This window comes from Lathyrus oleraceus, chromosome 7 (genome assembly GCF_024323335.1).
Source record: "Lathyrus oleraceus cultivar Zhongwan6 chromosome 7, CAAS_Psat_ZW6_1.0, whole genome shotgun sequence".
NCBI lineage: Eukaryota > Viridiplantae > Streptophyta > Magnoliopsida > Fabales > Fabaceae > Lathyrus > Lathyrus oleraceus.
In genome coordinates, this window is record NC_066585.1 from 245,634,229 (window position 1) to 245,706,317 (window position 72,089).

Below are 72,089 nucleotides of genomic sequence, written 5' to 3' on the forward strand. Positions count from 1 at the left end.
TCATTCCATTATGTCACTATAACAAATTCAATATATTATTAATATAAATGTTTATCCATCCTCTATTTTGTTCCTTTGTTGTATTACTCCCTGTCTCTCTTTCTTTTAGAGTGCTCAAGACATGGGTAACAAATCTTAAATGCATTTCTCGCATGACTGCGTATTTGATACAGACTAAACGCATTTATGCGCATTTGATACGGCTTAAACACATTCCTCACATGAATGTGTATCTAATATAGACTAAATGTGTTTATATGCATCTAATATGAGATGAATGTGTATCCAATATAGATTAAACGCATTTCTACGTATTTGGCACGACATAAACGCATTCCTTACATGATTGCGTATCTGATATAGAGTAAACACATTTATGAGCATCTAATACGACTTAGACGCATTCCTCACATGACTTCTCATCTAATATAGATTACACATATTTATGTGTAGCTGACGCACCCCCTTCAGATCTAACCAATCCAAAGGCGTTAGTCGGTAGCAAGGACAGGGATCCTACCCTTGGCAGGGGAACTTTCCTCTGTGGTGCAGAGCATGGTGCAAATATATGACCATAACTTTTTCAGTCTCACTAGTGCTAAGAAAATCGCTAGATACATAGAATAAATGTAGTAACCAAAAGTGATAGTTAACGTCATTCAATGCACTAAGTCGCCAATCACAATGGCAGAGGGAGCACATCTATTAGCTGGAATTTTCGACAAGGGAAAATATCTCAATACAATTAGAAGACTTCGAGCAAGTTAAGGTCAATTAGATGTTTTTCAAAATGTTATGGCGAAAAGGTCGAAGTTTCAAGAGGAGGGGTGCAAATGGGACTTGGAAGTTTTCGGGAAAAAGGAACATTTCTTCTAGAATTTTGACGACATGATGGTTTGAGTTTTCAACTATGTTGAATAGCAGTTACTTAGGCGCGAAGAAGTGTTTTATTCAAATAAATAACTACTTCTCAGTCTTATCCAAGAAACACATTGAGAATATTCAGAAGCAAGGCGCGTGCAAGGATCTGCATGGTGAAGGATGGAGAAATGAAAATTAGGAAACAATTATTTTAAACTTGTACAAATAGGGATTCTAGTGTTAGAATTTAGGGTATTCATTTAATTTCACTATAAATTCTCACAAATACTCAAAGTATCAACGTTAGAGAGAAATGAGTTCACTGAGAAATGTATGAATCTTGAAACACCATTTTCATTCAAATGCAAAGTATTTCATTTCAGTTTATGATCTTTGTCAATTTACCTTCATTTTTCTTTTAACTGCATTGTTATTGTACCTTTACTTTACAAACTTTTTTCCTTTTTCTACATTGTTGAAATCACTATATTTTTAAACTGTTTCGACCACGTCTAAATCTTTCACAATCTTTACACAAACTATAAACAAAAGGTTTTAGCACTATGTCCTAGGGTTCTCTAGTTGATTCTGCAAGTAACCTTCAATAAGAGACTAGTGGTTGTTTACTAAATTTCCTAGTAAACAAATTGTTATGCCCAATGGGATATGTGTTAAACTCTTATCTTTTATAGATACACATAAGTTTTCTCTTATAAAACTTGTTTTGTGTTCATGAATTGTTCTGGGTAGTTTGTATGTGTTTAAGAAATGGAAATTCTTTACCAAAAATGATGTGTCCTCCTATAGATAACACCAGATCATAGAACAATCCCTAGAATCTAGTAGAAAAACCAGTCGAATCGACGATTGAAGAGGTCGTTATTTTAACACCCGTTAGGACGACTTCCCCAGTGGTATCATCAATGCCAGTTGCACCAGTACCATCACAAGGGATAACACCCCCACCATTGCCAAATAATACCATATTAAACCCTATGGTCGCAAGGCCCCTGTTTGGGTTCTCAATGCCAATGAATAATAGGGAGTACCATTATGGCATGCCAACATCGATGACGGTTGACCTTCATGCTAATATGTCAACTTTTAGTGATAATGCAATGGCCACTGAGCCATCACATAATCCATAAAATGCCTCGACTTTGACCATCAACAATATGGTTCGACCAGGAGGGATAGGCTACATCCCTTAGATGACGTTATCTTTGAACATCACTTCCATGATGGCCATGAGGCAATAAATAGACGAGAGTAGCTTAGTGTTAGTTAACACTCTCACCAACAAATGAGGACCATTTTCAATATGTTGATTATGAATACAAACCAACCCTATGAATTATTGGCAAACAAAATAGGGCAAATAACTGACTTTTTTTGCCACTCCTCAATTTTTGACTCGACCAACCCCTCAGATATGAAAACGGGATAACATTAGTGAATGTAGGCCAAAACCAAGGATTTCAACCAGAACCAATCCCAAATAGGGAAACATAATAATACATAGGTCAGCGCAACCCCATACCTTTAATGGTTCAGAGAAACCAAGATATTGATCAAGTTCTCCGACATATCCAACAAAACACTTCTAGAGGACATAACAACATAACCAATGTGGTCGAACAGATTTTGGCCCAAAATGGCCTAAATGTGGGACTCCACAAACCTAACTTTATATCTCATTTATCAGAATACGTTCGACAAACAGAGTTGCCCAGGGGTTGGAAAGTCCCCAAATTCACTAAGCTCGTTGGCGACACTAGTGAGTCGACAGTCGAACATATCGCCGGGTATCAAACCGAAGATAGTGACATTCTGAACAATGAGAATTTGAAACTGAAATATTTTCCAAACTCTCTTATAAGAAATGCCTTGACTTGGTTCACCATACTTCCTCCATACTATGTTTGGCTAGTGTTAGGCGGAAAGTTCCTGAGTCGATTGATGATCTTCTAAACAGGTTCAGATTTATTAAAGCAAGATGCTTTACACAAGTCCATGAACACAAGTTAGTCGAAATGGATGCACGTTGTCTGGATTATTCCATTGGAAAGAAGTTGGATACTCAGTACCTTAGGGACATGGCACAATTGGAAGACAGGGTTCGCCGGGTCGAACGCTTGAAGGCAGAAAAAGCCAGAAATAATAAGTATCATATAAAAGAAAAAGTTGCGTAAATAAAGGCAAACAAATACCTCTCAGACATAGGTGACGAGTATGTCGGAGAGAGTGAGGTCAATGTGGATGAACTAAATCTAGGACCTCCTTATGTATGTAAATTGTTGAAGCCATCGAATAAGAAGAATCATGTCGAACCATACAAGAATGAAAAATTCGTCACAAAAACATATACTTTTGATATAACAAAATGTGACAAGATTTTAGATTTGTTAGTCACTGATGGACAAATAATTATGCACCGGGCCTAAAAACTCCTATCATATAACAGAGGAAAAAGAGAGGTTTTTGTAAGTACCATAACTTTTTGGGTCATAAAACATCTTAATGTGTGATTTTTAGGGATTTGGTGCAAAAGGCTTTGAAGGAAAGCATGATGCAATTTGGCAAGAAGCCAAAGGCATCAATGCAGGTGGATAGTGACCCATTGCAAACTGAGGATGCTCACTATATTAAGCCCGTTGAAATCTTAATGGTCAAAGCTACTGAGGTTTCGACATGTAGGTCGAGAAAGGTGAGCAGATATTTACAGTTGCTGATGTAGAGATGCAAATGGTCTACCCTTAAGTTGAGGAGGGTTTGATCGACTTCCCGAAGCGCTGCAAATTGAGTGACTCTAAGATAATGATATGCCCAAGGTGTAGTGCGGTCTTCAACGAGGAGGCAATTAAGAAACTATAAGACACCAGGGTGTAGGATCCCATGAAAAGCAAAGGAGGAAAACCAAGATGTTAGGTTCACTTCAGACAAAAAAGCGGCCCTCGCAAAAACGAAGAATACAAAAGGTAGCTGTGACAGCCTCATAAGAGAACTTATCGCCCCCCAACAAATGCACCTAAAGGAAAGTGGGTCAAGCCTCTGAATTAGCGGGGGGGGGGGGGGGGGGGGAATCAACCAAAGTGGAAGGTGTTTGACCCTAAGATAGGGTTTCTAGAACAGAAGAATTAGAAGGTGTCGAAAGGGCAATCACATACCCCTCAAAAGTACAAGGGAAATAACCCCATGACATGGACACAATGGAGGTGTCACCAAAGGAAGAAGAAGGCTGAAACAGAAGCCTTTGCAACCAAGCATGAAGCACATGTGGTGAAACGTGATATGGATGTGTTGAAATCTCATAAGAAATGTCACACAAGGAAGCTGAGTGATAAAGACAAGAAAATAACCAACCAAAGATTGTCCATGAGGGTAACACATATGGGTAAAGACGATTCTAAGGCAAGAGTGAAGATGCCTGAATACACTCTTCAACTAGAGAAGGAAGTCCCTGAATACACTCCTCAACCTGAGGACAAAACTCTAAAATAAACTCCTCAGTCATATGACGAGATGGTCGAAGATAACTTTGACACAGAATCTGAAGATGACTTTCAAATCAATAGTGGCATAGTTTTTGTACTGCCTGTAGAGTATGATAGAGTGTCAGAGGTGTCGCAACTAAGGATGACTACATACAAGACAAGGCTGAAAAATAAAAGCCTTTGTGTTATTACATTATGAACAATGGCGTCATTGAGGAAAAACATGTCATTTTTGACAGGCCATACCCTATGATGATGTATCATCTAAAAACATTGTCCATTAGGGCGAAGATGGATAACTTGGTCGTCAACAAAGTTTTCGTTGGCGAGGGAGCAACTGTCAATTTGATGCCGCATTCATTATTTAAAAAGATTGGGAAGACAAACGTTGATATTCGACCTTACAACATGGTTTTGTCGAATTACAATGGAAAGACCAGTCAAGTCCTGAAGGTTATCTAGTTTGAACTATCAGTTGACTCCACTACTAGGCCAACATTATTCATGGTAATCACATCCAATACTAATTAAATTTTGTTACTTAGGTGTGAGTGGATCCATGGAATAGGTGCAGTTCCTTTGACTCTGCACCAGAGGGTTACCATCTGGTGTGAAGATGGTATAGTGGAAAACATCGAAGCCGACCAAGCTATTACATGGTTGAATTCAGTAAAGTCGACACGAAGAACTTTGACAAATACTTGGCGAATATATGCCATGTTACACAACATACGAGGCTTATACTCCTCAAAAAGATGTTACCCATTTCCTGAAACTTCACCATAATCATGGGTTCATTTATGATAAAGAACGAGTAGAGAATCAATTTATCAAAGAAGCCAGTATGTTACCCACTGGGTGAGCCATGGTCGATGAAAATGATTACTGAGTCAAATTCATTAGCTCAGATTTCGGCTTACATGGCCGAAAATAGGTTAAATTCGTCCCTTGAGGATGAAGCATTGCAGAATATGGCTCTTTATGGCCAGACAACAGCTTCTGAAAGCCGAAGGCTTGATTGTATTTATGAGAACGAGCCTTTAGGGTTTGAAAAGGACCCGTTTGGTTCAACTAAAAAGATGGAGGCCCGAGATCCCTTAGAAGATGTATATTTGGGCGATGTAGTAGCGAAAATACCAACCTACATTAGTGTGAAAGTCGAACCAAGCGTGAAGAAGAAGGTGGTCTAATTGCTCAAAGAATTCAAATATTGTTTCACTTGGGACTACAACGAGATACCAAGGTTGAGTCGAGATATGGTGGAGTTAAAGCTGCCAATTTGACCTGGCAAGAAGCCGATGAACAACTACCAAGAAGTTTTGCACCAGAGATTATGTCGAAGATCAAAGAGGATATCAAAAGGATGCTCAGGAGTAAGTTCATTAGAACGGCCAGGTATGTCGAATGGTTAGATAATATTGTACATATTATAAGGAAAAAATGTAACTCTTAGAGTTTATATATATTTTATGTGTTCAGGTATGAATCCATTAAAATGTCCTTTATGTGTTCATGCAGTGAATTTCTTGAGGTTTGTGGTGCATAAGAAAGGCATGGAGATCAACCAGAACAAAACGAAAGCAATATTGGATCTCAAACCTCTTTCGACAAAGAAATAACTTCAATATTTGTTGGGGAAAATAAATTTCATAAGAAGGTTCATCTCTAACTTAAGTGGCAAGACTCAGCCGTTCTCGCCATTACTTAGACTCAAGAAAAAGAGCGACTTCATATGGGGGAGGGAGCAACAAGAGGCTTTCGACAACATTAAAGATTATATTATGAAGCCTCATATCTTGTTACCTCAAAGTAGAAATAAGAGTACGGAATTGTACACAGTTGCATAAGATTCTACCATAGGAAGTATGTTAGCCTAACAGGATGAAAGTAGCGTCGAAAGATCCATTTATTACCTCAGTCGAATCTTTATTGATGTGGAGACTAGGTATAATGTAATTGAAAAATTATGTGTGTGCATATATTTCTCATGTACAAAACTAAGAATTATATAAAACCAGATGATTTTTATATTTACTATCATTTTGGCGTTATTAAACATATGTTATCGACGCCTGTATTACGTAGTCGAATAAGCAAGTGGGATTTAGTAGTCACTGAATATTCATTGAATTATTATCCTTTGAAAGCAGTAAAAGGACAACTTTTCACAGACTTCATTATCGACCACTCAGTGGTCGAGGCAATAGAAGGTTATATAGGTACTAGGTCTTGGAAATTGTACTTCAACGGTCCTAGGCATAAAGATGGAACTGGAGTTAGAGTATTCATTATTTCGCCAAAGCACATATCGGCCAAGGTCAAGTTTAGAATCATAGGCCTTTGTTCGAATAATGGGGCTGAATACGAAACCTTAATAACAAGACTTCATATTTTATTAGACTTTGGGGCAAGAGACGTCGAAACAAAAGGAGACTCAGAGTTGGTGGTTAGACAACTGAAAAAGAGTATAAATGCATCAAAGTGAATTTAATGGTGTACTTTATCAGGGCCAAGTCATTGCTAAAACATTTCGACCATGTCTCTATTGGCCTCATACCTCGACTGGAGAATCAATAAGCAAATGACTAGCCTAAATTACTTCAGGTTACAAAATATCTAAGGAGAGATCAGAGGAGTTAGTCAAAATAAAATATAATTTGATCTCGATAGAAAGCTCTTCGGAGACCTTGTCAATTTTATAACTTGGGGGGTCAGGTGAAACTAAGATAACATCAAACATATAAAAATATGAATTTATCAGAGATTTTGAGACTTATGAAGTTTTAGCCATTGACTTAATGCTAGATAATGATTGACGGAAACCCATTGTCAAATACTTGGGAAACCCGACAAGAGTGACTGATCAAAAGGTCAAGTATAGAGCCCTAAGTTATGTAATTACGGGGAACGAGTTGTTTAAGAAAACTCCTGAAAGGATTCTTCTTAAGTGCCTTGGAGAGAGTGAAGCATATTTAGAAATCTCTGAGGTACATAGAGGATCACGTGGCTCTCGTCAGGCAAGCCATAGGATGAAATGGTTGCTATTTCAATTAGGGGTTTATTGGCCATCTATGTTGAAGGATTGCATAGGTTTCGCCAAAGGTTGACAGGAATGCTAAAAGCATTCAAGTATCTAACATGTGTCTACAAGTGAGTTACACTCAATAGTCAAGCCATGGCCTTTAGATATAATTGGTGAAATTAAGCCATCATCATTGAAATGGAACATATACATCTTAGTGGGGATAGATTATTTCACTAAATGGATAAAAGCCATCCCTATGCCTAATCTCGACCAAGAAGAAGTGATTAATTTCATCCAAAATCATATTATATATAGATTTGGAATACTTGAGACTATTACCATTGACCAAGGCTCAATTTTCACAGGGCGAAAAATGGTGGAGTTTGCCTCAGAAGTTAGATTCAAGCTACTAACTTCGACACCTTATTATGCCCAAGCTAATGGTCAGGTCGAAATAACCAACAAGATCATGATTATTTTAATAAAGAAGCACGCAGGTCAAAAACCAAGGAATTGGCATAGGACGTTGATGACAGTCTGTCATTGCATATATTTAGTCGAAGAATCTGAGCAAAACAAGTGAAAGTTGAGCAAAAATGAAGAAGAATGACCAAAGAATGAGGGGGAAATAACTAAGCGTGCAAATTATGGACTTAGTAAAATTTTGAGTGAAAAAGGAGCAAAAAAGAATGCAACTTTGGAAATAATCACATGCATCATCGCGCAACATCACGTACGTGATAGGGTCATTAAAGTTGCATCACACGCGTGATGCAAGGTATCACACGCATAATGGTCAGTTTTCTGGTCTTTTTCTAACGCGTTCTAGTCCATTATGATGCCTTTAAAAGAGGATTTTCTGCACTTTCACAAGGGTTACGATTTCGGGAGATTGAAACACGAATTTGGAAGCACAAACAAATATTTTTAAGCATTTAAAGTCATTTGAGGCCATCACTTCAACGGACTTCTTATGCTATTTTCATCTATCAATTATGGTATTTTTAACTGTACTATGAGTAGCTAAACTCTTATAGGTTAGGTTGTGTTATGATGAACTTATTTCTATTTTATTGAATTCTATGTTGATTTGACCATTGTATGAACCTATTGATCTATAATCTTATTCAATTGCTTCTTGTTCGTAATATTTTTTATGTGAGATACTCTTTTTATCTTATTTTGGGCACATAGGGAATACTGACCATTAGTCTATGTGTTGAACCTAGGGAAATTATTTTACTTACGCTGGTTGAATAGGAATAGGAGACCCCAAATAGTGGCATAGAGAATTAATGTTCTATACATCACCTAACCCTGCTTACGTTGACTAACTAGGGATAGAAAGCTCCGAGTAGTGGTTAGTGAGTTATCTTGTGAGGGATCCGCTATAAAGGTTTTGTTAATTCTCTGTGGGATTATAGTGATTAGATTTTTCATACAGGGTATTAAACATCAACAATAGAGGAATATCAAATTCTACAACAGAACTTGACTGCTTTCGTGACATTGTTTACTCGTGTATTTACTTTTCGCACTGAACCTCGAACCCCCCTTTTTACTTGTTTTTGTATATTTCACACATTTTGTCTTGCTTGGAGCTAGTCCCCGTGGATTCGATCTTTTCGTTACTTTGAAATTATCGGTACACTTACCGAGAAGTCATCGAGTTTTTGGTGTCGTTGCCAAAGACTGTTGATTTTTCAACAAGGCGACGTTTGTGCAATTTTTTAAAATTATTTTTAGTATTTTATTTTTCTTGTTTATCATAGTGTTACTAAGGTATTTTCTCTTTGTGTATGCGCAATTCAGGATCAACATTAATTCCATTGGATCCAGAAATTAAAAGAATCACACGTGCCTTCAGAAAAGCAGTTAGAGAAGCAACTCTAGACATAGAAATACCATAAGAAGAGCAACTATCAAGTTCTTTTGACTCTAAAGAAGAAGTCATGGCAGCTGCACAACTTCTAACTATGGGGGATTACTATAAATGCACCGACAAGTTACATGTTTCAAGAGGGTTCAACGACATATCCTGCTAACTTTGATATTAAAAATTATGTACTTTCAGGTTTAAGATAAAATTCATTCGACGAGAACACGATTAGAGACCCATATATACATCTTGCACGCTTCTATGAGACTGCCTTAATGTGCAAACCAACCGATGTCACTGAAGACCAGGTTAAATTGAGGTTGTTTGTGTTCTCATTGATTAGGAGGGCGGAAGATTGGTTGCTTTGCCTTCTGAATGGAACAATCCAAACTTGGAAAAAATTGGAGGATAAATTCCTTATAAGATTTTTTACTACCACTCAGTTTACCGAGCGTCGAGCAAAATTTGTCAATTTTGAACAGCAGGAAATTGAGTCACTTTATGACGCTTGGGAAAGATTCAAACTTTTGTTGTGCAGATGCCTAATCACAAGATGAATAATATGGAGAAGATGTAAAACTTCATCAAAGGTCTCAAGAGTCAAACTCACATGTTATTGGATGCTTCCGCGGGAGGTACTATCTGCTAAATGACCAAACCACAAGTAAAAGGCCTCATTGAGAAAATGTGTATGAATGAGTAATGTTCGAAAAGTGAAAGGTCGATCAAGCTTGAAACTGTTGGCACCCCTAAAGGTATGTTACCTCTTGATACTCATACTGCTCTTTTAGCTCAAATTGAATTATTGAATAAAAATATAGTTGAAAGCAGCTTAGGTATAACTAACGTGAGCCATGTACAATCACTTAGGTATGATTTCTATGGAGGAGAACACATGAATGGAAGATGCTCGTTGGAAGGGACACGTGAAGAGGTTCAGTTTGCAAATTTCCAAAAGAACAACCCGCATTCTAACACATACAATCCGGGTTGGAAAGATCACCCAATTTTCTGTTGGAGCAATAATCAAAATTTAAATGCTAGCCAAGGTATACAACATAGCCAACAAGCTCTGTTTCAAAGGAAGCCATCATAGTTGGAAGAGACCTTGCAGAATTTCATTAAACTCACGTAAAGTAGTTTTGATCAGGTAATTAAGAACCATGAGGAAATATGTAGAAACCAGGACGCGTCTATAAAAAATATAGAGATGAATATTAGTCAGTTATCCAGACAAATAGCTGCTTTTCCAAGCTCGAGTGGAGGATTCACAAGTAACATCGTAGACAATCCTAAGAATGAAACATGCAAGGTTGTTGATACAAATTTAGGGGTGAATATTAGAAAGGATAAAGATGAGATAGAAAAAGAATAGAATACCAATTAAGGTGACCAAGAGGAAATATGAGTCACCCTTAATCAACTCATTGATAAAAACTGTCCTTGGATAAGAACGAAGAAGCGGATCTTGACTGAGCCAAACCCTCATTTACTGGATTACGTAAAACCACCATATCCCATCATTAAAAAGAAACCGATTCAGGATGATGAAGCGAGGATATTTTCAAAGTTCAAGGAAATGATAGCTACTCTCTGGGTAAGTATTTCTTTCCATGAAATCTTAGAACTAATTTCAACCCCTCCCTTATCGGATTACGTAAACCCACCATATCCCATCATTAAAAAGAAACCGATTCAGAATGATGAAGCGGGAATATTTGCAAAGTTCAAGGAAATGCTAGCTACTCTCCAGGTAAATATATCTTCCCATGAAATTTTAGAACTAATGCCTAAATTTGCTAAATTTATAAAGGCATTACTAAAGGTAACGAAAGACAAAATGGTTAAGGAACATGTAAACATGACCGACAAGGATGATGTGGTAGTACCTCAAGCTTTCCCACCAAAATTAAAATATCCTGGTAAGTTTAACATTTCTTATCGGTGAGGTGAATATTTCGCAGCTCTATGTGATCTTGGATCTAGCATGACTCTCACTTTAGATGACTCATCTATTACTCAACCGGTTGGTATTGTACACGACGTGTTAGTACATGTCGACGAATTAGTGTTCCCTGCAGATTTTGTTAGTTCTTAATATAAAAGGAGATTCAAGAGGATCTATTATTATCGGATGACCCTTCTTGGAAACGGGGAAAGCAAATACTGATGTAGAAACGAGTGAGCTTATCGTAAAGTTCAATAAAAAGAAAGTTGTTTTCAAGGTGTATGATTGGACACCGTATGTTGAGAATTTGGATACCTTCTACCACATGGAGGAAAAAGGTAGCAAGGTAGACAAAGGACAAATAAGAGGTGAAATGACCAGCTTGAGGGTATCTCTTGCGCCTAACGTACCTTAGACGTGGACCATCAGGCTAATGACATAAAAAAGCGCTTGATGGAAGGCAACCCATAAGTAAGAATTTATTTTTTTATAAGTAATTGTGATTTTTTATTTTCTTTTTAACATTGTCAATTTTGGTGTGATGTTATTGAAGAAAAAATAGGTAGAGAAGAAAAGAAAGAAAAAGAAAAAGGGAAGAAAAAAAGAAAGAAAAGAGAGGCAAGTTTCAGCCACTGGGATCATCATGCAGCCTGGCACGCGTGTGATAGGGCTCCATTACGCACACGACATAGGCATCATGTGCGCGATAGAGACATTAGGGAGATTCTGGGTACCATTAGCATTGTGCACGTGATGAGTCTATGACACACATGATATGACCATTGTAGAAGAACATCAAAGGTAGTCGTTGGCATTGCGTGATGCAGGTATAATGCGTGTGATGGGAAACAACTAGTTGGCCTATAAATAATGATTTTTAAAATCACTTTCTCCTCACAATTCTCTTCTACTCCTCTGCTTTCTACTTTTCATTCTGAGTCATCTTTGTGCAATTTCCTTCAATCTTTTTCGCTGTGTGTAATATTTTTGTTGTTGTTATTGTAAGTATTATGGCTTCCAAAAGAGGACTCATGTCAAGAGGCTCATCATCAAGGGCTTCCCCAACGCCTAGTCCTCCAACCTTCATAAACCTCAAATTTTTATATGAGGCGCATGCTGAAAAAATTCTCAAGATACTGGATTACCATATTTTGAAGGAAATATTTGATTTAAATGATTTGTGAGGCTTTAAAGAAATAGGAGAACATTTGCAATGAAGGGAATCATAAGCTTTAACAATTTGATTCATGAAACGAATAAGAGTATTGACTTCAAATTTTATGTGAATGTGGCTTTTGGTGATGTGAACTCTTATACCTCCTATGTGCAAGGTAAGTACATTGACTATTCTCCTTATACTATAAACTCTCTTTTTAATTTGCAATCTCCTTCTGTGTGTGCTCTCATGAACTATAGGCAAGAGCACAAGGTCATAAATGAGAAAATGACCCAGGTAATGTTAGATCTTTTTTGTAGGCCAGGGGGCGTGGGTGATTGAGCATGGGTTAGCAATACGTCTCAAAACCGCCGATTTCTACCAAATAGGGCATGGGTATAATTTTTTGTTTAAAATTTAGAGGTTGTATCTAATCAATCACAATTCATTGTGAAATAATGTTTGGGTTTACTAGCTCTCTTGAGGGGGGAACCTATAAATTTGGGGTTGTTAATTGCTGATAATACTAAATATATGGTTAACGCTGCATAAAAGGCTTGTGGGCATTTTTGTGTTATAAATGAATTATACAGGAGAACAGGTATGTCAGTTTACTCTGATGATAAGATACTTAGTCTGAAAGCACCACTCAATGCTTCAGCCATTCAGAGGTTGCAAAATATGCATAAAGGAGAAGTTGCTCAAAATGATCAAGAAGAAAATCAACAAGGTAATGATGACGAATTCAACCACAACTAATGTAAGGTCAACAAGTATAAAAATTTCAAAGAAGGATGGAAGTTCACACATTAGGGGTTACAAGGTGGATAACAGAAGTTTCACTCACTTTGTATGTTGAACCTCCCAGATTTGCATCAGTGTTCAAAGACTTTTATGAACAACAAGAAGACCATATGTCGACTCGGAGTTCAAGAGCCCGGTTCATCGATCAAAGACATGGAGAATTGCTTCACAAACTAATATCAAGAGAAAGCAAGGAGGAGAGACCACATGCGTGCATAATGGACAAGGCAGAATAATGAATTCAACGGTACAATGCACAATATGCATGATCTTTTCCGCAAAAATAACATGTGAAAAGACATGTAGTTTGTTTTAATTTTCAAAAGCTTTTGTTTTTATTTTTCAAATGTAACCTGGAGAAGAGAAATAGTTATCACAAGTGATCTTTCTATCCCATTGTATTATCCAAATTAATTGTTTTTAATAAACAAGTTTGTAGTTGTTTTATTTCTTTTAGATTGCAAGTTATCACTTTAGAATTAAACATATGATCCAAAATAAACTTGATCACCACAATAGAAACTAGCAACTTAAAGACGAAGGATGAGTAAAGAATCAACGGATTTGTACTCAACCTACATATACCTCATCTAGTAAGGTTTCGCCAAATATTTCCATTGTTCACTTTTCTTTCTTTATGAGTGTATCCATGCATCATTCTTTTATCTGGGTTGATTTATTTACGATTAAGTTATTTGGTTTGATCAACACACACTGAGGCAATTTTTTGTTTATAACTTTGAGCCTTTTTAAAACCACCATGTAGTGATAGGTATAACCATTTCTAGCCACGTTGAGCCTTAGTCTTTCTTTCGGTGACGTAGCCTAAAATTCTTAGTCATATGACTTGAAAGATCTTTTCTTTCCACCCTCTCTTTAGATTTAGATAGAAGTATAGTTCCTAAAGTATATGAAAAATATTAAGTTTGGGGTTGCACTTGGAAGTGAGAAAATTTGTAAGTTTTGGGTTGGGGTACTAGAGGATATGGTCAAAAAAATTGATTTTTTTTGTGTGAAAAAGAAGTGGAAAAAGACACTTAAAAAAAGAATGAGAAAAGAAAAGAAAGATAAGGACCAAAACACTCTAGTATCATCAAAAAGGAATAAAGAGGTATGATGATAGAAGGAGAACTAGGAACCTAACTCCAAAGGTTTAAACCTACTTTCCTCAAAATATCCTACCCTAACAAAAGCCAAGTTATAACCTAAAAATACCTCTAATGTGTGTGTCGTGATTTCTGTGATGAACTATATTAGAACATGATCAAGCTAAGTTTAAGAACCCAATTTTTAGTATTTATTTATTATACTATTATTACTTATGTGGAGTGTTAATTAATTATTTAGTTGATAGGAGATATCATGAATAATTGAATTAATTAACTTGGTGGATATATGATGTTAGTTTAATTTATTTGAATTAAATAGAGATATTTAAATATTAGGTCTTATTGGGCCTATTAATTAAATTAGAAGTATAATGACTTAAGCCCAAATAGAATACTAATATAAATAGTAAGAGGTGAGGAGAGTGAGAATTATGATTCATTTGATCATTGAAGGCAATAGAGAAAGAGGAGAGGAAAAGTAAAGAGGAGCTAGGGTTTCAAGAAAATTGAAGAGGTAAGGGGGGAATCCTTATTATTATGGGTTAGTATGATTGGGTCAATGGGTAGAAGCATGTTTAGGTTAAAATCCCTAATTTTGTATGGTTGTTTGGAATTGTTAGGTTTGATGAGTATGCTTGATTGTGGTGATTTAATTGTGTTAAAACTGAAAATTAATCTTATATAATTATGGTATTGTATGAGTTATAATTTTCTGAACGTGTAGCTTTTTACGGAATCGAAATCGGAGGTCCGAAAGTCCTCCAACGATGAAAAACGCAGAAAATTCAGCATGTTGTTTTACAGTAACCGGTTACTCACCGAGCGTTAACCGGTTACTTGCTTAAAAATCTGCATTCTATTAAACTAAGTAACGGGTTACCCACCGAGCGTTAACCGGTTACTTGCTTAAAAATCTGTTAAATCTGTTTCACAGTAACCGGTTACTCACCGAGCGTTAACCGGTTACCACTGTTTGAAAGGGAAAAATTGAGATTTTAAATGCTGTATTTATTTTGAAATGCAATCTAAGTGTGTGTAGTTGATAATTAGCCTATATTTGTGAATGATATACTGTTATGAATGTGTATATGTACCATTGTTGGATTGTGAATGATATATTGTTATGAATGTTTATATGTACCATTGGTGGATTGTGAATGATATATTGTTATGAATGTGTTTATGTGCCATTGGTGGATTGTGAATGATATATTGTTATGAATGTGTATATGTACCATTGGTGGATAATTCATGGAGTTGAATTATGGTGATATGTGGAATGTTAAGATGGTAGAGATGATCTTAATTGCATATGTATTGGTATTTGTACATTCATTCATGGCATGCATGGTCGGCTTCATGGTGGAAGCGGTGAAACTGTGGGTTCACATGGTAAATAGACGTTGATCCTTAATTGGAAATAGGCGTAGCAGACGTTGATCCTTAATTGGAAACAGGCGTGGTAAATAGACGTTGATCCTTAATTGGAAATAGGCGTAGCAGACGTTGATCCTTAATTGGAAATAGGTGTGATAAATAGACGTTGATCCTTAATTGGAAATAGGCGTAGCAGACATTGTTCCTTAATTGGAAATAGATGTGGTAAACAGACGTTGATCCTTAATTGGAAATAGGCGTAGAAGACGTTGATCCTTAATTGGAAATAGACGTGGTGGCTTGGATTCTAGATATTGAATCGGAAAACGGTGAAACGTTGGGTTCACATTGGTACCACATGCATAGAGTCACATGTCTTGCATTGAGTCACATTAGAGTCATGTGATAGTTGAATGTTTGCATTGTTGTGATTGTGATGTATGTATGAGATATGGTAATTGAATTTGGTGATGTTTGGATACATAACTTGGCAAATTATGTGATTATGTGATAATTGTCGTTATGTGTATTTTGGGAATATACTATTGGATTTGAATATTATACTCCTTGAGTTTTTATGTGTGCTTGAAACATGTGAAATAAATGTTGTTTAATATTATTTACATGGTTATATGAAGTGTGACGAATTCCTTTAATTGTTGATTTAATCATTGTGCTCGATTATACTTCTTCATAATGATTTGAATTCTCACCCTTTCTGTTTGAACGTTACCTTTACAAGGGTATCGCGCAGATACTCAGGAGTAGTATCGCTGAAGTAAGTGGACGGTAGCTCACTCGAGATTAGCTGGAGAGCTGCGATACTGCGTTTAGAGACTAAGTAGTGAGTCAATGCTCTGGTCATGTAACACTGGGTAGATTGGTAGTATGGAACTCATATCTGATTTGGATACGTTTTATGTTATTAATTGTGAACATGTTTAATTGAAGAGATTATTGAGAGATGATCATGGTATGGGACATGGATCATTTGATGAAATGCATGGATATTCGTTATTTTCCGCTGCGAACGCATATGCTTGAATATTCATGATAATTGAAATGTGTTATTTTAAATGACCAGGTGTATTGTATATTGATGATGAATGATGTTGGTTTTTGAAAACTCTTAGTTTTTGAAAACGTCGATGTGACGCCCTTTTGTTTATATGCGTGCTTATTTACTCTGATTATATGTTAAGTATTTTGGGGTAGAAAAAGGGGTGTTACACTAAGTATAATTTATTTTACATGTTGATTGAGAGATAGTAAGCTGAGAGACAAGTTGAGTACTCATCAATGTTGAGGATGTTTTCCGAATTCGTTGGATAGAAGCTGGAAGCTAGAACAATGGTCAGGTAAAAGAAATATTTAAATTGGTGATGTTCAATTTTTATTATGCGACTTGTTGTCTATTGAAATATGTAGTTGCATACGAGTTACTTAAGGACAAACAACGATTCAAATTTGGGATTATGATGATAGTAATTCATTGCATATATTTAGTCGAAAAATCAGAGTCAAACAAGTGAAAGTTGAGCAAAAATGAATAAGAATGACCAAAGAATAAGGGGTAAATGCCTAAGTGTGCAAATTGTGGACTTAATGAAAATTTGAGTGAAAAAGGAGCAAAAACGGATGCAGCTTCGGAAATAATCACATGCATCATCGCACGCGCGATAGGGTCATTAAAGTTTCATCATGCACACGATGCAAGATATCACGTGCGTGATGGTCACTTTTATTGGCTTTTTTCTAACGAGTTCTGGTCCATTCTGACGCCTTTAAAAGAGTATTTTCTGCACTTTCACTAGGGTTATTGTTTTAGGAGATTGAAGCACAAGTGGAGATTTTTAGAGCATTTGAAGCCATTGGAGGCCATCATTTCAAGGGACTTCTTATGTTATTTTTATCTATCAATTCTGATATTTTTAATTGCACTATGAGTAGCTAAACTCTTATAGGTTAGGTTGTGTTATGATGAACCTATTTCTATATTGTTGGATTTATGTTGATTTGAGTATTGTATGAATCTATTGATTTATAATCTTATTCTATAGGTTCTTATTTGTAGTGCTTTTTATGTGAGATACTATTTTAATCTGATTTTGGGTACATATGGAATACCAACCATTAGTCTATGTGTTTAACCTAGGGAAACTATTGTACTTACGTTGATTGAATAGGGATAGGAGACCCCAAGTAGTGGCATAGAGAATTAACGTTCTATAAATCGCCTAATATTGCTTACACTGACAGACTAGGGATAAAAAGCTATGAGTAGCGGTTAGTGAGTTATTTCATGAGGGATCGAGTATAGAGATTTTGTTAATTCACCATGGGATAATAGTATTTAGATCATTCATACAGGGAATCAAACATCTACAACACAATTTGACCACTTTCGTGACATTATTTACTCATTTATTTACTTTTCGCACTGAAACTCGAAAACCCCCTCTTTTTACTAGTTTTTGTATATTGCACATATTTTGTCTTGCTTGGAGGCAGTCCCTGTGGATTCTATCTTTTTATTACTTCGACATTATTGGTACACTTTCCTATAATTCATCAATCTTTAAACTAAGTGTTGTGGGAATATCTAAACTCTCCCAAAGATTCGACTAATTCTACACCATTTCGACTTGTTTATGGTCATGATGCAGTACTCCCTTTAGAAATTCATTTGCAGATAGTTAGAGTTCAAAGGCAAGTTGATATTCCAACTACCGACTATTTGGGTGTGACGTTAGATGAGTTAAGTGACTCTAGATGTCTTAATGAGGGAAAAGGAAAGGGTAGTTAAGGATTATAATAAGAAAGTTAAATAAAAAAATTTCATGTTGGGAGACTTGGTTTGGAAATTCATCCTGACCATGGATAAAAAAGACAAAACTTTGGGCAAATGGTCCTCAAATTAGGAAGGACCATTTAGAATTCTACAAGTATTTACAAACAATGCGTACGAAGTCGAAGAATTGACCCCTGAAGGTCGAGTCCTACGAAATAAATGGCAAATATTTAAAATAGTATAGACCTATATGTTGCAGGAGATCCATATTAACACAAATTAAAAATATCATTTCAAAATTAAAAAGGCTAAAACATTTGCCTTAAAATGTCAAAATTCCACGAATGACATATTTAACAATTACAGAAATTCAAAATGTTGTGTCAAATGATATAGAAACTTTAATGAAATAATGATGAAAAAGCAAGTCCTAGAAAGGGAAGAAGTCCTTCAGCCTGTCATACTAGATTCTAGTTGTAGATAATAGACGATCAACCTGTCGTGGCGAGACCTTCAATCTCAACATCCATACTGATGAAAATTTCTAAGTGTTGTATTACAACTAAGGACTCTTCATCTATTTGTTGTTGATTGACTTTCCAGAGTGCTTTCTTTTCACTTTCAGCTTCTTGCACTTTTTTCTTCAATGCTTCAATCTCATTCCTCCAATTGAGAATTTTGGTATCCAAAGAGCGACAACTCCATATTCCTGGCGAAGTGCTTCCTCCAATTGTTTAACACATTTTTCATAATCATTAGCTAAGTTCCATGCCTTCGACCTAACATCTTCCTTAAGCACCATATTTGTTTGAGCATCATTTTTTCTTTGGAAACCAGCAAAGATTTGGTCGAAAAAGGGTCCAAAACCTACCACAAAATCAACAACCTCGTTGGGGGCATCAATTACGCCGAGCTTCTTCGGCAGTGCTTTAATAACATATCCATGAATGAAGTCTTTTTCAAGTGCTTCAAAAAGGTCAACTTCTCCAAGTGCTGAAGAACCCCATCAACAATTTCAGGTGTGGTATTTCCTCTAGAGATGGCTGAAGAGCTTGAGCACTTACCCATCGAGCTACCTTTGTTGCTCATCATCATTTTTACATAGGCACGAGGATTTAGCTTCTTCAGTTTTTCCATTTCCTCTTGGGATAAAGTTTTTTTGGTTAAAGGGGTAGCTTTAGCTGTCGAAAATTTTGAAAGGTCTTTTTTGATAATTGATGTGGTTTATGCAGTTGGATGTTTAGTATTGGTCAGAGGAACAATGTTGTATGGTTTTTTGTGAGCTTCCTGGGGTGGCTCAGGGCTATTAGGAGGAGAGGTATGTCTTGGCTCTTCTTGCTTGTGATTTTCCCCATGGGAAGTATCGTCCACGTCCGTTTCATTTCCATATCCTCTATCAGCTGTTGAAGATGTTGACTCAGAAGGTGGATTTTTATTGGTTGAATTATGGGACACATTGCCATCTACCTCTTTGGGATGATTAACCTCCTTAATGGTTTATACGATGGGATTTGGTTGATTGGTGGGGGAACTGGTAGTTTGAGGCATATGGCATTTAAAACTCGATGCAGGTTTGGTCGAAGGTTTGTCCTACAAGAGTCAAGTGTTAGTAGTTGCAAAAAAAATGAGAATAAAAGGATAAAGAAAAGTAGAGTTACATTTTTGCATATGCATCTGGACTTGAATATGCGCTTTCATTGGAGACAAGTTTTCTGGATGTCTTGGTTGTTTTGTCGCCTTTGTCTAAGGTGATTATTTTCTCCTTCTTTGTTTTGGGAGTAAGGGCTACCTTTGGACTTGGCGCAATTTTTCTAGTGCAAACTCTAGTGGCTTTTGGTTTTTTCTTCTTCGTTGGAGGTTCAGGAGATGAATCTTCAACATGGATAGGTTCAATCTCGACCTCAGCGGCTTCTCCATTAGCAATTGTGTCCTCAGTCTGTAAAAAGATAAAAAAAAAACTCATGTGGTGAAAATCATATAAAGTTTGTACAGTGAGCAATTTAAAGTCAAGTTTTTTGAGAAACTTACCTGTGTGAATTTTTTGGGAGTTGCTTCGAATATGGGTTTCCTTAGTGCCACTTTACCCTTAGCAACATCTCTAGTCCTCTTACTATGTTCGACAACTGAAAATATGCAAACCCAAATATGAACAAAGAGGAAAAGACTTGGGGATTAAATGTATTTTTGAAGAAGATCCTTTTGCTTTCCTCACCTTCATGTATGGGGGTTTCAACCCTGACATGATTTATGTTGACATGAATGTGGCCTTTGAAACTGTATATGTCATGCTTAGTCGGAGTCACTCGCTTGGTAGGTATCGAGCTTTCTATTATGAGCACCTTTATATCTTCGCCCATAAGTAAACCACCTTGGAAATGGATGGGAGAAAGCTAGAGCTATCTTACTAGTGGGAAATGAGGGAAATTTAGGAGGATAAAAACTCAATGTAAAACTGTATTTGTCCTTTATATAATCAAGAATTCTCAAGTTGGGAAGTTTTGCCATCATTTTCTCTTTAAGAGTTACAACTGCTTCACAGATCATCTGACTAAGGTCATTGGGGTTATACACAGTTTCAAAGTATTTTTGGAAAGCTTGGATATTTTTTACATGTTTGGTTCTACCCTTGTTGAATTTTTTGCTGCAGAGAAGAGAAAGCGTCAGTTAGATATTGGGTTAATGTTCCAGCATTTGAAAATTCTTTGGCATGATATGCTTTACACCAAGTGTCGAACTCTTAGGTGCAATAAAAAGATGGTTCAAAAGCAAATGAGGTAAGCAAAAGACGGTTAGTAGCATGTCGATCCAGTCATCGAAGGTATTCATCTTCAGAGTTATCAACGGTGCTAAGACATAGCTCACTTTTTCGGTTGAAGAAGGGCTTGGGCATGGTTTGACTGATTCCAAACTGACGCGACACCCGGTTAGATTGATAATAAACGATTTTCACATTTTCTTTGGAAGTTCCAAGTCTGGTTGAGAGAAGCTTTTGAGTAAGGAAAGCTTCCCATATTTTCTTCGACTCATGCCCTTGTTCTCTAGTAGTATGAAACTTCCGGGTAAACCACTGAGGTTTGTGAGTTCTTTTGGCAAGAGGAACCATTGTTGGGTTGAAGTGATAATGTTTGGCGAACATTAGAAAATAGGACAAAAATGCTTATCGATTTGATATGTTCTTATCAGTCGGAGTCATTTGGGCCATTCGAACACCTTCAACGCACCTATTCTTCATAATGTCGTTAGCATTGTTCGGCTTGACGACATCTAGAGAAATTTCAAATGTGGCATTAAGCCGGAGCTGTAACAGTCAGAAAGGTCCAGAAAACAACAAATTGTCTTTGGGTTGTAGATTTTTTAGAGCATCAATAGCTACGCTTAAAGATTCATAAATTGATCATATAATTAATTGGTTAAGGCAAATATGGCAGCCTTCATGCAGTTGATTGGATAAGTTAAGTATCTCTTTGCCACCTTCAAAGACTTGTAGCAAAATATGCATCTTAACATCCATAGAGCGAGGAAGACAATATGTTCTTCGTCGGAAACTTCAGGATTATCAGTAACGTGATAATCCTCAATACATTTTCCCAAACTGGAACGGTTCGTGTCGAAGTCGATGGTATATTCCTCCCTATCGTTAGGATCAATTTTTTTGCTAGTTGGGTGTCAACATTCCACAAATAAGCTGAAAGGTATTGGTAGTACTCTCCCAGATGTACAAAGAGGCGACCAACATATTTTGGCAATGAGCTGGGCCAGTTCTCAACAACTGGATAAAGCCGAAGATACCTCTTGACTTCCAGGTTTCACCCATTTTTGCCTCAATTTTGTTCAGCCAGAGGATGTAATCCTCATTCTTTATAGTGGGAGGTGCTGAACAGAAAACATGCAAGGTGGCAGTCATATCTTATAGGTTTAAAGGCTCGTTAATATTAACCATGGGTTTAGTCCTATGATAAGAATGGAAAAAGTCCTTAATATTAGTAAGATCTACAAAAGGATCAGGCATTGGACCCATGAATGCATGTGTTTTTCCAAAAATGGAGTAAGGAATGATTACCTGGGATTTGTAGATTCATAGTTTTTCTTCATAGTTAGATGACTCTGGTACATACTCTTGATTTCCAATGGAAACGACATATATGAGCATGTCATCTAACAGAAGAGTCTCTTTGGTTTCTTCAGTGTTCTTCGTTTTGGAAGTCATTGTTGTGAGCATGAATTTGATTGTTGGAAGAAAAAGATATTTCACAAATATAGCTTCTGATAACAATGGATGGAAAAAGAGAAGTAGAGTGAAAGAAGAGGTATTTATACTGGAAGAATAAAAACTCTTCAGTTTTTTGTTTTACAAATGGCTCAAATTTTATTGACATGTGCCACCATTTTAGAGGCGAAATCAAAACAGTTTTGTACACCTAGCCACACCACCGTACAAAGACGGAACCATGATGAGGAGTTATCAGTTAGTGGAAAAACACACCTTTTTTATGTGACGATTGATGGAAGGATCATGATGTCCATGACGTCAGTCCACTAGCTGAAATAGTGTTTGAGAAAGTAAAAAACACTCATATCTCCTTTTTGTTGAAAAATGCCTTTTTGTGGGGCAATTTGTTAGCTGAGATTTTTGACAAGGGCAAAAATCCCAGTACAGTTAGAAGACTTGGAGCAAGTTAAGGTCAATTAGATGTTTGTCAAAATGTTATAGTGCAAAGGTCGAAGTTTCAAGAGGAGAGGTGCAAATGGGGCTTAGGACTTTTAAGGAAAAAGGAATATTTCTTCTAGCATTTTGACGACATGATGTTTTGAGTTTTCGACTGCGTTGAATAGTAGTTACTTAGGCACGAAGAAACCTTTTGTTCAAATAAATAACTACTTCTTAGTCTTATCTAAGAAACACGTGGAGAACATTCAGAAGTAAGGTGCGTGCAAGGATCTACATGGCGAAGGCTGGAGAAATAAACGTTAGGAAATCGTTATTTTACACTTGTATAAATAAGGATTCTAGTGTTATAATTCGGGGTGTTCATTTAATTTCACTACAAAATCTCACAAATACTCAAAGTACCAACGCCAGAGAAAAACGAGTTCACTAAGAAATGTATGAATCTTGAAACACCACTCAAATGCAAAGTATTTCATTTCAATTTATGATATATGTCAATTTACCTTCATTTTTCTTTTAACTGCATTGTTAATGTACCTTTACTTTACAAACTTTTTCCTTTTTCTACATTGTCGAAATCTTTCACAATCTTTACACAAACTCTAAACAAGATATTTTAGCATTATGTCATAGAATTCTCTAGTTGATCTTGCAAGTAACCTTTAATAAGAGACTAGCGGTTGTTTATCAAATTACCTAGTAAACAACATCGATCACTTTGTTGCAATAAAGTGTATTTTCTCCCTTTTAGAACTGGCAATTAAGGTTCTCACATCCAGAGCTTGTGGTACACTAGCGTCAACCGTTATCCGAGGCGAACTAACCTTATATTATAGGGTAAAAGAAGCAAGCTTCAGAATTACAACAATTCGTAAAAAAAAAGACAGCATAATGAGAATGATTTGAAACTAGACAGAAAAGTCTAAATTAAATAATACCTAAATCATTTAGAAAAAAACATTTTCATAAATATTAATATTCCATATACAAAGACATAGAAGCTTGTGAAGTGTTGCATAAAATGAAATAATAAAAAAAAAAGTCGAAATTTCCAAAAAACGATAGGTGTGACCATTAAACTTGATTAACATTACACATCGGTTTTCTTTCGTGACATCCAAAATCACCCGTAAACACAAAGCAAATCCACAAAATAGAATAATAAATAGGCTTGACTACATAAATTTCAATCTATTTTAATTTTATTAAAATACAACTAATCACTCAATTTACAAGTTACGAATTCAACTATTTTAAACTCACATAACCCACTTAAATAGAGTTATCACTTATATCCCATCTAAGAAAAGATAAATTATGATAAAGTTTAGCCATTTAATGATTTCCTTATTCACAGCTTGTTTCATGCAAATTAAGATATTTTTTCCCCTCATTGCTATTTTTAAAATAGTCCTCCCATTAAATCAAATCGTATGCAACAAAATATGAAATATTACACCTTATCACTTTCACACTTTTCTTCAAAACACAAAACATCAATTCTTCTTGAGTTGTATCCAACTAAAAAGAAATAATGATAATTAGTATCTCATTTTTCCCTAAGTCACTCTGACTACCTAGAAGAGGAAATATTAAATAAATGCAAGTTTTATTTATTTTAAAAATGAGTCATGCTAACCAGTGTTATGTAATTAAAAAATTTAAATAAAAAATATTATATTATTTAATACATTGAATACATACAATATATTTTTTTAAAATTAATTATTTATGTTTCATACATATATTTTTTAAAATATTTTTTTTAAAATTTTTTAAAAAATATTTAATTTATCTTTTTAATCTTTTAAAGAGTATCTATGGAACGGTAGTTAGCATTTCTCTTAAAAATATTATAAACAAAACATATGTTTAATGAATTTTGTATGCAAAATAACTTATTTAAAATGCAAAGCACAAATACTGAAAATACAACAAGTAAAATTAAGTCAAAACACTTCAAATTGAATGGGATGTTCAAGTTGGACTTTGTTTAATCTTAACAACCAATAACCAATCATCTCAAAATTGAGTTGATATTGATTAACCTCAATCACAAACAATGATAAGGAAATAAAACTAATATGAATCATTGTAAGCACTTAATTCACAATTAACATGTGAGTGTTAACTTCACAATTTGCACACAACACTTCACAAACATTATTACGAACTTGTGGAAGAGTATTAAAGTAAGTTAAGTTATATATTTTCTTTTGTATTTTCAAACCTTAAAATAATTTTCTCAAAGTTTCAAAATTAAAAAACTGTCTAAAAAAATTAATTTTGTAATTCACAATATCACAAATTAAGATTGAGTAAGCAAGCAATTAAATAGAAAAAATAAAGGATAAAGAAGAGATGCTAAGATTTATATTGGCTCATTTGTATCTTCATTGCCAACAAACTAATTCAGTTTTATTTGCAATGACAATAAAATTTCTTCCTTTAATACGATGAACATCACGTGTTTGTACAAATGGTCACAAGAAAACAAGTTCCCCTTTTAAGCAGTTTAATATCCAAATTCTTCTTGCCTTCAATTTGTTACCGAGAACTAAATAACTCTAATTTTGAATTTCTCAAAATCAATCTTCAAGCTTTTACCTATATTTTACTTATGTATTTCCCATCATTTCCATACAAATTTAAAATTACCTTTTCCAAAAGTTATATTTTGTATGCAACTATATTTTTCAATTGACTTTGCTTTTTAGAATTAATGTGCTTAATTTAATTTGCTTTAAGAATATATCTGGTCGGTGTATATCATATAATCAAATAGATATATCTATTTTAGTTAGACAAATTATTATAAGAGTATATTTAAGTGAGTATATCATATAATTAGGTGTATATATCAGACTATTTTTAGACCGTTTGTCTTAAATTTAATTTGGGTGACTAGTGCATTTATAAATACCACTCCTCATTGTAATTGAAATACACACAATAATCAATATTTTTCCCTCGATCACTCTTTATTTTTCTCTCAATTCATCATAATTTGTCAAGTAACTTGTGATATATGTTACCCAATAAATTGGTATCAAAAGCACTAGTTAGTCCTCAATCTCTAGCCATGACGAAAACAAGCACTACCTCTAACCAATTCCCAGCTAATATACCAATTTTCAAGGGAGAAAACTATGATAAATGGTGTGCTAAGATGAAATTCATATTCATATTTCAAGATGTGTTTGAAATCGTAAATGATGGTTTCTCGGCAATAGAGACAAATGTTATTGAGGCACAAAGGATTGTTCATCGTGAAATGAGAAAGAGAGATGGGAAATAATTGTTCTTGATCCATCAGTTTGTGGATTTGAATATCTCTAAAAAGATTATCGAGCAAGAAACAACCAAGTAGGCTTGAGATACTTTCGAGAAGCTACATAATGGAGATGAAAAGGTAAAGAAAGTGAAGTTGCAATCTTTGAGAAAGTAATATGGAAACTTGTAGATGAAAGATGATGAAACCATTGTTGAGTTTTTCTCAAAGATGGTGGCTTTGACAAATCAGATGAATTCATGTGGAGAAAAGACCACTGAATTGCAGAAGGTGGAAAAGGTGTTAAAGGCTTTTCCATTCAAGTTTGATCACATTGTAGGAAAATTAAAGAATCTAAAGACTTGTCAGAGATTAAACTCGAAGAATCGCAAGTATCTCTTGAGGTACATGAGTTGAGACCGAAGCAAAGAGATTCTGAAAATGTATCTGAACAGGTATTGCAAGCAAATTTCTTCAAGAAGAAGAAAGAGAATTTCTCAACAACAACAAAGTGAAAGAAAAATGGAAGAAGAAGTTGAATGATAATGATGATGTTGGTAAGGCTTCAAGAAGCTAAGGTGAAACTAGCAAGGATGATGCTAATCAGAACCAAAAGACCAAGAAGAAGGTTGACATGAAGCAGGTTCAATACCGTTGCTGTAAGAAGCTTGATTATTATGCTAGACACTGCTACCACAACAAGAACAATGATGAGGACAAGGGTGTAACTTAATTTGCTCATGATGGTAACAGTGAATCTGAAGATGTTATCTTGATGGTTGCAACACATTTGGCCTCAGAGGAAGAAAATGTGTGGTACCTTGATGCAGGTTGCAACAATCATATGACAAGAACAAAAACTGGTTTGTCAAGTTGGATGAATTAGTTAAAAGATCAATTTGTTTTGCAGACTACAACATGGTCACATCAAAAGGAATGAGAAACATCAGGGTTTTAGAACTAATATTGTCCGGAAATGTATCATTGAAATATTTAAGAAGATGCATTTTCAAAGTTTTTTAACGTTAAGTCAAAATCATATTTACTCAAGATGCATTCGAAGATGAATCTTCGAAAACTAAAATATTTTTATATTTTCACGCGATACTTTAATAATACGGTATATTAAAAAATTCCATTAGTTTTTGCCTATCTTCCCTTTCTCTTGTTTTGAGTTGAACATCCTTTTACTCCTTTCAATATAGGAATGAGAAACATCAGGGTTTTAGAACTAATATTGTCCGGAAATGTATCATTGAAATATTTAAGAAGATGCATTTTCAAAGTTTTTTTAACGTTAAGTCAAAATCATATTTACTCAAGATGCATTCGAAGATGAATCTTCGAAAATTAAAGATATTTTTATATTTTCACGTGATACTCTAATAATACGGAATATTAAAAAAATTCCATTAGTTTTGCCTATCTTCCATGTCTCTTGTTTTGAGTTGAACATCTTTTACTCCTTTCAATATATCTACTTTTGCTTATAAAAAAAAACCCTATCATCATAAAACTAAAAAAAAAGTCCACATAAAGTGAAAATAAATAAACACTAATCTCAAGTTGGCAGACAAAGCATCATCAAATGGAAGGATAGGTCAACCATCACATTACTTTCTTTTTCCATCCACCAAAGAATAGAGAACACATTTCACATTGATAATTGATGATATAATATCTCATCTTAATCTTTCTTGGATTCTTTCTCATCTCACCACATACTTCTCTTCCCTCATCAACTCCTCACAATATATATCCACTCCCTCAAAAACACAGACACACACGCTCCCTATAACATGGGATTATCACACAAAAAAAGTCCCATAAACATGGCAACAGACACAGAAACACCACCACCACCAACATCATCATCAACAACATCAACAACAACAACAAACCAAGACACATGGAACCAACTCCTAGGAAGCAACAACTGGGAAACACTATTAAACCCACTAGACCTCAACCTCCGCAACCTCATACTCCGTTGCGGTGACTTCATACAAACAACCTACGATGCTTTCAACAACGACCAACACTCTATCTACTGCGGTTCAAGCCGTTACGGAAAATCCACGTTCTTTAACAAAGTCATGCTTGAAAACCCAACACACTACACTGTTGTTTCTTTCCTTTACGCTACTGCACGTGTCTCTGTTCCTGAAGCCTTCTTGCTTCACTCGCTTTCCCGTGAGAGTTGGGACCGTGAGTCTAACTGGATCGGTTACATAGCTGTTACTTCTGATCAACGGAGTAGAGAATTGGGTCGCCGTGAAATATATATTGTGTGGCGTGGTACCACGAGGGATCTTGAATGGATTAACGTGTTTGGTGCTGCACCTGAGTCTGCATCTGGCTTGTTGAGTGCTAAAAGTCTCAGCCAACTCAACGTCCCAAACAAGAATAAAGGTAATCAATCTTTATGCCATGTGCGATAGTCCACGTTAGACGCACTTAAAAGAGTCCTATGTACACTTAAATACAGAAAAATAAACAAAGTTGGTCTAAATTTTTGTGTCTTAACAGTTTGAAACAAAATTAGAATGTGTTATTTATAAATGTAATGTGACAGATGATGGTAGCAGCAGCAGTGACAATGAAGATGACAAAAGGCTGCCGAAAGTAATGAAGGGTTGGCTGACAATATACACCTCAGACGACCCAAAATCTCCTTTCACAAAAACAAGCGTGAGAACACAGATTCTAAACAAGATAAAAAGTTTGTTGAACATTTACAAGAATGAAAATCCAAGTGTGGTATTCGTGGGACACAGTCTAGGAGCAAGTCTATCAGTTGTAAGTGCTTTTGATTTGGTCGAGAATGGTGTAACAGACATTCCCGTTGCAGCCTTTGTGTTTGGTTCCCCACAAGTTGGGAACAAAGCATTCAATGACAGGTTCAAAAAGTTTCCGAATTTGAAGGTGTTACACGTGAGGAATGTGATTGATCTTATACCGCATTATCCAGGGAAGTTATTGGGGTATGAGTATACAGGTGTAGAGTTGGTGATTGACACAAGGAAATCAACGAGTTTGAGTGATTCGAAGAATCCGAGTGATTGGCATAATTTGCAGGCTATGTTGCATGTGGTGGCTGGTTGGAATGGGAGTGAGGGTGAGTTTGAGTTGAAGGTGAAGAGGAGTGTGGCTTTGGTGAATAAGTCTTGTGATTACTTGAAGGAAGAGTGCCATGTGCCAGGTTCATGGTGGGTGGAGAAGAATAAAGGTTTGGTGAGAAGGGAAGATGGAGAATGGGTTGATGTACCAGATAAGGAGGATCTTCCTGTGCCTGAAGAATATTGATTCTGTTTAATGTCTATAGGGGAATAACTCATGTTACCATGCTACTATCATTGTTGTATAATATTGAATTTGTATTGTAATTTGTGTTGTTTGTTGCTCTATTTCAACAATTAATTGATGATATTTCCCACCCTTCTCCCTTGCAATTGTTTTTAATAAATGGCCAATTTTATTCTCAAAACAATCACTCATTCATCAATTTAGTCGCCACTAATTTTAAAAGTCTATGAACAAAAGTTTTGATTAAAGCTCTTGTATTCCCTTCTTCTCAATGTTAAAGGAATCACTTTTGTGGGAACAATCGGTGATAAGACAAACACTCATTGATATCATTTTGATCATTCTCTGTTTATATAACAATACCTGCTTTATAGAACCCAAACAAATGAGGAAGCACCACATCAACAATTAATTCACTCGGCAATTAGTGGGGCCAAGCCGTTATTGGTTTATTCTAGGAGAAAGGGCAGATTGGGAAATAATGGCTAAGGTTGTTAGAGATGATGTGACGTGTATCTGGGAGAGAGCATCACAACATTTCTTTTCCTAGTTATAAGGAGTCAGAGAGAGAATTGAGGAGGATCTTTGCATTTTTTGTGTTAGTGCATTGAGGATAAAGAGTACTGACTCTCTATTGAGGAACCTAGCTCTTGGTAGATCTAAGGATTTGTAATTCCTTATTCTGTACCTTGTTTCTTTATACGTTCATATAATAAAACTCTTTCTCTTAAATACTGTTATTATTATTACTATTTTATTGTGTACTGTGTTGGTACGTATCAAGTGGTCCGACTTGCCAGATTCGAAGCAGCGGTACCAGTGGATGTCGACGAAGAAAACCACAGCGGTAGCTTTAAGGAGAATGGAGGCAAAAGTGACGGCGTTAGAAGGAGAGATCTCGGGAGTACGTTCTACCTTGGAAAATTTCCAGGTAGATGTGAAGGAGAATCACACGAGTTTAATTGCGATGTTGGAAAAGTACCTGGGAAAGGCGGTAAGAGAGGAGAGCAGTGGGAGTGTGTTGAACAAAACTATACCGGAGAACTTGGGGACACTGAAGAAGAAGATCGGAGGAGCTTCAAATGGGTCTCGCGCCGATTCTTTGATCGAGTTCCGTCATTCAGCGAAGAAGGTGAAGCTTCCGTCGTTCGACGGTGAAGATCCTGCCGGTTGGATTTCACGAGCAGAGGTTTACTTTCGGGTACAGGGTACTACGCCGGAAGTGAAAGTGAGTTTATCCCAGTTATGTATGGAAGGACACTCCATACACTTTTTCAACTCACTAGTTGAAGAAGATGAAGGCCTGACTTGGGATACTTTGAAAGAAGCGTTACTCGAAAGGTACGGGGGACATGGCGATGGAGATGTGTACGAGCAGTTGACTGAGCTGAAGCAAGAAGGATCTGTGGAAGAGTACATAACAGAGTTTGAATACTTAATCGCTCAAATTCCGCGGTTACCGGAGAAGCAATTTCAAGGCTATTTTCTTCATGGGTTGCAAGCGGAGATTAAAGATAGAGTTAGGAGTTTGGCAACCATGAGAGATATGAGTAGAATGAAGTTGTTGCAAGTAACTCGTGCTGTAGAGAAGGAGGTAAAAGGGAAGAGTGGAGTTGGACTCACCCGTGGGACAAAAAATGGGCCTTACCGGGTTGGGTCACAGGTTGGAAGCAAGGGAGGGTCATATTGGGTTATGGTAAAAAATAGAGAAGGGGGTGCAAGTGGTAGTATGAGGAATGGGCCAAACAATGACAGGCAGGCCCAAGGTGACAGGAGGCGTGCTAGGCCTCGTGATAGAGGGTTTACACACCTCTCTTACAATGAACTTATGGATAGAAAGAAAAAAGGATTACGTTTCAAATGTAAAGGACCTTTTGGTCCTACCCATCAATATCCAGACAAACACCTTAGAGTGTTAGGGGTGGATGATGAATGTGATGAGGATGGAGAAGCTAGGGTGTTGGCTGTGGAGGTAGGTGAAGAGGAGGATGAGGAGCACAGAGAGATGAGCATATTGGATTTACATCATATAACCCATGAAAATCATCAAACCATGAAGTTTCAAGGAACAATCATGGGGGTAGAAGTATTAATTTTGGTGGATAGTGGGGCATCCCACAACTTTATTTCACAAAGTTTAGTACACCACATGGATTGGCCCATTGAACAAACTCCATAAATGAAGGTTAAACTAGGGAATGAGGTCCAAATAGAAGCGCAAGGGAGGTGCAAATAGCTGGAGATGTACATTGGAAGTTACAAACTAAGGCCGAATTTGCAATTATTTTAATTAGGGGGTATTGACGTGGTGTTGGGCGTTGAAGGGTTAAAAACTTTGGGTGATACTATTATTAATTGGAAGAAACACACTATGAGTTTTTGGGAACAAGGGAAGTGGATAACACTTGGAAACAAAGAGGGGTGCAAAAAGCCATTGATTGCACTGCAAAGTATTTTAGAGAAACCCAGGTCCAAGAAAGATGGGGAGGTGTGGAGAATTGGGGGGGTTGAGCCTAAGGTGGTTTGTGAATTCGTTAGGTCCGAAAGCCCAAACCCAGAGTTGGAGTGGGTGTCGGGTGAGTACGCGAACGTTTTCCAAACAACTTGCGAATCTGTGTTGTCGGAACACCAACACCGGGAGTTGGAGGAGGTGTTAGGTAAGTACGATCACATTTTCCAAATGCATTCGAGCCTACCACCCAGACGGAAGAAGGAGCACGCTATCAATCTCATCGACGGACATTGAGCAGTGAATGTTCGTCCTTACCGATACCCCCATCACCATAAAAATGAGATTGAAAGGCAAGTTAAAGAGATGTTGGCTGCCGAGATAATTCGTCACAGTATGAGTTCATTCTCTAGTCTCGTTCTCTTGGTAAAAAAGAAGGATAACACATGGAGGATGTGCATTGATTACAAAGCACTTAATAAGGTAACCATTCCCGACAAATTCCCTATCCCTGTCATTGAAGAATTATTAGACGAGTTACATGGTGCGAAATTCTTTACTAAGCTGGATCTTAAGTCGGGCTATCACCAAGTAAGGGTGAAGGATTCTGATGTTGAGAAGACTGCATTCAGGACTCATGAAGGACACTATGAGTTCCTTGTAATGTCGTTTGGGCTTACCAATGCCCCTTCGACGTTCCAAAATCTCATGAACGATGTGTTTAGATCATTGCTCTGAAAGAGTGTATTGGTGTTTTTTGACGACATTCTTATCTATAGCCAAGACTGGGGAACTCATATGAAGCATCTTAAAGAGGTATTGGAGTTTTTATCTGCTTATAGTTTGGTGGTAAACAAGAAGAAGTGCAGTTTTGGCCAAAAATCAGTGGAGTAGTTAGGGCATGTAATCACAGGGAATGAAGTAGCTGTTGACCCTAATAAAGTGGTTGGTGTGCTTCAGTGGCCTCAACCCAAGAATGTTAAAGGAGTTAGAGGGTTTTTGGGGCTGACAGGTTATTATCAGAAGTTCATCAGGGATTATGGAAAAATTGCCAAACCTTTAACATAATTAACTAAGAAAGATGGTTTTAAATGGAACGAGAAGGCTCAAGCAGCGTTCGACACATTGAAGCAGAGGCTTACAACAGCACCAGTGTTAGCCTTACCAGACTTTTCAAAAGAATTTGTTATTGAGTGTGATGCCTCAGGTACGGGCATATGGGCTATTTTGATGCAAGACAAAAAAACCGGTGGCTTACTTTAGCAAGGCTTTGGGAATCAAAATTTTATCTAAGTCCGCATATGAGAAGGAGCTAATGGTTGTAGTGTTGGCAATCCAACATTGGAGGCCATATTTGTTAAGAAGGAAGTTTGTAGTATCGACGGATCAAAGAAGCCTCAAACAACTAATGCAGCAAAAAATAGTAACTACAGAACAACAAAATTGGGCTGCAAAGCTGATGGGTTATGATTTCGAGATTATTTATAAACAGGGCAAGCTCAACAAGGGTGCTGATGCACTGTCTAGGGTGCATGAAGGTCGTGAATTGAATACTATGAGCTCTCTAGTAACTTGGGCACAAGAAGAACAAATCAAAGCAGAGGCGCAAGAAGATGAGAAATTACAAATGATCATCGCAAAGATTCAACAAGATCCTTCATCTTGGCCTGGGTACAGTTATAGACAAGGGGTTCTTTTTTATGAAGACAGGTTGGTAATTTCCAACAAATCTCAACGCATTCCTACTCTATTACAAGAGTTGCATTCTACACCACAAGGAGGGCACTCAGGATTCTACAAAACATATAGAAGAATGGCTGCAAATATATATTGGGTAGGTATGAAAAGCACTATACAAGAATTTGTTAGACAATGTGATATATGTCAAAGATAAACATACATGGCATCATCTCCGGGTGGGTTGCTGCAACCACTCCCTATTCCAGAACAGATATGGGAGGATATATCCTTAGACTTCATCACATGTTTGCCTAAGTCCAAACAGTTTGAAGCTATACTGGTAGTAGTGGATAAATTATCTAAATATGCACACTTTATACCCTTGAAACTAGGGGTGGAAAACGGGCATGCCCGCCCCGTTTAGGCCCGCCCCGCAAAAGCCCGCAAAAAACGGGGCGGGGCGGGACGGTCATAATTAAGGATGCGGGCCTAAAACTTAGACCCGCCCCGCAAAAAAGTGATGGCGGGGCGGGGAAAGCCCGCAGGCACTGCACTCTTTAAGCCTAAAAATGCAAAAATTTATGTAAATACGCGTGCCCGCAAAAGCCCGCGAAAAAAACAGGACGGGGCGGGGCAGACACATTTGAGGGTGAGGGCCTAAATCCTTGGCCCGCCCCGCACAAAAATGCGGGCAAAACGGGCATGCCCAGCGGGCCGAACCCGTTTTGCCACCCCTACTTGAAACATCCTTATACAACCCGAAGTATAACAGGAATTTTTTGTAAGGAAATAGTCAAATTACATGGCCTTCCTTTATCAATAGTAAGTGACATGGACCCTATCTTCATGAGTAACTTCTGGAGGGTAATATTCAAGTTGCAAGGAACCAAACTCAAGATGAGTACAACCTATAATCCAGAATCTGATGGCCAAACAGAAGTGGTAAACAGATGTCTGGAAACTTATCTGAGATGTTTTATAGCTGATCAGCCAAGGACTTGGGTGACATGGATTCATTGGGCTAAGTACTGGAATAACACTACTTACCAATTTGAGGTGGTTTACGGAAGACTTCCACCTCGGCTGACAAGATGGGTGCAAGGCGAAACTAGAGTGGCCAGTGTGCAACAGGACTTATTGGACAGAGATGAAGCTCTGAAACAATTAAAAATTCAGTTAGTGAAGGCACAAGAGAGAATGAAGAGTCAGGCAGACAAGAAGATAAGTGATAGAAGTTTTATGTGTGGGGAATGGGTGTTTGTCAAACTTAGAGCCCACAGGCAGCAATCTGTAGTTATCAGAATTAATGCTAAATTAGCTGCCAAGTATTATGGCTCTTACCCAATAATAGAAAGAGTAGGAGCAGTAGCTTACAAACTCAAATTACCTGAAGGATCTAGAGTGCACCCTGTTTTCCATGTTTCCTTATTGAAGAAGGCGGTGAAATTACCAAGAAGATACAGAACTCTCAGACCTGTTGGAAGAACAAGTAGAGGTTTATGAACCTGAAGTTGTACTGGCTACCCGGAAGGTGAAGCAGCATGGGGAAGAGGTGAAACAGTTACTAATTCATTGGAAGGGCAAGACTATGGAGGAAGCTACTTGGGAGGAGGAATTAATGATTAGAAGTCAATTTCTGAAATTTGACCTTGAGGACAAGGTCTATTTTGATGGAGGAGGTATTGATAGAACCCAAACAAACGAGGAAGCAACACATCAGCAATTAATTCACTCAGCAACTAATGGAGCCAAGCCGTTATTGGTTTATTCTAGGAGAAAGGGCAGATTGGAAAATAGTGACTAAGGTTGTTAGAGATGATGTGACGTGTATCTGGGAGAGAGCATCACAATACATTTTGTATGTTAGTGCATTGAGGATAGAGAGTATTGACTCTCTATTGAGGAGCTTATTCTGTACCTTGTCAGTGCCACTGAGAATCAAATCAATATTAAGCAAATCCTCTCACCCACTCGATCTGGGCTTCTTCAAACCTCTGTAATATGATTATTTTCTTTGTTGAAGTAATTTGTTGAATATTGGGTTTATTCATCTCAGAGGCAGGTTTGAATTCATAGATTCCGAGTTGATGGATCTCCTTAGAAGCTCAATAAATGCTATAAGAATTAAAAATTACTAGTATCTCTGTTTTGTGATGTTTTGTCTGATTGGTTCTTCAAGCTAATGATAAAATCACTTGAACAAGAACAAATAATAAAAGGTTAAAATCATAAATTCAGAGAACCGTGCGCTTTTGTCATCAAATGCCAACAATGATGACGGAAGTAGCTTATGGAGTGTTAATTAAAACACTTTATTTTTGATAAAATGGAGAGTTGACTCAACTAAAGATGGCAACTACTCTGCAAAGTTATAACATGTTACAAATTTCACTCTTCCAAGATTCGAAATTCATTGGTGTTCTACATTTAAGTGGGTTCCCTGCAAACCTTGCCAATGAACCAAGATAAACACAGCACTCACTTTCTCTATGAAGCAATCATATCTTACAATCAATGGAAAGGAGGGTTCAAGCTGAAAATGCAACCTTACTTATTCAAACAGGTGAAAACCACAGGTCCTCAAAACCATTTATCTGTCTTACATATACACACTCAGCGAGCAAAGACAAACATGACAACACCTCAAGAGTGACATGCAAACCTAGCGAACAACCATGAAAATAGGTTCCTCATTTCTTGCCACGCAGTTTAGCTCCAAGGGCTCTCTCCAACTTGCCAATTATCTGCTGATTTGGAATGGCTTTGCCTGACTCGTACTCTTGGATCACTTGAGGCTTTTCATTGATGATCTGCAAGTAACCATGCTTGTTTTAGATAATGAATGTGTAACTACAAATGAAGAACATAAGAAACCGATGTTGGGTGGAGATAATACTTGAGCAAGCTGAGACTGAGTAAGCTTTTTGTCCATCCTAGCTTGCATTATAGCCTTCTTCAGTTCAGTTGGTACACGATCATCTGCACACAAAATTCCAGTCACATCATTGTCAACGGGTTTGCAGAAAAAATGAACCAGAAGCTTGAATTTTGGCATAAGAAACACAAAGGTGTCCATAGTTCCTCTTCTATTAAGCATGATATGCTATTACATTACATGAATCAAAATTCCGAAGCATGTTGCATGCACATTCAGTAAAAGAACAAAAAAATCAATGAACACCAGGTTCAACAATGTTTTACGCTCAGGAAGCCAAGAGAAAATTTTGATCAAGACATCTAATTTATGATTCTAAGACCCGGGCAGTTCAACATCTCATCAAACATAAGTAAAAGATAATAACCCGGTACATATAAATTATAGAAGCATCAAGTGAAACAAAGAGGTGAGAGGAACTAATGTTAACTATTCAGATCTTACAAGGACAGTCAAAACTGGATTTAAGTAACATCAATCTTGACTATCCATAAGATTGAACGAGACCATGCCTAACTTCTGTCATCACTCACACACTCAACACAAGTACACACACAGCAAGAAAGAGGTCACATAGTTACAGATGAGTTTAATATTATATAATCTGATGAGGTATTATAATAGAAACTTTATTGAATTCCACAGAGTTCACAACATAAATCTGGTAGATGGACCTCCGCACAAGCTCTCCTTTGAGAAAACAGTTCTCAGTGTTCAAAAGGAAAAATGGAAGTTCATAAACAAGGGCTGCATAATTGTCATAACATATAACCCCTATAACTTTGCCCTTTATTTTCAGTGTACAAAGCCATATTATAAGTTTTTTTCTGCATGATCTGGAACTTGGCCCACATATTGATTTCGAGCCCTAATACAGTAATTCAACAAAGAAGCTGCATAAGTAGAGTGTTGTCGATGGCGGATGGTGGAGAGACAAAATCCCACCATACCGGCTTCTTAACGGCGCCATTACAGAGGATTGTGGCGGAAAATCCTGCAATACCGGCCGATATTTACCATTGCGGCGAGCCCAAAAACCGCCATGTATATCCGCCATAGCGGCCATGGCGCTGCAATTTGATAACACTGAGTAGATAACAACTTTGCAGAAGAAAAAAGAAATTGGTTCTGCGTGATTGAGTTTGAATCATATCATAATTCATAATGTCCATTGATTCCTAAAGGAGGACAATGGAACAAGTTTGCATTCTCATGACCAAGCTATACAATTTTTTTTGGAGTTGCACTTGGACTAAAAATCAGCATTGACTTCTGTAACTTAAATTTGAGTGGTGAATCTAGTGATATCAAACAAGAAAAATAATACTACCAAAACATAATGAATTTTCAAGTAATCATGTAAAAACGGTTCAAAATGTCTAGCAACACAACAGTTCTGTTAAAACACTCCAAAAGTTAGAATTTAGAAGTACCGAATGTTGAATGCATATGGTTCAATTCAACCTATATACTCTAGTATATAAACTATTCAGTTGCAAGAGTCAGAAAACAAGACCAAATTATAAGTTTGAAAATACTAAAGTTGGAGAACAACATTGTCCATCTAATTCACCTCATCACTCTCGGGAGTCTGCATATAACTGCTCCTTCAGAAATTGATACTGAGGTAGGTTCTCACAAAAATAAACAAAAACAAAAACTAGTATATCTATAAGCACAATACTCACGGGCTAGATTCTCTGTATCCTCATCCAGCCTTTTAGTGTTCAATGAAGTGCTGCTAGATGCAGCTTTGTTTGTGGCAGCATTATCTGTAAACACAACAATTGAACAATCACCATTCAAAATCAGAAACCATAAAAAAAAAATAATAAAGAGAAAAAACAATTACACGTAACCCTAAAACTAAAAACTTAAATCTGCTTCGTCAACACCAAATCATCACAGCCAGCAACAACAATTACAATAGAATACGTTAAGATCCGAGAGTTAAAACCATTAGTCAATTAATCTATACACTTTTAACCTGGCATCAAATAACAAACAAAAAAACGAAACAAAATCCTTATATTGTTGAATTAGATTAGGAACTAAAACGAACATTTCTTGACGGTATCGATATCGGCGCCTGCACGGCGAGCGGCGTTAACGGCTTTCTCATCCTTTTTGGCGGCGGCGTTGGGAGCTTTCTTGCGGATGACGACTGGTTCCCAATCCTGAGAAATAGGCCCACCTGACATGCTTATCTCTCTGGTTATGGTTTTTGTGTGTAGGGTTCGAAGCTCAATGAAGGTGGAAATTGAAAATGAAGTTGTCGCGGAGATAATTAGATGAGAATGAAATTTTATTTACAAATTAAATAGTAGATTGCCAAATTAAAATATCCTTTTGTATTGAGTTTTTTTTTAATAACGAATTTTTTATTAAAATAATCCAGTTTTTTTAAAAAAAATTCAAAATAATCTTGATTTCAAATAAGTTCTCAAACTACCCTATTTTTAGGAGGAGACGTCAATCCAATCAACGTCTCCTCTTAAAATTAGAGAAGAGACGTCAATTGCATTGACTAGGGCACTGGTGCAGCCAATTCAATTGGCGTCCATGTGTATGGGTTAAAGGGAGGCGCCGATTGGATTGACACTTCAGTGTATTTTGTAAATTTTTTCAAAAACAGTCTACGTGATACATAATTTCGAAATCTGACCAATTCATATTAATATAAATTCCTGTTTACACAAAAAAGACTAATGTTGATGACCGAGATCACCTAACCAACCTCCGGTCCCACATCCCCTAGCTACCCGAACCCGTGGCCCTAACCCACGTTGATGATTCACCACTGGTGTTTGAGCATCTGAGGGGCTAGGAACATCACTACCAACTGCAGGAGATGGCCTGTTGAGATAGTCAGACAAATCAACATAGTCTTGAGTATGCATCGAAGGTGTACCGCCATAGCTGAGTTCATGACCCATGCCAGAGTAGTTGGGTTGTGTTTGACTTGTTGGTGGGCGACCGAGATGGTTGAAGGGAGACATTGGTGTGAATGATGCGTCAAGGAAAGGTTGGAAAGATTGTTGTGGTGTTCGGTAGAGATAGGGTTGTTGAAGGTTTCGGTTTTGTGAGGTTTGGCTTCTTAGCTATGGTAGGAGGAGGGACGGTTGGTGTTAAATGATCGTTGAGTGTTCTGGATAAGGCGGCTTTGGTAGGGTGATGTGTTGGGTGTGAAACGATGTTGGGTCTCTGGTTGATGATCTATTTGTTGGTGGTGGTACGGTGTATGCTCTTGGTATTGTGGTTAGGTGTATAACATGTTAGGGTTGTATGTTTGTGTGTTTGTTGAACGGAAAGTTTGACGGATAGGGGGTGTGTGTAGCTGGTCTGACAATGTTGTTAGGGGTTAGATGTTGAGGCGTCTGGTGTGTAAGTTTGTTGGCGTGGGTCGTATAGGTACATATCCTCGGCGATGAACTCAAAACCAACCGATTTGTACCAAGCCATATAAGTATGACTTGATTTTTCTTCATTTGGCATCACTGCGTCAGTTAAGACATGGTCATGGCGGTGCATCCATTTGTGACACTCGGATCTAGCGAAGCTTTGCCATGGGTTGAAGTTCCATTGGTCGTTAACTTTGCGCAAATGTCATTCTCCTAGATTTGTTGGGGGATCTGAGATATGTTGAAGCATACCGAACTGCAATTTCACATGATCACTGTTGTGCATCTCCACAGTTGTGAATCTTATGATCGGTGTGCATGCAGTCCATACGGGTACGTTTTCTTCGTTGATTTCATGGTCATGATCTAAATTTAGGTATGAACGCCAAATGAGCTGAAATATGAACGTATGTTAAATTATAAACTTGGTAGAAGAAATTAACAAATTATTAAGAAATAATTAGGTTATTATCCATACATCTGTCGGTCGAAGGTGATCCAAGAGATTGCGATACTGGATAATACAATGTCTAGGACATATGTTATTACTCATACCACATGCCGACCATCCGCACCATAAAGGTAAAAATATTAGTTAGAGATAATAATCGTTAAAGTAAGTAAATATATAGCATTTTAAACAACTTACTTTTGTGCATACGGGAATGTGAAAGGGTTGTTGTTGACGGGCGCTAGGGACGGTAGTCTTGATCAACCCCATGCTTGGAGCAAAACAGCACATCCAGAAAAGGTAGATATGTCTTTGTGTGAATTTTTACACAAAGAGCTATAAAGATAGGCCAGACAAGCGGATCCCCAACTGTAACTTCCTATTCTATCTACATGTCTTAGTAAAGGTAAATACATAACATGCATACTAGAACCACTAACTTCGGGAAATAAAAAATAACCAATTAAAAGCATAATATAACACCTAGTTTTTACTATTCGAGCCTCTTTGGTAGGATGCTCGTCTAAATGTAAATTGTTATAGTATGACTTAAGGCGTGAAAGGAGTATACCTTGACCTCTTGAGTTATCATCTAACAAATCAGTATCCAAGAGGTCCATGCAAATTGAATTCGCATAGTTGGTTTTACCATTTACAACTTTACCTTCAATAGGCAGTCCCAATACCATGTAGACGTCTTCTAACGTCACAGTACACTCACCGGTTGGAAACCATAATGTGTGTGTCTCGGGACGCCATCTTTCGCATAACGCAAGAATGAATTTATTATCCACCGACCAAGACATAATTTTGCTTATATGTCTAAAATCGGCGAGTTCGACATACGGTTGAATCATCGGCTCCATGTGGACATATTCGTGGACCCGAGTACGGAACTTTGAAACATCCTATAAAAGAAACAAGAAAAGACTTTACTAAGTTGATATGTTATTAAAAGGTACTCTAGACAAATAACAAAAGAACTAAACGCTTACATAAGTTGCTATGTTTGCAACTGTTCCTCTGTGCGATTCGCCCATTGTGAGTCTAGACATCTTGTCGGAGATGAAAGAGGTTGTTGCAGATGAAAGATTTGATGTTGTAGACGAAGTAGTGAGTGATTGTGTGGAAGAAATGTTAGAGTCACATTCCTATTTATATGCAAGAGTGTGGAAGCTTAGAAAATGTGATTGCATGTGGTAGCCAAATGAATTGGCGCCCATGTGCATTTCCTACATGCTAGCGCCATTCAAACTGGTGCCTCCATAGGCTCATGCATGACACATATAGCTCTGCATGCTTGGTTACGAGATCTACATGCATGCAAGATATGGTGTCGCCAAATGGACTGGTGCTCATGTGCAAGGATTGCAAGGAGACGCCAATTCATTTGGAGATAAGGCTTACATGTGTGACACGTGGCTTTCCTCTCTCTTGCATGTTTGACACGTCATTTCGGTCTGGCTTGCATGTTTGACACATCACTTCGGACTAGCTTGCATGTTAGACAAATCACTTACCTATTTATTCATCTTACTATCAACATCCAACAATCAACAAACATTCATCTGCAGCAAGAAATTAATTTTCATCTGCACTAGAAATATTACAATGTCATCTTCACCAAAATATAGTGTCAATGTTCATTGCAATGGTGAGACATACGAGTCTGAGTTATACGGGTTTTATTTTCAAAACACCGATACCATTCGACTTACGATCAAGAAAAATGCAAATTTCTTGCATTTGAAAAAACGAATTCAATCCTGCATAGGATCTGGTATTGTGTCAAAGATCACGTATCAAAATCCAATTTTTTTTAGAACAGTCAATGCAAGTTTTTCCCGCCAAAGATACGGGATGATGAAGATGTTGAATCCATGTTTGTTAGTCACGAACATTCTGACTGCAATTGTATTGAGTTGTATATTACTCTTCAACCAAGTATATCATCTCAGCAATCTCAAATAACTAATCATGATGAATCTGATGAATTTGATTCACAATACTCAGATGACGTCGACCCAAAAGAAGAAGCAGAAGTCAATGTCGTTGATGAAGAAGAAGAAGACACTGAGATACAAGTCGATCATATGTTGAACAACGACATTGAAGATGATGATCAACCAACGCCATTACCTCCAAGTCATATCTACAATCCACCTTAACATATGAAAAACATGGATCTGCATGACGATGAAACATCAAACAATGTTTTTTATAACCCGTATCCACGATCAGAATGCGAGTTAAAGGTGGGAGACATGTTCCGCACTAAAGAAGAATGTGTGTGAGCTATCAAAATATTTCACATGAATAACTCTGCTGATTTCATAGTGAAACGCATTGATTCGAGAAGGTATGTCATCGAATGTCGTAACATCCTTTGTAAGTTTCGGTTGGTTGCGTCTCGCAAAAAGAAAAGCGACTATTGGGAGATAGCTTCAATAGACCCACCTCACAGTTGCATTACAACTAACGTTGAACAGGATCACCGTAAATTAAGCGTTGCATTGATATGTCAAGACATTTTGTCGCTTGTTAACAAAGACCCATCAGTGAAGGTGAGTATAATTATATCTCATATCATAACAAGATATAATTATACTCCATCTTACAAGAAAGCGTGGATTGCAAGGACAAAGGCTGTTGAACGAGTATTCGACAACTCGGAGGATTTATACAAAGAATTGCCACGGTTTTATGGGCACTAAAGACATACGTGTCAGGAACTGTTGCAATTATGGAGACATTGCCAGCAATGACGCCATACGGAACCCGTGTTGCTGAAAATAGAATCTTTCGCCGTCTCTTTTGGGCGTTTGACCCATGCATCAAAGGTTTTGCATTCTGCAAACCTATTATTCAAATTGATGGAATATGGTTATACGGAAAATACAAGGGTTCTTTGCTTATGGCGGTTGCACAAGATGGCAACAACAATGTCTTTTCCATTGCCTTTGCTCTGGTTGAAGGTGAAACTGCTGGTGGTTGGGGTTTCTTTCTTCGACATCTCAGAACACATGTGACTCCACAAGCCAATCTCTGTTTGATTTCTGATAGACATGTTACAACTGAGAGTGCTTACAATAACCATGACAATGGATGACAGGACCCTCCTTCTACCCATGTCTATTGCATTAGACATATCGCACAAAACTTCATGCATGCAATAAAAGATAAGAACCTTCGTAAGAAAGTGGTGAATGCTGGGTATGCTCTAATTCAGTCGTCATTTCAATATTACCGTGATGAAATTAGACCGTCTAATGAAGATGCAGGAAGATGGCTGAATAACATACCAGTAAAGCAGTGGACAAGGGCATTTGACGGAGGTTGTCGATGGGGCCACATGACAACAAACCTTGTGGAATGCATGAACGACGTATTCAAAGGCATTAGAAATCTGCCAATAACCGCCTTGGTTAGATCAACCTACTATAGATTGGCTTCTACCTTCGCAACCAGAGGTGAAAGATGGAGTGCGGTGTTAATGTCTGGGCAAATATTTAGTGAGTGTTACATGAAAGTGATGAAAGAGGAGAGCATCAAAGCTAGCACACACACGGTAACGGTGTTTGACCGCCATAGGCAAAATTTAAGCGTGCAGGAAACAATGAACCACAATGAGGGGAAACCAAATTTAGCCTATGTTGTCAAACTAAATAGAAGTTGGTGCGATTGTGGAAAAATTCAGGCCTTCCGCATTCCTTGCTCCCATGTCATTGGAGCATGCGCACATACTCGTCAGGACGCTTACAACCATCTATCTGATGTTTACAAGGCCATCACCGTCATGAATGTCTATAACAAAAGTTTCTCGGTGCTACCAATGGAGGAATAATGACCTCTATATGAAGGTGACATAGTTTGGCACAACGACGAGATGTGTAGAAAAAAAAAAGGGCGGCCAAATAGCACACGTATCAGGACAGAAATGGATACGACAGATAAAATGATAAGACTATGTAGTATCTGTCATCAACCAGGACACAATAAGAACAACTGTCCCAATCGAGGAGCATCATCTGAGTCATAATCTTTTTGTAACATTGGATTTTTGTAACCTTCAATTTTTATATATCATTAAGTTTTTGTTACAACGAGGTTCACAACAAACATCGCTACAACATAAGCAAACTAAAAACAAAATATTTCTAACTGGTTACAACTATCACAGTGATGTCATCTCGTTTAAACATCATTTCCCTAGCATCCTTATCAGTTTTCATTTGCATACAACCAAAGATACTGTCGAGTCTCTCAATACTTCTAATTTTTTTCCTTCTGGTATTTTTCCATCTAACCAACGAATCAGTTCCCTCTTCAGTTGATCGAAAGTAGTGATGTTCTAGAAGAGCACAAACATCTGAGATTTGTCTCTCGAATAAATCACCTTACCGTAGCGGTGACGAACACCAAACATTTTTGCAAAATGATGAAATGAGATATTGCAAAATGATTCACACAACACCTCTATTTATAACAAAAAAAATTGCACTTTGCACTGAGTTGTCAGACCAATTAGTGTCTCCTCTCAAAACATACACATGAGCGCCAATTGAATTGGTTGCACCATGTGCCCTAGCCAATTCAATTGGCGTATTCTCTCTAATTTTAAGAGGGGACGCCAATTGGATTGGCGTCTCCTCCTAAAAGTGAGGTAGTTTGGGATTTTTTTTGAAATCACGGTTATTTTGGGATTTTTTTTTTTAAATTAGGGGTATTTGGGTAAAAAAAAGTTTAATAACTATTTTCTTCAAGTTTTTACTTATATATCATACTTTTCAAAATAATTCTTCCAAAAGGATAATAAAATATTGTTTTCTTGTTCTTTTTTATATATTATATCTAAAATTATTTAATTATCATAAAAAATAAATAATAGATGAAATAAAATTTAAATAATGAAAATAGTTATTAAATATCTTACTTAATAAATAAATTAACAATATTATAAATTTTGTAATATTTTTAAAAAAGATAATAAATGATAAATTATAATAAAAATCACATATAACAATATTTACAAAGTCATTTGTTTTGACGTGGTTTTAGGTAAAGCGTGACAACAAAACTAATATACGAGAGTATACGTTTGTTTTACCTTAAAAAACAGATTTTTTTAAAATTATTTTTATAATTATTTTTTTATAATATTATAATTTTTTTTAATTTATTTATTTTTATAAAATTAAAAACTAATTTCGACATCCTATAACATAAATATATATTATTGAAGATCAAAACATAGTCAAAATTATAATTTAAAAAAATATATTTTAAAAATGATTTTTCTAGAAAGCAATTAGAAATAATTTCAAATTTAAGTCATTTTTTGAAATTTTAATATCTAAAAATATTTAAACCGATTCTTTATAATAAAAAATTTGTTAAATTTTTTCAACAAAAATATGTTTCATTATAAAAATCATTTTTCAAAATAACTGAAACAAACATGCTCTAAGTTTAACGGAAAAAAATCATTTTGTTGAATTCCAATTTAAATTTGAGTTTTCTCTAATTTCAAAAAATGGGTAATCTGGATGCTGGTGTTCACTCCAAACTCATTCTCGAACTCACTTCATTTATATAAATAGGTGTATTTATGTACCAAATTGTTTCCTTCTTGTAATTTTTTTCATTCTCAATCATGACTCAATGTGTAATCGATCATTATGTGCATTTAGACGAGTTAGTGAGTTGTTATGTATGTTGATAGCACTTTAACAAAACTAAAGAGATCTTTTAACAATGACCTTCAGAGTGATAATGATGTTAGAATGGTGAAAAATCTTCCATATTGTTGTCATTACATAAATGGGTGGCTAAACAGGTATGTTCTGCCGAACATGTATGGGTTGCCTGCATTTTATCCGGGGTTGAGTCAAGGTTTTAGACACGCAGTCTCTAATGTGTCTCTCTATCCCATTTTTTTGGGGTTTTTCCAAGCATATAAATTAACATGAATTTTAATAACTTTTAGGCTTTATGGGTGCAAGGCATGTCAGGCTCACCCTGCACCGCCTTCATTTTTTTTACAGAGTGTCATAAATTTTTTGGCCTATGTCCTCTAGTATGATTTTTCCGCACTATTTTTTGTGGACTTTAGCGAGACGAACCTAAACGAGGTGGACATGCCCGCTTGCCATGTTGGCGTAAACTCTATAGACCAATAATTTTATTAGAACTTGGTACTTGTAATGACTTATTAATAATAAAAGGCGTTTCTTTATTATGCCTGTTTTTCCAAAATAATAAAGTCTCTAGAATAACTATTCTGTTTAATGAAACATTAAGTATGACTTAATCATGAGACCCCATTAAACACAAGGACATTATTCTTAAAGTATTCATAGTCAAGATTTATAGTGAAGTTAATAACATTAAAGCATTGAGATTATTATGTAGATAAGTTGATGATCACATCTCATTGATCATGGATAAAGAGTTATCATGTCTTAACATAGTATGAATATTATTAGTCGTATGTATACTGCATCGACCATGAGAATACTACATAAAATATTATGCAAGTCTCATAAGTTACTCTCAAGACGATATTGGTGTATACCATCCTTCGGCTTAAATCCATTATGGACCCTAGATGTTGAGTCTAATACTTTATTGTCAATCAATTATTGTCTGTAACAAGATGACCATAAATATGATCGTTGGGTACTCCACAAATCATGCTCAGAGACATGAGTGACCTAGATGGAATTTTCCCATCCTGTGTAACAGAATATATATCTAAGGGACCCATATTGAACTAGACAAGGATGACACGATCTATGCCTTGTGGTCAATATAAACATGAGGGAAAAAGGGTAATCGTACACATAAATTATCACAATTTTTTTTGTTAGATCACATGACATATTTGTGACTTGGGTAGCAGTGATGTGTTGTTAGATATTATAACATCCCGATTTAATTATTCGTTTATTTAATTATTTATTTAATTTAATTGAGTATTTTATTTAAATAATTATTTTTGTGAATACATGATATGTTTGGCGGATGACGGTATTTGTGGTGTTTTGTGCTAATTAATGGGGTTAGTGGTAATTAATTAATTAATTAATCGGAAATTAGAGAGAATATGTAGAATTAGATCAATTTTGTGAATGAAGAGAATTTAGTGGTAAGTGGAGAGAAAAATGAATTTGAGTCGAGTAAAAAGTATGATTTATAGAACTAAATAAAATAGTATATATATATTCTAAAGCTAGACAAATTAGATTTTTAAAGGCTTTTTCTTCATTATGTGAAAACACAGGATATTGGAGAGAAGAACTTTGAGAAAGGAGTGCTAGGACTTGAGAGAAGAGATCACTAGAGACTTGCTGTACTGAATTTTCTAGAATTACAAGGTATGAATGATTCTTTATCTATGGGTGTTTAATTCATGAAAGAGTGTCATGTCCCAATTTTGTCCTATCATCTATCTATGTCTTAACATACTTGTTTTTCATTTGCATGTCTTACGTTTTTAGGTCTAGGTTAACTTGAGCTTAGGATTAATTGGGCAAAAACTTTTCGTCTCATCCAATGTTTCATCACATTCATAGGTTATCTCATTTGCATTCTCCATATGTTATTTGGCTTAAAGTCATGGACAATCATCATTTGATTTTAAGATTTATGATTAATTTTTATTCTTTTTAATAAAAGATTGCATATGATCAGAGCCGACCCAATCATATCAGAGACCTTTTTATTAATATTTATAAAAAAAATTGAAAATTTCAAATTTTGAAACCTTCTAAAATATAAGGCACTGCTGCACATACTATGTATTTTTCACGTACCAAACAGTGTGTCACTTTGCATACATCATACCTCTTTTAGGTGAACATATTCTAAAAGCAAAGAGTTTTATGTCTTTTCAAATATTAGATACTTAACTTCAGTTGAAATTGATAATTAGGATGCATTCTTCCTCATATTTCATGACACGTCGTTATAGTGCATTTACATATTTCACAAAGTACAAAATATCAAAAGAGTATTAAAATAAAAAGGGGTTTTATTAAAATAATATAGTTTACATGAAGAGATTAATTACTATACACTGTCAGTGTAAAAAGTTTTACACCGTCGATTCATCACCATCACCCGTTTGTATTACTTTATAGATTTTTAAAATAAAAGTCAAACTTCTTTTAATATCCAACGTCTATAATTAACTGATGGTGTAAAACCCTTTTACACTGACAGTGTATTTCAATTAATCTCTTACATGAAACAAAAAGAGTAGCACATAAATGGCCTTTATTTTTACATTTTTCATTTTACAAAACAATTAGAAAAATGGTTAAAAGGGAGAAGCCCCAAATCAGTAGGAACCACGCGCAACTAATTCCTCATCATGTGTGCATCATCATCCTTGCACCAACATGGAAACATCCTTCAATTAACTATGACATTCATCAAATGTCACAAAATCATTTGGTAATATCAACGTTATAGCATAATATACAATATTTTAGCATGACATACATAAAGTAATAGAGCAAAAATTCAAGTCATAATGCACATGTATGAAAAGTATCAATTTATCCATCACATGCTAGTGGCATACATACGGACAATTTAAAAACTAGAAAAAACAAATATCTCAGCAAAAGAACCAAGGATGCGTATCACACCACCACTCACATAAATAATCCCATAAAATCATGGATTCTAAGAAGACCTCTCTAATGAATTGATTCAGAAAGATCACCAACTCATCAAATTTCACACGAGCAAGCATATCTCAATAAATTCTTCACACATATATCACTCTCAAACTCATCTCATATTCTTGCTCCTATAAATAACACTACTACTATTATCAATGTCCATATGAAACAGTGCAGTGGGAAAGCAAAATGCAGTAATGCTCATATGGAGAAAATGGAAAACAAAAATTATTCAAGAAGAAGAAGAAGAAGATAACAGAAAGTTGTTATTGAAACTAACTGTGAAAAACAGAAAGTGACTGGCTATTTATATTACATTATCCACACTATAAGGATAAAAGGAAAATCCTTTAAATATATTTACATGTGATATGCTAAATATCAGCTAACAGCCCCCCTCAAGTTGGGCAGTGGATGGTACAAACTCCCAACTTGACCAAATTGTTCTTCAAGGATGGTGAATGAAGAGGTTTAGTAAAAATGTATGCCAACTGGTTATGTATAGAGATAGGAAGAAGATGAATAAGTTTTGAATTGATCTTTTCCCGTATAATGTGACAGTCCAATTCAATGTGTTTGCTACGTTCATGAAACGTAGGATTATGCGCCAAGTAAACTGCAGACTTGCTGTCACAAAACATAGATGCAGGTTGCTCAAATTGAACTAGGAAATCTTGAAATAAGAAATGTAACCATTGTAATTCACAAGTGATAGAAGCTAACGCACGATACTCAGCCTTAGTGGAAGAACGAGAAACTGTGTGTTGCTTTTTGGATTTCCAGCATAATAAAGAGGAGCCTAACATAACACAGTATCCAATGACTGATTTCCTGGTATCAGGGCATCTAGCCCAGTCAGAATCAGCAAAGCCAAAAAGCTGCAATTTACTGTTGGAGGAGAAGAAAATGCCTTTGGCTGGGACAAATTTGAGGTACCTGAGAATTTGAATGGCAGCCTGATAATGAGGAGCACGTGGCTTGGATACATATTGACTCACATGTTGTACAACAAATGCAATGTCAGGGCGGGAGTTGGTGAGATAAATCAACCTGCCAATTAACCTTCTATATACAAAAGGATCCTCTAAAACATTGCCTTCATGAGCTGATAATTTCAAGGTTAGGTTGAAAGGAACTGCAGAAGGTTTTGCTGCCAAGAGACCAGCATCTTCCAAGAGTTCAAGAGCATATTTTCTTTGATTAAGAAAAATGCCAGTAGGGGATCGAGCAATCTCAAATCCTAAAAAGAAACGTAGTTGACCAAGGTCTTTAATTCGAAACTTTTGATTCAAGAGGTGTTTGACTTGTTGAATTTCAGACAAGGAATTACCTGCCAATACCACATCATCTACATAGACCAATAGTGCAGTGAATTCATGTTTGAATTTCTTAACATAAAGTGAATGGTCAGCCTGAGATTGTGTGTATCCAAGAGAAATAAGGAAAGTGGATAGTTTGGAATACCATTGCCTGCTGGCCTGTTTGAGGCCATATAAAGACTTCTGCAGTTTGCACACCTTAGATTCACCATATCCAGATAAACCAGGAGGGAGAGTCATATATACCTCTTCATGTAAATCACCATGAAGGAAGGCATTGTTCACATCTAGCTGTTCTAAGTGCCAACCTTTAACAGCAGCTAATGATAAAAGAACTCTGACTGTAGTAATCTTGGCTACATGAGAGTGTGTCAAAGTAATCAATACCCTCCATTTGTGTATACCCCTTTGCCACTAGCCCGACTTTAAATCTTTCAATGGAGCCATCTGCCTTATGCTTGATTTTATAAACCCATGTGCATCCTATGGGTGTTTTTCCATGAGGTAGATCAACAATCTGCCAAGTATGGTTTTCCTCAAGAGCAATCAACTCTGCATCCATTGCCTTCTTCCAACAGTCATGTTTATTGGCTTGTTTAAATGTCTTTGGTTCAACATGAGAGGATATAGAAAGGCAATAGTGTTTATAAGAGGGAGAACAATGATCATAAATCAACACAGAGGATAAGGGATATGGAACAGTGGAAAGTTTTGGTTTGGTTTTAAGAGAGATAGGAGAATGATGTATGGTGTTATAGCAATTGTAATCTGCAAGATAACTTGGAGGATGATAAAGTCTAGTAGAATTTTGATTATGTAACATTTCAACATTATTTGCTAGCTCTGGTTCAGGTAAAGGGACATGTGGTTGTTTAGTGGTAGCAGGTTGTTGTGTTGTGGTGGGTACAGCAGGGGAAACAGCTGTAGCAGGATGTTGTAGAATGTTGGATATAGCAGGGGAGACATGGGATTGTCCATTAGGTAATTATAAAGGTGTTAAAGAAGTTTTGATAGGAATAGTTTGATTATTAGACCTATGTGCATCCAACAAAGTGCTAGAGTGGGACATTTGTGAAAAGTCATTCATGACAGGTTGTAAGGTTAGACTGATGTGGGACTGATCATTAATTACCAACTACTGAGGTGTATCAATAATAGGTTGTATATGAGATTGAGGTGAAAGCCTGTCATGAGTTATGGAAAAGGGAATAGGTTGGATAGGTGGATCATCATAGGTGGGACAGGCCATGAGAGATGTGTTTTCAGGTTCAGGTGCATATGTATTAGGGGTTTTAAAGGGGAAGTAAGTTTCATAAAAAACTACATGTCTAGACACAAAGATATTGTGGTGTTACAAATCATAGAGAATATATCCCTTAGTCCCTTCCTTGAAACCAAGAAAAACAACTTTTCTAGCTCTAGGTGCAAACTTAGTTCTGTGAGCTTATAATGAGGTGGCATAGCTCAAACATCCAAAGGTTTTTAAGTGGATGAGAATGGGAGGATGTTTATGTAGCAATTCATAAGGACTTTTGAGTTTCATTAGGGGAGTAGGAAGTCGGTTTATGAGGTGTATGGCATGTTGAACGCAAAAATTCCACATGTTTAATGGAATTGAGGAGTGAAACAAAAGGGTTCTAGCTACATTTAATATGTGTTGGTGTTTCCTCTCTACTACCCCATTCTGTTGGGGTGTTTCAATGCATGACTTTTGGTGAATGATACCTTTAGATAGAAGGTAATTAGTAAGGGCTATAAACTTACTTCCATTGTCAGATCTAAGGCATTTCAAAGAAGTTTTGAATTGAGTCTCAATGTATGCTACAAACTGTATTAAGCTATTCTTAGTTTGATCTTTGGTTTTGAGGAATATAGTCCATGTATACCTAGTATAATCATCAACCAAGGTTAAAAAATATCTATGTCCCAATGTAGAGGTGGTGGCAAATGGCCCCCACAAGTCAGCATGTAGTATTTCAAAAGGAAAAGAAGTAACAGTAGTACTGTTAGGAAATGAAAGTTTCTTTTGTTTTCCAAAATGACAAGAATCACATGGAGTATTATTGTGCACATAAGGGATAAAAGGGAAAGCTTTGGAAATGTATTTTAAACCATCATTAGATATGTGGCCTAATCTTATGTGCCAAAGATTACAAGAGGAAGCAACATTGGAATGAAGGGCTTGTGATTGAGGAGTAGCATCAAGTACATATAGTCCTCTTTGTAGGTTAGCTGTACCAATCACTGCCTTGGAATGGTTTTGCAGAATGGTACAAGAATTAGCAGTAAAGTTAATATGAGATTCATTGTTATTGACAAGTTTAGCAATAGAGAGTAAGTTAACATGGAAAGTGGGAATGTATAGGACATTATGAAGAGTGAGGGTGGGAGATAAAACTATGCTACCAGACATAGAAGCAATAATTTGACAACTATCTGGTAAACTAACATGGACTGGAATTATGTGTTTATATGATTCAAATGAGGCTAAGTCATAGGCAATATGGTGTGTTGCACCAGTATCAAATATCCATAGATTAGGGTTCTTACAATTATCATTGTAAGCATGAGAATTTAGGCCAAATGGGGATGAGGATATGGAGTTGGCTTGAGGTGTGAGTTGGGACTGTTGGATTAAGGCCAAAATGTTGTCGTATTGATCTTGTGTAAAACCAAAACTTGGTTGAGATTCTTCTGACCCTGCATGAACAGATGCATCAACATTCTGATTTGAAGTATTAGAAGATTGGTTTTTACCTTTGCCTTTGAAGCCAGGTGAATATCCATGCTTGAGGAAACAGGTCTCAACTGTGTGATTAGTTCTCCCACAATGTGTGCAAACACGATTGTTTCCTCGAGCTCCACCTTGTGGTTTGCCTCTGAAAAACTGACCATTCTTGCCATTAGCATGTCCTGAATGAGAACTGTGAAGCTGAAATGCAGCTGCTTCTTCGGCGGTTGAAACAGTGGGAATGGCCATGGATGATCCTGCGTAGTTTATCTCTCTTTCTTGTTGAATCACCAATGAAAAAGCTTTGTCAATGGTGGGAAAGGGTTGCATCATCATTATTTGAGATTTGGAATGTGTAAACTTTTCATTCAATCCTTTAAGAAACCTGATAACATAATCTTGCTCTCTGTAATTTTTGATTGAACCAATGGCACCACAAGAACACAGTATTACGCAAGAACATGCTAGTACGGGACGATAATTCTCGAGTTCATCCCACATGACCTTCAATTGAGTGAAATAGTGCGAAACATCATGAGAACCTTGACGAAATTTGTATAAATCTTCTTGAATATCTGAAATGCAGAAAATATCACCCTGCGAAAAACGGAGTTGCAAATTCTTCCATACGCCAGTTGCGCTTTCGATCCACAACATAGACTTAGCAATAGATTTAGAAATAGAACGGTGAATCCATGCCAGAACCATTGTGTTGCACCGAATCCATGAGGCGTATAGGGGATCAGAAACAAGAGGTTTTGTAAGTGTACCGCCAACGAACTTATCCTTGTTCTTGGAGATTAACGCAATGTGCATCGATCTCGCCCAAGTATGGTAATTTTTATCATCAAGAAGAGGTGTAACGAGGACGATTGAAGGATTTTCATTCGGATGCAGGTAATACGGATTCGACAAATTTGTGGAAAAATCGGTGAAGCTCTGGTTAGCCATGAAAACCGAGATTGGAAGGTATTAGGAATCTGAAGAAAAAAAACAGAAATGCAGTGGATTGGAGAAGGAAGAAGAGTGACAATGGTTACCAGAGCTGGTGAAGCTCTGATACCATATCAATGTCCATATGAAACAGTGCAGTGGGAAAGCAAAATGCAGTAATGCTCATATGGAGAAAATGGAAAACAAGAATTATTCAAGAAGAAGAAGAAGAAGAAGATAACAGAAAGTTGTTATTGAAACTAACTGTGAAAAACAGAAAGTGATTGGCTATTTAGATTACATTATCCACACTATAAGGATAAAAGGAAAAGCCTTTAAATATATTTACATGTGATATGCTAAATATCAACTAACAACTATTCATAGATAACATAGAAATTCATACTAAAACGTTGTAGAAATTAATCCAGAATCCTACCAAAACTCTAAAATTTGAAAACTACTCAGAGTTTCACACTGAAACTTTAAGAGAGTTGAGCTTAGCTAACCATAACTGTTCATCCCAAGCAACAAGAATAAGAGATGAGGGATAGTAGAATAAGAAGATAGAGCCGAAGTGTACTAAAAGAGAACCTAGAATCAGAGCATACTTGGAAAAAGCTTTGTTTTCGTGTAGTGGTTTGTGTTGGATCTTCCCCTTTCACGCTTACACGTTTGTTGTTGTTTCATTCTCTCTAAATGTAGATATGCTCTGATATTGTGATGCATGTTTGATTTCTACTGGGCTTTTTTTTATGGTTTGGTTTTCTGATTGATTTCTATTGTGATGGTGTTCATGTGTATAGTGGCTTCGTTGTGAGTTTTTAAGGTTAGGGTTTTCATGAGCAATCTGAAGGGAGAACCGATCCAGTCCCTTGAAGCCTCGGTTGTTCGGTTGGATAAGGGATTCTTGTTCGGTGGAGGATTTTAGATAGGGTCGGTTCTTGGTTTTTTTTGTTGGTTTTTATGGGGGGTCGTCCAGAGAAGGTGGTGGTAACCACCGTGAACCACCATGTTTTTTTTTCCGATGAAGGAATTTTGAGAGAGAGAGAGAGAGGGTGAGGAGAGAAGTGTTTCGTTGAAATAATGGATGGTGTTTTGGTTCGAGTCTGTTAATTGAGTTTTCTTGTTGCCGTTTTCAATTAGAAGAGATAAAATTGAATCCATTAATGATGGCCTAGTTACTCGCATGCCACACGTGCTGCTTTGGGAAGAGGTTGAGGCGGCCGCCTCCCTCATTCCTTTCACTTTTTCTCTATCCTCATTTTAGGGTTAGCTGATTGCATAGGGTTTGGGCCTTAGGCCCAACCCAGTTTATGGAGGTAGTGCCCTAGGTTTTCTGGGCCTTTGTGGTTTGCTCTTTTGGAGCTTTACCTCATTTTCTATTCCCACATTCCCAATCTGCTTTTAATTATTTCTTATTCATTTATTTCTCTAAATGTTAAATAATAATTATAACAATAATAATATAGTAAAACTTATTATTATCTCAATATAATTTTGATATTTGTTTTGCTTGGTTTTATTTATTTATTGTGCTAGGATATTACAATTAATTAATTAAGTAGATGTTTATTAAAATTGATAAGAGAATAAGTTTATATGAATTAAATCTTGGTCTAACACCAAGTATTTATTTTTAACCCGATTAAATCATTCTCGCTTTAATTCAGACCTTTCCCCTATTATATAACATAAAAAAAATTGTTTTCTTAATCAAATACGAAAGAAATGGGTCCTTGGAGTCTCACGTTCCTTGAATCCTTGAATGATTTCTCTCAAGGCACATGTCTTAGGTTAACTTTTCATTCACTCTTTTCGTTTCTAAAATCTTAACTTAAAAACTTGGACAAAAAGATGGGTCATTTGAGTCTAGCATTCTGGTAGAACCTTTGAAGAATCTTTTGCATATTCATTGTCCATTAAACGATTTCTTAATTACATTGAATGAAAAATGTATTGTCGGAGTCTAGCATTCCAACAATATCCTAAATAATTGGTTTTGAGGCTTACGTTTTGTTCTTACCGGATATTCGTCATTCACCTTTTAAAAAAAATGTTCGAACATATCAAACCTACTTTCTCGCCTCCGTGCGATTGAAAGCCTTTCATAAGAGAAAGTTTGTCTAATCCTTTCTAACGCGTACAAACTTACGCTTAAGCCTTTGCCGCGAGTAAGCAAGCCATGTTTTACCGTTAGAATGAGATCTAGATACATATTCAATTCAATACATTATTAATCTATCAAAACCTTTTCAAAAGAGCGACATTTAACCTTGTGATAAATGTGGACTTTGTGTAATTGTTTTCTTTATGCTTTCTTACTTGCTTTCTTTATGCTTTCTCTTTTCATTATATATGCTTGTAGCGGTGTATTCGTCGCTATATGATTTATTGATTAAACCATAAGCAAAGTATACAATGAATCGAGTCGCCACCGCACTTTTATTTATCCTAAGGACTGGTTAAAAAGCGAACAAAAACCTAAGAAGTTTTACACGTAGAAAACCAATAAAAGATCAGAGAATCTGGGTAAGGGGTAAATTACGCAATGGGAAGGTGTTAGGCACCCATCACGTCCTAGGTACTCCTAGGGAGCCCTTTTCACACTTGTTGTATAAAAATGTTTATTTGTTTTGACATATTGTGCAAACATGAATGGGATGATGAGAAAAGAATGTACAAGTTAATTATTTTTGTGTTTGAACGGATGAACCCGTTGCCTACGTACCTTCCATCAAAGGTAAGGATCAAAACGCCGTAGTTCGGCTAAAAGATTTCCAAAAATTAGTGAGTTCAATTTTAAAACACAAGCACTAAGGCTTTTCATTACCAATGGGAGAAAACTCAACCCGAATCAACAATCCACCATGCGAGGACGGCTTCACCATACTAGTGAGGGGTTAATCCTATAATAAGTATGGAAGACTTACAATCAACTCACTAAGGATAAGGTAAGATTTACATCAACCACTATGGTAATTAAAACCTAAGGCTAATGCATGAAAACATATTAACAGTGGACAAAGCCAAAACAATTGAATGGGTGAAGTTAATTGATTATGAGTATTCACAAAATATAGTCAAGGTATGATTAAGATTGATTCAAAGAAGTGTTATGAAAAGTGAAGTTTTGAAAAGTCAAGGACTTATGGTCCAGGTTTCTAATTTTGAAAAGACATGAAGATGTTTGCACAACAAGTCAAAAGTTTTCTTTGAAAGCAAAGTGTGAAAAGGTTTAGGACAAAGAGGGTATGGATGATGGAATGTAAAACTTCTTAGAAAGGTTCACCTCTTGAGATCATATAGAAGATGATTCAAGTGTGTCCTTAGGAATAGGCCACAATGCAAGCAAATAAAAGCAAGGTGATACCGGATGCCATCAATGGACTTATACCAATCTCACAAACAAAAGCGGACATCGGATACCAATAAATGGATTTACACCAATCTCCTAAAACAACACGATGATACCGGATGCCATCAATGGTCTTCTACCAATCTCACAAACAAAAGCGGATATCGGATACCAATAAATGGGTTTACACCAATCTCCTAAAGTAAAACAAAACTTGGATGTCAGATGCCAATCTATCTGGACTTATACCAACCTCCAAAGGATGATCATAGGAATACAAAGGCCAACAACATGGACTTATAATTGCATCCTCACATACAACAAACAAACAAGCACCAGGCTAAGAGGATATGAGTGACCAATGAAATGGTCTTACACTCTATCCCTTCCAAATCATAGGAACAATGGCCAAAGAACATGGTCTTACAATTGTCCTCAATGGGTAAACTCAAACAAACCACAAGATATGCAATGATGATCATGCAATAATGAACAATCAATGATGATAAGTGCACCAAGGCAAGCAAGCAAACATGTACAAATGCAATAAGCAATCAATCAAACAAAGTCATTTAGCACCCACTATAACCAAACAATTAGGCTCAAGCAAAGGGTTAGACTTAAAAGTCAACTGGAATAGGGTAAATGGTGCTCTTAACCTTGACATTGAGAGCCAAGGTGAAGCAGATGAAAGGATATGAGGGGTGTGCCTCATCACTCTTATCCCTGGTCAGGGAGAGTATTGAATATCAGAGGGTGTGGGAGTTCAGAAAGATGGAACTCTCTCCACAAGTTAGACTCGATAGATCTTGGGTTTTTACTCACTATGCATCAACACATGTGGTGTGAGCAAGGTGAGAGACTCACAGAATAGTAGGAGATAGGCTACATATCTCTTTTGTCTACCAATTTCCTCACATGAGGTCTTTACCTGCTTGGGGACAAAGTTAAACAATCACAAACATCGCCTCTTAAGGAGGACTTCAGACAGTTGCCTGGCTAAATAACAAGCCAAGTCTTCCAGACTACATGGAGACAAGAGAGTCTACCTCAATGCTTAAGCAAAGCAAAGCAATAGCAAGTTCTCAAAGGAGCTAAAGCAACTATGGTACCTGAAATCAATCAAATATAATCAGTATTCAAGTCACAAAGTCAAAACATACAGCATAAGAACCAACAGACAACACAATCAATCACATGTGCAAAGCACAAGCTCAAGGCAAGTGAGCTAAGCATCCTACAAAATAAACCAAGTTAGTTCATCACAATCAATTAAACCAAACTCAATCAACTTGAATTAAACTCCTTAAAGCAATTGCTTCTTTAACCTGAAAAAACAACTCAAATGTGAGAAGTAAGACCACTAGGACAAGCCTAGGGTCAAAAGGAGGTGAAAAATTCAAAACAGCCAGTGAAAATTGATCAAAATCAAGATTTATCAAACAAGAATAGAATCCAATTGGTCTCACATCAAAACTATGCACCAAATCCATTTCATACACAAAACATGTCAAACTATGCATTTTGGAATCACATTGGAGCAAACAGAATGATCACAATCAAACCAACACCAAAAATAGCTCAATAAATTCCCAGAAAATTCAAGCTTAAACAGAACACATTCAATGAGCATAACACCAAATTTCATGCTATTTGGACTAGAGGAAGTATGGAAATTAAATTCATGAAGTCATAGTATGCAAGAACATACTCAAACAAGGCCACAAATCATGTATCAACTTTAGGCAAGTGTAAAACAGAAATGGCATAAGATAAATGAACCACACCAAAGCCAAAATGAAGTTAAACATGTTAAGAATCAATCCACAAAATTTCAGCTTCATATGATAAGGCATGAGAATTTCACAAGTCATGTAAGTTGAACACTCCACAAAAGTTCAAAAATGACTAAACAGCAAAGAAAATCCCAATCAAATAGGAAATGAATCTAAAAAATCTACAAAAAACATTCTCAAACTAGACATACAGAAGTAATCACATGCAAAAATTCAGAGCAATTGGCATAGCATAAGCATGGAAACAAAATTCAAGAAGTTGGACAAAACCTAGTGTGACACACATTGTCACACTCATGAAGATCACATCATATCTCTCAATCCAGAAATTTAAAATTAGCAAACCATATACCAAAATCACCAGGAATGAGTCTAGATCATGCATATAAAATTTCAAGCATTTTGGAGCAAGCATCAAGATTTCATGAATGAAATGGCAAAACATATGCAAGAAACATACATGAACAAAGATATTAGACCAAAATAAAAACCATCCGTGCACAACTTGTGTTATCATGCTCATAAAAACTAGATGAAAAATGGAGATGGATGCAAAAATCCCCACACAATTTGGATCATCCACGAATTATTTATGAATTTTTGAAGTTTATGATGAAAAATGAAATAAACATTTAACAATTAAAATGAATATAAAGCTGCGAATGGCAATTTTGTAAATACGCTACGTTATGATGAAACGCAGCGTTTCATTTAATGCACATGGCGCCTTCTGATTGGCTGCCTGGCGCGGGAAACATGAATTTGAAAGCAAGGCAAGGCATATTGGATCAAACAGCATTCTGGACGTGTTCTTGAGCATTCATACAAGTTCTTCATTCCAGAAATCCATCAAGAACAATTGTTCACGACACATGGCAAATTATACATCATTGGACGCGTCTAACCAAGCACAACAACAATATCAACATGATTTGACCTAATCCTAACTATACAGCGCGAATCGATCCAAGAAAGTTTTGGTGTTCAAACTTTAAATCCAGATTTCTTCATCAATTCTCAATGAAAACACGCGATTCAACTTGCATTGTACTCTATGAACACGATCTATCAAAACCACATCAAGATTTTAGCAATTATGAGATTCGAGTTCCAACCTTATGAAGATGCAGTTGCTCGATTTAATGGATTCAAGGCTCCAATTGATGAAACAGATGCGGATTGATGATGTAGAAGATGAATGGTAAAGATTCTTCAGCTCAAAACAGCTCCAGCTCGAAGGAAATTCAAAATGCCATGTGAAGCTCCAAGTGCAACAGTGATGATTCTTCAAGGTTTTGGCCACGATCTTGTCAACAGTTCTTCAATATCCTCTGCAAATGATGATCAATACAAAAAGAAGCAAAAAGAATGATGAATTCTTGATGAACAAGTGAAAAAAGTGTGAGAAAATTGAGAGAATTTGGAGAATTTTGAGATTGGATCTGAGGGAATGAATTGTGGATCTGGAATTCAGTTATGATTAAGCTTTTATACCCTCTGTTAATCCAGCTACTAAACATGATTAGCACAAACCAAATGGATTAGTAAAAATGAGCTTGTTATGTAATTTGGCAAAATTGCCCTTTTGATGATGCAGCCAATGGAACAGTGAAATATCTGTTGAAGCAAGTCACAAATCATGTTTAGAAGCTATTCAAATTGGTTTGGCATGAAAATTCCATGTATTTTTGAAAATGGCCTTTTTTCCCACCAAAATTTAAATTGATCACTTGAAAAATGACCTTTTTATGTGATGCTTTTTGGTGAAATGTGATGATGCCTTATGATAGTACATGTCAAATGGGATTTGCTCAAAAAAGAACCACCCAAATTGGCCAAATGGTTTGAAAGTTATGCCTCCTTGAAATTCCAAAATTCTTGAAAATGATTTGATCATAACTTGCCAACTGTAAATGAGAAATGAGTGTTCTTGGATTTTTTGGAAAGGCAAGAGCAAGATATTCAACTTTCATGTTGGACAAATTTTGATTTGAAGCTTTCTTGGACGTGTAATTTTGAGGAGAAGGACTTTCCATTTTTGGCAGCTGAAAATTACAGGTCATTACTATTTTGGGAAACTTCTCGTCTGACCCCCAATTCCTCAATGATGATGTTTGAAATGTTATATGAGGCTTATATGGACATGAATGAGACCTTTCCAACCATCTCACACCTTCAAATTCCTTATTAAATGCACAGTTGACCACAGTTGACTTTGCTAGGGTTTTGGTTGACTGAGCCATGCTTTGATGAATTTCAAGCCTCTTTCTCTTGAGATCTTGATACCAAATGATACCATAACTCATATGAATCTCTTATGAATGATCATGGTGCCCAAATTCTTCAAGAATGGCCACCATCCATTGCTCAATGAATGATTTGACTGTTTTGACCTAGTTTGCTTCAGCTGCAAGTAACAAGGTTAGATGACAATATTTTTGTACTTTTGGTTAGTAAACAAATGAAAAGCAATGATATACAAGTGCTAAACATGCTTGGTGATCAAGAACCACACTCACAAGATACCCACCCACTAGGAGGCAAGCAAAGGTGCACAATGATCCTTGAGGCAATGATATGATATGATATGATGCCATGAGGGATCTTAGGGCAAAAATTGAGGTCTTACAGATGCCCCTATTTAAGGTCATTCTAGCCGGAGAAGTGAAGTTTAGAAATCTTCATCTCGACGCGGTAGAATGAGCTTAAATAACAGTAATGAGACAAATTTTGGTCCCTAAGAGACCTCATGATGCAGATGTATGCATGTAAAAGACACAAACTCTGTGGGGAATATGGTTCACACAGAAGAAAAGACGATCCATCGGAGTAATGCACTCACCAGGAACAGAGACTCTAACAAGACTCTTATTGGGGATAATAAAAGAAAAAGAATGCGTGAGCAGGACACAACTCTGATTTAGGGAACACAGAAAACAGACTGGAGACCTTACTGGGGGAAGTAAAGGACTCACACTAGGGATAAGAATCGATTCCAAAGGAAACATATCCATTGGAATGACTCAAGCTGACTCACATGATGCACGTACTAGAGATAACACCAATACAGCAACACAAATAGCAATACAACTCTGCTGGGGAAATCTAGAAAAAGACTCTCCAGGGGAAGCCAAGGATGAGATGTTACCGGTATAAGGGCAACAAACTCAGGAAGAATGAATATCTAAGACCGGTATAAGGGTGAGATATATCAATCGACCAAACATCTGAGAAAGACCTGAAAAAGGTACATCAACTCAGGCAAATCTGACTCCACAGGGGACCAAGGTCATAATAGGGAGCAGAAAGGAAGGAACACCAGGGATACCGAGGTATATAATAGGTGACCGACTGAAACGTGAATTGGTATATATGCCAAGACACTCATCATCCGAAAGGAGGGCTTGAAAAGCAAATCGACTTACAGGATGGACGTTCGAATCCACAACAGGAAAACGAATCTTACTCAACTGGGGACACAAACCCAAAGAGTGCATGAGATACAATATCCATTACCGTCAGAACGTGGATAGAATACTCGCATGAGATATATTATCTATTACCGGCAGACCGTAGATAATACACTCACGTGGTAAGAAGCACCAGGGATACCGAAGTATATAATAGGTGACTAACCAAAAAGAGAGACAATCGATACCAAGCATCCGGGTAAACGAAAGACAACTCAAAGGGGATAAATTGCAAGCATCCGGCAATTATCCAAACAACAAATATTCGACTCCGCAAAGGGAATAACGAATCTTACTCGACTAGGGAAACACGAAAGGCTTCGACTGAAGAGTGCATGAGATATATTATCCATTACCGTCAGAACGTGGATAACACACTCGCATGGAAGATTATCCACAACTGGTTACTGGGTTAACAAAGGATAAATCGACCGAACAGAAGGGCATCGGGATACCAAACTAGGTACATAATGATGACCAATCAAAGGGAGCAACAATCATTACCGAGCAAACGGGTAAATGAAAGGCGATCCGCTGGGAATGAATTGCAAGCATCCGACAATTATTCACAGGGCCTAGCTGGGGATACATTGATAAACAATCAACGATCCGGGGAACAAATCACTGGCAAACGGTGAAAAGACCCACTAGCAACTTCAAAAGGGATAACATTGCGAGCATACGGCAATGATCCAGAAGACAACTTGCTGGGGATAAATTGCTAGCATCCGGCAATTATCCATAAGCAAAGGGAGGAATATCAACATCAAATATTGAATGAAGATAACCACAAAGAGTAACCATCATCGGTTAGGATGAACAACAAGGTTAACTCTGCAAAGGGGAGAAATTAGGGTTTACAACTACCGAATACGGGATAGAATACCAAAAATCTGGCTGAGGAAACAAGAGGTTAACACTACCGACTACTGGGTAGAAACCAACGACTCAGCTGGGATAAAATTGCAAGCATCCGGCAATTATCCACTCGTACCATAAGGCACAAACTCCGATGGGGAGAACAATCACAGCATGGGATTTATAACTACCGAATACGGGGTAGAAGACCACAAACTCCACTGGGGATAGGGTGAATGACAGCAAAGTACTGAGCACTTATCCAACTTATTCCACAGGGGAACGCAAACTCTGTTGGAGATAAAAACCACAACAACAGAAAATCCACCATCAACCAGAACGAACCGCAAAGGTTACCTCTGCTAGGGAAGAAAAGGTAGGACTTACAACTACCGAATACGGGGTAGTAGCCAACAACTGGTGGGAGAACCACAAATTAGGGTTTACATCTACCGAATAACTGGGTAGAAAACCAACAACTCCGCGTGGGGATGGGAAACAATCACAAATCCGCACGGGAAACAAAATAGGGTTTATAACAAAACCACACACTGCTGGAGAGCAGGCAAATAGGATTTACGACTACCGACTACTGGGTAGAAAACCAATAACTCTTGCTGAGGAATGAAAGGTATATAACCACAAATTCCGCCAAAGAAGCAAGGAACATAGGACTTACAACTACCGGTTACTGGGTAGAGGCCCAACAAAACTCCACTAGGGATAAATGAATTGATGCCGGTTACTGGGCAAACCATTCATTTCTTCCACAGGGAAGCACAAGAAACAACTAACACAACGCCGATTCGGGATTGATCCGAAAAGACAGACTGAATCAAAACACGTCCTATGAGGATATAACTCAATAGGAAAATCCATCCCAATATATGTGTTGGGAGGAAACGGAAGAAACCGTCATCCACGAGGACAATCTCAGTGGGGAACTGCAGAAGGAGAAAAACCGACACTTTTTGCTTATGGGCTGACTCTATATGGAGAGATTAACCACCCCGCATTTGCTTGGGAAGATCTATAGGAGAGATTTATATCACCCAAAGCAGGAGACAACAAACAAAAGATATATGGCAAACAATGCAACATGAATATCTGAATGTTTATGAATATGCATGAATATGCGTGATTTATGTTTGATGAATGCTGACAAAACAGACATATCTAACACAAACAGGCCCAGGAATCAAACGCCCGGTACTATACTTCCAGGGGGAAAACCAACTGGAAAGCCAATCTGCTAGAGACCCACATGCTGTAAAGCAAAGATCTGCGGGTACTGCAGGGGATCAGGAGAATCCTGAGGACATCTGTAGGGGATCCCAACATCAACTGAGAAACACAAGTTCATGGCTCAACCAAGAACTGCTGCAAAGGCAACTCCAAACAACTCCGGGGAACAACCCACTGCAGGAGCATCATCCGAGTAGAATCTAACTGCATAAGCAACTCTCTTGGGGAACACTGTCAGCTACTCTCTTGGGGAACAACCCACTGGGGAGGAAAGATCGCACAAGTAGATTCTGCGACAAACCACTCTTCTTGGGGAGAACGTACATCCGACGGATCACACAAGTAGATTCTGCAATAAGCCACTCTACTGAGGATCAAAAGTAATTCAGGAAATCACTCCAATCTTTGGGATGCTGGAACCACCAACCGACCCTACTGGGGATTGAGATAGCTTTCAACAGGCAGAAACTGCCACAACAACCATTATGCAGACTAAGCTGGAAAAAATGGAAAGCAACCATGCTGAGGAGAGACACAACAACTCCGCTGGCGACTGCACAGGGGAGAGACTACTGCTGGAGAAGAACGCGAAGTCTTCAACAACATCTCTGCTTGCGACTATGCTGGGGAGAGCGGTAAAGTACCGGGATATCAATCCATCAACCACTGAATCTACCACAATGAGAACAAACATGCTGGGGAGATTACTGCTGGAGAAGAAACTGGGTCTTCAACAACATCTCTGCTTGGGGAACCACCCCAACAACAACTCTGCTTGGGGAGCAACTGTAACACCCCGATAAAATATGATAAGTATTTAATTTAAGTTAATAGTATATTTATTAATTTAATTAAATAATTGGAATATTATTGGATTATTATTATTGGAATAATAAAGTTGGAATATATATATAAGGTTCCATTTGGTAAAAAGGGTTTTTTTTCACGTGAAAAGGGAGAAGCGACAGAAAAGTGGAAAAGGGCAAAGAGGAAGAGCAAGAGAACAAGGATTGAAGAAGGGAAAAGCTTGAAGCTAAAGGATTTGCCGGATTAACTCAGGTAAGGGGGGTTTATCGTCGTTTAATGGGTATTATGGGTTAACATGTAATGGGTAGTAATAAGCCATTGAATTGACCCTAATTTGGATGATGAATGTTGCATATTGTGATGACCAAATTACGTTGAAAACTGTGATTGAATTTATAGTTGGGTGAATCGTAAATTTCTGGACGTGTAGCTTTTTACGGAATTGAAATCGGAGGTCCGGAAGTCCTCCGACGGCGAAAAATGCGGGGGATTCTGCATTCTGTTCGTGTTAGCGCAGGAACAGCTTTCTGTCTTGCGTTAACCGGTTAACCCAGGGTGTTAACCGGTTAACACTGTTATGAATTATGAGAAATTGCTGTCTGTCTTGCGTTAACCGGTTAACCCAGGGCGTTAACCGGTTAACACTGTTAAAATGTGCCAGGAAGCGTGTTCTGTGTTGCGTTAACCGGTTAACCCAGGGTGTTAACCGGTTAACACTGTTTGGAAAGTGGAAAATTTATATTCAAATATTGTGTACATATTGGACGTTTGGCCTATATTGGTGTATGATATAGTAGGGATCATTTCCCGTTGTTTTGAGCAGTATAGGTATTAGTAGAGTGTGCTAATACTGTGATTTATTATTTGGCATGATATGAATATGATTCTGTGATAAATATGCTGATGATGTATGATGGTATGCATAATGCTGTGAATGTATCTGTTATGTATGCAATTGTGGATGGACTGTTTATGGCTTAGAGTGTGAGCATATGTCCATTGTAGATTGTTGTTGATGGTTGCATGCTAGGTGATTTAGCGTGCATAGTATGGCCTTTATGGTGGTAGCTAATTCCCATGGTGAGGAATTAGTGAGTGAGTTATTGTGGATTGTTGTTGATGTTTGCATGCTAGGTGATTTAGCGTGCATAACATAGCCCTTGGGGTGGTAGCTAATTCCCATGGTGAGGAATTAGTGAGTGAGTCACTAGGTCTCAAATGAGTGGGACTAGTGAGCTTGGTAGCCGTATCTGGATTTGATCGGTGAGGTTGAACTATGTGTTCACGAATAGTCGGTACCGCATGTATGGAGTCTCATTGCATAATGTATGTATGGCGTATAATATGAATGGATGTATTCCAATATTATACGTGTGTTTTGTGTTGGGTTGAGTATGATTATGATTTTGAGTTGATGTTGCCGTTGCTGAATGTGTGATCTGATTTGGGTGATGAAATGTGTTAAATTACTTAGCATTACATGATATTTTATAATGCTTATTATATCGATTGAGGAACTCACCCTTACAACTATGTTTCAGGTAACGAGTAGTGATTGAGTAGAAGCTAGTGCTTGGAGTCTAGTGTAGTTCCTTAGTGGGTCATGCTTTGGTAGATGTAACATCGGGACGGGATGCTTTACTTTGTTTTCATTTTGGTTGTTGAACAACTTTACATGTAATGTGTTACATGGGTTGCATGATTGATTAGATCTCTATCCGCTGCGAATTGTGCAATGTTTTATTTTGATTAATAAATGAGCATGACAAGTTATTATGGTGAATGGTGTGAAGTGTCAAGTGTGACACCCTTAAATTGCATATCTACTCTGATTTATATTTTGTTGAATTAATTAATTATTGGGGTATTGTAGAAGGGTGTTACATAAGTGGTATCAGAGCATAGTCGGTCGAGTCGAGTCGTAATTATTCTGTTTCCCTGTACGTGATAGGTGTTGTGTAACCCTATCAGTACTTATTATTTTAGCTTGTTGGGTTTTCAGAATAGAGATGGCTGGAAGAGGTAGAGACGATGCTGCGATTGCTGAGGCTCTGGGTATGCTAGCTGGAGTACTTGGAGGGAATCCGAATGTTGTGGGATTGGGAGCTGCTCGTCAACTGAGTGAGTTCCAGAAGAACAATCCTCCAATGTTCAAGGGAGCATACGATCCAGATGGTGCTCAGAAGTGGTTGAAGGAGATCGAGAGGATCTTCCGAGTGACTGAGTGTGCCGATAACCAGAAGGTCAGGTTTGGTACGCATATGCTGTCTGAAGAAGCAGATGATTGGTGGGTTGCTGCCCGCACTGAGTTGGAAGCTGCTGGGGGTGCTGAGATCACTTGGGCGGTGTTCAGAGAGAGATTCCTGAGGAAGTACTTTCCAGAGGATGTCAGAGGAAAGAAAGAGATAGAGTTCTTAGAATTGAAGCAGGGCAACCGGTCTGTTACCGAGTATGCTGCTAAGTTCACAGAGCTGTCGAAGTATTACACTCCCTATGATGAGGCTACTGGGGAATTTTCAAAATGTGTGAAGTTTGAGAACGGGTTACGTCCCGAGATCAAGCAGGCTATTGGGTAGCAGCGGATCAGAGTGTTTTCTGACCTGGTTGACTGTTGCAGGATCTTTGAACAGGATACCAAGGCCAGAACGGAGAGCTATCAGCAGAGGGTTGATAGGAAAGGCAAGAATCAGAATGATCGTGGGAAGCCGTATGCAGCTGGCAAAGGTTTCTAGAGACAGAGTGGGATGAGGAGACCTAGTGGGGGAGACTCCAGTGCCCCTGCTAAGTGTTACAGATGTGGTCAGGCTGGACATCGTATCCATGAGTGTACCAGTACTGATAAGAAATGTTTCAAGTGTGGCAAAGGTGGTCACTTGGCTGTAGAGTGCCGGTTGAAGACTATGACTTGTTTCAACTGTGGAGAGGTGGGTCATATCAGTCCACAGTGTCCTAAGCCGAAGAAAGAGAACCAGTCGGGAGGCAAGGTCTTTGCTTTATCGGGTTCTGAGACTTCTGCAGATGATCGTTTGATCCGAGGTACGTGTTATATTAATGGCTTTCCTCTTGTAGCTATTATTGACACAGGTGCGACTCATTCCTTTATATCTTTGGATTGTGCTGTGAAACTTAAATTAGAGATATCTGAGATGCATGGGAGTATGGTGATTGATACTCCTGCGAAGGGTTCAGTGACTACTACTTCAGTTTGTTTAAATTGCCCTTTGAGTATTTTTGGTAGAGACTTTGGGATGGACCTCGTGTGTCTTCCACTAGTGCAGATTGATGTTATCCTGGGTATGAACTGGTTGGTGTTTAACCGAGTTTATATCAACTGTTTTGATAAGACTGTGATCTTTCCTGAGATTGAGGAAGGAAAGAGTTTGTTTCTATCAACAAGGCAGGTGAATGAGGCAGTAGCAGATGGGGCAGAGTTGTTTATGTTGTTAGCGACTTTGGAGGCTAAAGATAAACTGGTGATTTGCGATCTAGCCGTGGTGTGTGATTTTCCTGATGTGTTTCCAGAAGAAGTGAATGAATTACCGCCAGAGCGTGAAGTTGAGTTCTCGATTGATTTGGTACCTGGTACTAGGCCGGTGTCGATGGCTCCGTACCGTATGTCTGCTGTTGAGTTAACTGAATTGAAGAGTCAGCTGGAGGATCTGTTGGATAAGAAATTTATTCGTCCGAGTGTGTCACCGTGGGGCGCACCAGTGTTATTGGTTAAGAAGAAAGAAGGTACTATGAGGTTGTGTGTGGACTACAGGCAACTGAATAAAGTGACAATCAAGAATCGATATCCTTTGCCGAGGATTGATGATTTGATGGATCAGTTGGTTGGTACGAGTGTGTTCAGCAAAATAGATTTGAGATCGGGGTATCATCAGATACGTGTGAAAATTGAGGATATTCAGAAGACTGCTTTTAGAACAAGGTATGGACATTATGAGTATTCTGTAATGCCTTTTGGTGTGACTAATGCGCCTGGGGTATTTATGGAGTATATGAATAGGATTTTCCATCCGTACGTAGACAAGTTTGTTGTGGTGTTTATTGACGATATTTTGGTGTATTCGGAATCTGAAGAAGAGCATGCTGAACATTTGAGAGTGGTTTTAGGGGTTCTACGAGAAAAGAAGTTATTTGCTAAACTGTCCAAGTGTGAATTTTGGTTAGAAGAGGTTAGTTTTCTTGGTCATGTGGTTTCAAGAGGTGGTGTTGCTGTTGATCCTTCTAAGATAGAAGCGGTATCTAAGTGGGAAGCTCCGAAGTCAGTTTCTGAGATAAGGAGTTTTCTTGGACTTGCAGGCTATTATAGGAAATTCATTGAGGGATTTTCTAAGTTGGCGTTACCGTTGACGATGTTGACTAGAAAGGGGCAAGCGTTTGTTTGGGACTCAAAATGTGAAGAAGGTTTCCGAGAGTTAAAGAGAAGGTTAACTACTGCTCCTATTCTGATATTACCAAGTCCGTCAGAACCATTTGAGGTTTACTGTGATGCTTCATTGTTGGGTTTGGGTGGTGTTTTGATGCAGAATAAGCAGGTTGTAGCTTATGCTTCGAGACAACTGAAGGTTCATGAGAGGAACTATCCGACACACGGTTTAGAGTTGGCAGCTGTGGTATTTGTTCTAAAGTTATGGAGGCATTACTTGTACGGGTCAAGATTTGAGGTTTTCAGCGACCATAAAAGTTTAAAGTATTTGTTTGATCAGAAAGAGTTGAATATGAGACAGAGGAGATGGTTAGAGTTTCTGAAGGATTATGACTTTGGTTTGAATTACCATCCGGGTAAAGCAAACGTAGTGGCTGATGCATTGAGTCGGAAATCATTGCATATGTCTATGTTAATGGTTAAGGAATTGGATTTAATTGAGCAGTTTAGAGACTTGAGTTTGGTGTGTGAGAGTACTCACAATAGTGTCAAATTGGGAATGTTGAAGTTAACGAGTGGTATTCTGGATGAGATTAGAGAGGGTCAGAAATCCGATATGCTTTTGGTTGATAAGTTGACTATAGTGAATCAAGGTCAAGGTGGTGAATTCAGAGTTGATGAGAATGGTGTTTTGAAATTTGGTAATCGGGTGTGTATTCCGGATGTTACCGAACTTAAGAAGAGTATTCTTGAGGAAGGACATCGTAGTGGCCTGAGTATTCATCCTGGGGCTACGAAGATGTATCATGATTTGAAAAAGTTATTTTGGTGGCCGGGAATGAAAAGAGAAATTGCGAGTTTTGTTTATTCTTGTTTGACTTGTCAGAAGTCAAAGATTGAGCATCAGAAGCCGTCTGGGCTAATGCAACCGTTGGCTATTCCAGAGTGGAAGTGGGATAGTATCAGTATGGATTTTGTTTCTGGTTTACCGAGGACAATTAAGAATTTTGAAGCTATTTGGGTGATTGTTGACAAATTGACAAAATCGGCTCATTTCATTCCGATCAGAATGGATTATCCGTTAGAGAGATTAGCTGAGTTGTATATTGAGAAAATTGTAAGTTTGCATGGTATTCCGTCGAGTATTGTTTCGGACAGAGATCCTAGATTTACATCGAAGTTCTGGGAAGGTTTGCAGAGGGCTTTGGGAACTAAGCTGAGATTGAGTTCTGCATATCATCCGCAGACTGATGGTCAGACTGAGAGGACGATTCAGCCACTGGAGGATCTTTTGAGGGCTTGTGTTTTGGAGAAGGGAGGTGCTTGGGATTGTTATTTACCTTTGATTGAGTTTACCTACAACAATAGTTTTCATTCGAGCATTGGTATGGCACCGTTTGAAGCTTTTTATGGTAGGAGATGTCGGACACCTTTATGTTGGTATGAGTCCGGTGAGAGTGCTGTGGTTGGACCGGAGATTGTTCAACAAACTATGGAAAAGATTAAGATGATTCAGGAGAAGATGAGGATTGCTCAGAGTCGTCAGAAGAGTTATCACGACAAGAGGAGGAAGTCACTTGAGTTTCAAGAGGGAGATCATGTGTTTCTTCGTGTTACTCCGATAACTGGGGTTGGTCGAGCTTTGAAGTCGAAGAAGTTGACACCTCGATTTATTGGTCCTTATCAGATTTTGGAGAGGATAGGGGAGGTAGCCTATCGTATCGCTTTACCGCCGTCACTTGCGAATTTGCATGAGGTTTTTCATGTGTCTCAGTTGAGGAGGTACATTCCTGATCTGTCGCATGTGGTCAAAGTAGATGATGTACAGGTGAGAGATAACCTGACTGTTGAAACATCACCTATGAGGATCGAGGATCGAGAGTTGAAGCAGTTGCGGGGTAAAG

The 72,089-nt window shown here is 37.3% G+C and overlaps 2 protein-coding genes across 2 annotated transcripts; one reads left to right on the forward strand and one right to left on the reverse strand.

Annotated features, from left to right (window-relative positions):
• Nucleotides 1–28,015: 28,015 nt before the first annotated feature.
• On the forward strand, nucleotides 28,016–29,822 carry LOC127107442 (phospholipase A1-IIdelta). Its single transcript, XM_051044725.1, has 2 exons — nucleotides 28,016–28,796; nucleotides 28,960–29,822. The coding sequence occupies exons 1-2, from the start codon at nucleotides 28,184–28,186 to the stop codon at nucleotides 29,688–29,690; spliced, it is 1,344 nt and encodes a 447-aa protein (XP_050900682.1). The 5' UTR covers nucleotides 28,016–28,183; the 3' UTR covers nucleotides 29,691–29,822.
• Nucleotides 29,823–36,196: 6,374 nt separating this feature from the next.
• On the reverse strand, nucleotides 36,197–39,074 carry LOC127107443 (multiprotein-bridging factor 1b). Its single transcript, XM_051044726.1, has 4 exons — nucleotides 38,817–39,074; nucleotides 38,443–38,526; nucleotides 36,716–36,798; nucleotides 36,197–36,629 (listed from the first exon to the last, which is right to left on the reverse strand). Exons 1-4 carry the CDS (start codon nucleotides 38,953–38,955, stop codon nucleotides 36,510–36,512), a joined length of 426 nt encoding a protein of 141 aa, XP_050900683.1. The 5' UTR covers nucleotides 38,956–39,074; the 3' UTR covers nucleotides 36,197–36,509.
• Nucleotides 39,075–72,089: the final 33,015 nt, after the last annotated feature.

Coding starts and splice junctions, on each gene's coding strand:
- LOC127107442 (XM_051044725.1), top strand. CDS start 28,184: ATGGGATTATCACACAAAAAAAGTCCCATAAACATGGCAACAGACACA. Junction 28,797..28,959: donor CGTCCCAAACAAGAATAAAG/GTAATCAATCTT, acceptor GTAATGTGACAG/ATGATGGTAGCAGCAGCAGT.
- LOC127107443 (XM_051044726.1), bottom strand. CDS start 38,955: ATGTCAGGTGGGCCTATTTCTCAGGATTGGGAACCAGTCGTCATCCGC. Junction 38,527..38,816: donor TATCGATACCGTCAAGAAAT/GTTCGTTTTAGT, acceptor TTGTGTTTACAG/ATAATGCTGCCACAAACAAA. Junction 36,799..38,442: donor GGATACAGAGAATCTAGCCC/GTGAGTATTGTG, acceptor TTTTGTGTGCAG/ATGATCGTGTACCAACTGAA.